A 62370-nucleotide genomic window follows, 5' to 3' on the forward strand; every position below is an offset into this window, starting at 1 on the left:
GGGGGGCGGGGAGCAGGGGGTGGGTGTTGACTATGGGAGCAGAAAGTGGTTTGCCTAAGGCTCAGTTACCACTTCAGTTTACCTGTTTCTCAGGACTGCCTAATCCTGAAGCTGTCACCTTACTTAGCCTGAACATACCCTGGGCACACTACTTCAGTCACACCATTTGTGCAGAATTGCCTGCTTTACAGGGAAAGGCACCTATCCCTTGCCTAAAGTAATCCAAACAGTCATTTGAGCTCCACTAATGAACTTGAAAAGAGCTACAAGGGTGATGGTCATGCCTTGGATTTACAGTTCAGATTCTGTTTGCGGGACAAGTTTTGTTTGTCCAGTTTGTGCTGACAATGCAAATTGCATGTGCTGCAAGGAGCTGAGGCCAGGGCTCCAGGTCTGCTTTAGCCCAGCCACTGGCCATGGGCATGCAGTTAGACCAGCCTCCCTCTTGCCTCTTCTCTTTCTGACTCACCTACTCCTTGTCGCAGGGACACAAAAGGAGAGGTGGAGAGTGTCTTCACCTAAGGTAAGCCAGGCACCACATTTAGGGAACTTTGAAGGGTTTAGATTTAACTCCTACTGACTGCTGGTATTCCATAAACACCATGACTTATAAACAAGACAGTATTCTGCAGCCACTGCTAGCACCATGTAACCATCTTAAAAAAGACTTCAGCTGACCAAAGCACAAAAAGCTGAACACGTCTAATGCTTCTTGTTGAGTCCTGCCTTCTCAGGGAAGAGGTAAACACCTAGCATAAATGTATCAAGCTATTTTCTGGGGATATATATCCCAAGCAAAATGGAGAGAGAGAGAGAAGCACCTAATATACTACTTAACTCTCTGCTAAAAAGAAAACTAAGAAACAGTGAGAAAAAAGTGCTCAATTTGGTAATTTCAGACAGGAAGACTGGATTACACCCACTGGTGTCAATAGCCTGGGGAATTATCTAATGCAGGAAAAAATTACCAGGTGCTCCTTTGCATTATTAACAAAAAACTGGCAATTTCTTCACTAAAGCATAGACAGATAAAGAGGAAACTTGGGAACTTGCAAAGCCGAATCTTGCCATTCTTATCTCTGCAACAAATGAATGTTAAGAGGATGGAAGAGGAAGTGAAAAATAATTAAGAATATAGGAACAAGTTATACGCAGAAGTATCCATTTGACAGACAGCTGTGAAATGAGCTGGTCATCTCCAACCAGATTTCTGTGGACAAAACCAGAATCTACGTTGAGTAAGAAAATTTTGCACTGCCCAAACCTGCCCTGATTTTCAACACATCTAGACATAGAAAAACACAGATGTTAGTGTTTCTGTTCCCAGTTCTGCCCTTGTGCAACCTATCAGACTCTCTTCCTTTCCATACATCCTCTAATTTTTACATCCATATGATGGCGTTATGAAGTCTAACTGACATCTAGAAAAATGTTTTTGTGTCCTCAGATACAAGACCTTGTGTCATGATACACAGCATTAAAAACTGCTAGGATGTTCTGAACTACCTCTAGAAAGCTGGTAAGCCTTGGTCAAAACTTCAAATTCAAGTCACAGCTAGTTCCCAACTAAAGGACTATCCAAAGCCACATCCTCTGCAGCCAATGTCACACTTTCTTCAGTTAACACTTATCTCTAAACATTCATCTAATTAGGCACAAAGTACACTTTTGTGGATGCTGTTCATATCACTGCATGTACCGAATGCTCTTAACTTAGGTGAATTTCCATATTTATGAAGCCAATGTGCATTTAAAATGAGTTTGGGCTGCTGCCCACATTTTTAGCAATCTCACTCTTTTTCTTGGCATCATCACAGTCTATCAAACTTAAGTCTGTTCTGGAAAGCTTCAGTACAAAATACATTTTCTTTGTTTTACATGAGGCAGTGTCACTACATTCATGAGCTTCATTCTTCATACCAAAACATATGCATGCACTGTTTAAAGTACGCTCTTCATTTCAGCAACATTTTGTCAGATGCTTCAGTAGGAGGCATGTAAACAATGGAAGATGAGCAAATATTTGCAAGATCATTTCCTGCACCATGAACATTGATTAGTTCTGCCCAAGTTCTACGCAACTTGGCATAAAACAACAGTACGGATTAAAGATCAAAACCGAATGTGACGTTTGGCCTTTAGGACAGCCCCACACATTATTTTCATTAACTATATATACCTTTTTTTTAAAAAAAAAAAAAAAAAGAAGATGAATTTGATTAGTCTTAACACTTAGAGAGTGGCTGGAGTACTTGGAGATATTTACAATTCTCAGTAAACACTGATGAAAGCTAGACAAGGTTTGAGCATATCAGCAAACAACAAACACTATGAGAAGAGAAACCAGGCAGACTAACTTGAATTCCTGGAAAGGTAGTAGAAAAAAATAGTACTATTTGTTAATCACGAGAGGATAACTAGATAGTAAGGAATCATAGTCAATCCCTAAGGAAAGAGCAGTAATCAGTAGTTTGTCTTGAACTGGAAAGTGTACTGGCAAGGGTTTTATGGAAAGATTGGATGCTATTCTGTTATGTTAACAGCTCAGATGATAATGGCAAAAGGTGTACTTAATAAATTCTTAAAATTTGGCAAATGAACTTAAATTAAGCAGTGTTTAGGAAAAGGCATTATTGCAGAGTTGTATATCCTGTAAATGGATGTAGGCATGTGTCCTTCACCCATGCCAGTGAGCACTCCCGCAAAGGGATTTCTGGGTCCAGTTTGGCACATCCAGCGTTCAAGGGACCATTTCCATGAAGTAGTTTGAGCACAGCCTGTTCTGGAGCAACTAAGAGCTAAGAGCTTATTACTAACATAGATGTGGATCACTCTACCCCAGCTGTCCTGAGGAGCTGGCACAATTAGTATAGCAGTTTTGAGTAGATGGCAGAGGAGAAGGGTGAAACCATCATCACTGTCGGAAAATTTATGAGAGTTTGTATCTGTCAGTAGCTGCTTAGTTTTAGCTGACGCTGCCTTTGGGCAGGACCTTTTCGGTTCTCTGTTTCTATTGTATATATGATAAAATGTTCCTATTCACAGGATAGATAAAATTCTAAGATCTTTAACCTTTAAATTATGTCATGCCTTCTATTGCTTACTTTAGCATCAGAAGAAGAAACTCCATTTGCACTTTTCTTTCAGTGGCATCCAGAACAAAAAAGAAGATGTTTATTCAAGCAAAATTGAAATCTCTCCTAAGTTCAAAATTAGATATTTTTGAAGCTTACAAATCTGAAGTGACACGTTGTTTCACAGTACAGCTAGTGTGACATGGAAGTGACACATCCCAGAATGAGAACACAATGTATCTGTGTACTGAAACTTTATATACAGATTGTTTTTATAAGACTCTGAACTAAAATGCAATTCTATCAGCTAAGAACTTGACATTTCCAGCATCACGATAGATTTGCACAGATGATGTATGTTAGGAATTATAATTGTTATTTTTGCAATTACCTTGCCAAGCTTCACATTTTGAGTATCTCTGAGAGATACTGCTCCTGTGTACAGACTAGAAGGGCTGGATAACTGCTTCATTCCATGTGCAGCATCATCACCAACTTTTCCTCACATACCAGGTGAAGCACCTCTGTGCTTTTCTCTCCTCTGTTGCCTCTGTCTCCGCACAGACAGGAATGATGTGAATGAAGAGACTAGATCCACGTGTGGTCCTCCACAGCAATTTGCTTTTGCAGAGACCAGCAACTAATGGGCGCTCACTGAGGGCCCCTGCACGCCAGTCTCATCATGAAGAGATTGAGGAAAACAGGGAATTGGCAAGAAATGTGCAGGGGTTAAGATACTAACGAGAAGCAAAGGACTGAGAGAGAGGTAGATAGCAGTCTTGGGAGGAAATCTGATACTGGGAGACAGGAGATAAGTGACTGCAGGATAACAAACAACATGTACCCACAGCCACTCAGTAATGTGAAGAGGAGGAAAAGATTGCCTCCTTACTTTCTTTTCTCAATTGATTTCTTTGGTTTGTTTGGTTGTTGGTTTTTTTTTCACACTGACACTATAATTAATTTCTGAGGACATGAGAGCCCAATTGCTTGGAGCCTCAAATCTGGTTTGAACTCTAACTGATTTGGGATACCAGCTTCAACTTTTACAACCTACAGGAAGCACTCATCTAATTGACCATAGAAGTTTAATATATGGGAGCATCAACTCAGCTTTCCAACTGGTAACTTAGTAATCATGGCCACAGGAAGAGATCCAAGGAGAGCATCTGATACCGGACATTGTCTAAAGCAAGTGCCAGTGAACTATAATGAATAGAGATACATGTATTTTGAAATCAATATTCTTTTATAAGTAGGCCTCTCAGTTGCTGAATAAAAAAATGCTGGATTAAACCATTGAAGAAACTATGGATTTGGCAGCGGTGCCCAAAAAATAACCTTGTATTTGTGGTACCCTGTTGATCAGCCCTGCACTTACCTATGCCCTGGACCGTCTGGCTGTGATGCCAGGCACAGTTTCACTGCCAAGCCACTTTGAGCAAAATGTTATGCAGCAGACTGGGGAATCAAGCCTTGCACATCTGCAGTCTTGATAAGAACTCCACTCAGTGGTAAATAAAAGATGCTGCAGCTCTTAAAGGCAGCAGAACATCAGGGAAGCCACTTGTGGTCCATGTGCCAGAGCTGGCGATTCGAGCTAGCCTGGCATCACCTCGCTCCTCTCTGGAAGCCAAAGCCTTGTTCCCAGGCTGGTCTGCTTTGAACAGTGAGAAAGGTGCCAGAGCTCCATGCCAGCCATGCTTCGCACCCACTCTGCCTCGCGAGGGGCTGTGAACGTCCGCGCTTGGTCTTGTCAGCAGACTCAGAGTCTCAGCAAAGTCACTCACTCACTAATCAAGAGCAGACCATGACTTCAATGGACAGAAAACTTTCCCTGAAACACAGTAGAAATCATAAAAATATTTCAGAGCATAGGGTAAGGAATTAACTTTCTTTCGCTACTATCTCTGACCTTTTTTCAGCAATCACAGGACTTTTCCTAAAGCATTACCAGTGGTATGAGATCTTTAGCTCGTGTTATCTACAGACAAATTCACAAAATAGGCTGGCTCTTCTAGATATGATTCCAGATTTCTGCCATTCTTATGCTTTATCAGAAACTGTATTTATTACTCACACTGACATGAATGTGGCTGTTTCATTTCAGGTATTTTTACATATAAAAATTTATGAAGACTATTTTCACCAATGTTTAGAAGAGGTCCAGTCCTGCACTTTCTGGGCACATGAATTTCCTGATGAAGCCCAAACATTGGGGCACAGAGGGATGGCAGAAAACGTCCGTAAAGTAAAATGCAGAATGAACTTTGTAAAAAATATGCGGTAACTGGCTTGTGAAATGAAATGCAAAATTGAAGACTCTTAAGCAAGGAAAGACTGACCAGAGAAAGTTTCCTTTAACGAAAGCAATAGTAAAGGACAATACACACACAGCTGCCACTGCTCTTCATGGAAAGATGTGAATCAAAGTTTTAGTTCTCTGAACTAAACCAGAATAGTCTACCATCAGGATACTTACAAAAAGATAAGTATTTTTTTCTTCAAAGATACTTTCTTTTAGAAGTCATCAATTGAAAAACCATGAGTCAAGCTGTGTTGGCATAAGAACAGGAATTAAGCAGGATTATAGAATGTCTTTGAGGATAAAAAACAGTATGTCTCTTCAAGGACACCAGATCTCTGCCCTCTGATGTACAGACCACTAGAAAATCTTTTCATATTTTGACACTCTGTAAGTTATGCTACACTGCTCTAAGCTGTTCGGTCTGTGGGGCATTTAATAGGATGAATTTGTCAGAAAATAAATTAAAATTTTGAAATGGTAAGAAAAGCACAGTGAAGATGACTACTGTCAGAAATTTTCTTGATACATGTGAAGTATCAGAACAGCCAAAGGGATTCAATAGGAAGAAAGAAAGAAGCATACTGAAGAAATACTAAATACCTTACTCTTTCCAAGAAGTATTGTAATACTACACTTTTTCCCTGCTGGCTTTTGGGGGTTTATTTACATAGGAAAATCTTGTAAGAGTATACACTGAGTGTATTAGTTAGCCTGTTGACAAGTCTCTATATGGATTTTTTTTCATAATCCATGCAAATCAGAATAAATCACCTCACAGTTATTGCACATTAAAATTTGTCTCTTTGAGAACTTGCTGTTGAACTGCGAGAGTACTGTGAAATTCAAACCCATCGTTAATTTCATACTAATTTCTATATATAGACACCTACAGCTAAGAGGGAGAACCCATCCCTTTGTCTTTTCTAATTTGGCGTGGCATGAGGGGTTGCTACAGGGACATGATAGCTGTGACTGAGAAGTTCTGGAGCATGTCTCCTTCCCACTCCCCTGGTACAGTCCCAGCCTCTGCACTAGGCAAGGCTGGCAGGGGCAGTGTGTGACATTGGTCTTCTTGTGGATAGGGATGATGATGGTGGAGGGGATAAAACACAGTTCTTGAGCTCGTAGGTGGTTGATGGAGGGTGCTTATGGAATCTGTGCTCTGATCTCATGTTAGTGGAGAACTTAAGCCTGACATGGGTGCTAGTGCTGCCCATACGGCCACCAGTCATGCAACCAGGAGAGCAGTGCTTCTTCCTGCAGTGTTGGCCATGCCTCTCCCCTGCCTCTGCCATGTTTTCTGCTCACTTTCTTTACTTTTTCCAACAGCACAGGCTTTAGCTCATCAAAAGTGCATAATCCTATGTATCATTTAAATGTATAATCCTGCATACCACTACTGACCGCAGAATTATAGAATAGTTTGCACTATTTACACTGACCTCTGCAGGTCATTTGGTTGAACCCCTTGCTCAAAGCAGGGTCTCAAAGATGTATACTGTTTCAAAGGTTGCTCAGGACCTTTTCCAGCTGAGTTTTGAGTATTTTCACAACCAGGAATGACATTTCCATAGAAAAAAATATCTATGTTGACACACTAAGTGTAAGAACAGGCAGAAACTGTTTACAAAATTCACTCTGAATGACACTTTAGTTGTTTGAGCTATCAAACACCATATGAATAATTGAGCAAAACAACACCTTATGAATATTTGGAGTGAGTTATGATAAAATATTAAATTTCTGGAAGTGAAATGATTCTAGTATTCACTGCAATTTCAGTCAAATTACAAAAGTGCAATGGAAAATAGTTAAAGGAAGAGAGTTCATAGAATATGCTTACCTCTTGTGATTCTTTAGCTGAATGCAAACAGCTTTCATGCAAAATTTAGGATTTCCTTCCTTTTTATCTTATTTCTATCTTCCTCATTTCTTTAAAATCCCTTCTCTATTTTGTGTCACTATGCTCAGTTTTTATATCATTAAATTTCCCATCTTCAGTAAAGTAATTATAATGTAGCCAGTTTTTAGTGGCATAATCAATTCCATTTTCTTTTTAATCCAACTAAGAATGAACAGCTTCACTGTTACGTGCACTAAATGTAGCTGCTTTGACAAAAAATCAGTCAAGAAGCAAAATGATCTCCTCTTTCCCAGATATTTGTCATTGCAATGTGTGGAGATTGAACATTTCTACTTTCTCACTTCCTGTTAAAAATCTGTTGTAAACAGATTTAACTCTGAATAGATCCTAAATTTTTCTTGTTTTTAAATGCATCATTAAGTCAGAGTATGTCTGACTTCAGTCAGATCATCATAAGTCAGTACCTTTAATAGAAGCTTACTTCAAATAGCAGACTAACAACCACCACCATCCCTTCTAGTAGCTCTGAAATTAAAAGTACTATCACCAGGAGAAAAGGCTGTTGTTCCCACTGTGCAGTAATAAAAAACTATTTTCTTGCAACATGGGGTGCAGGAGAAATCTTTAGGTGGATGGGAGATGTGTAATCAAGGCTCATTACTATTCCACTTGCTTCCTGGCAGCTGATTTATCCCCCTGACTTCCCCCTGCTGATCACAGGCATGGTGCACCCAGTATATCTTTTCTTCCTCCTGTTTTTCTTGCTTACCACCACGTCCTTGAGAGTAGACCCCAAGCTGACCAGATCCAGCATGTGAAATTATTGGCCTCTTTTCTTCAAACTGAACATGTCCCAGGACACCAGAGGGGGTTTTGTTCTCTAACAGGTTGTTTAAAACCAGATATCTCCGCTTTCCACAATATCTTTGCAGAGAAAGTTCTTGCCTGTAAGCTTTGTCTGAGTGGCTTCTTGGGTTGCAAAACAGCCCATGCGGTTCCTCTGTAGCTCTCTAGGAGAAACCTCTTCCTTTCCATCACCCCAGAGGCTTCCCCACAAGTCCACTTTCTGTTCCTCTTAGGAAAACCCTGGTTTCCTTCCCATTCTCTGCACCCCAGCATAATGCTCCAAAGCATCCCCCCACCCCACCCCACGCACACTCACCACTCCCAAGGAAGGAACCATCTCCTCAACTTTCTAGACGGTTCTGCCTTGTGAAAGACATCAGGAGCCAGGGCAAGACAGAGAGGCAGCCTGCCTTCTTCCCTGATCCCCCGGCTGTGGCCTTTCCAAAGAGCACAAAGTACCCAGGTAGATAGGAACAAACATAGAAATAGCTTACACCCTCCACCGCCTCCCCATCCACACACACACCCTCTTCCCCAGTCTAAATGGCACACCTGGGCCCCTGGGGCAACAGCTGAAGTGCTGGCTTATTCTCTTGGCTCTCTCCTATGCAAAGCGCTCTCATTCCCCCATTGCTTCCCCATAACAAGGAGTCCTATCCTCCTGCAGGAACCAACCATCCCTTGAAGCCCCTGCACTTCTCCCAGCGGCATCCGTGTTTCCCAGACCTCTGCTTTGCCGAGCCATTGCTGACTGGCCCAGCCTTGCCTAACTCTTACAGGGATGGTCAGCACTTCTGGCCCAATTCAAACTCCTTCATTTCTACTTTGGCCTTTCCCTTCCATCTCCTTTTGTTTGGACACCTCACACTGTATTTTTGTGCCACTGTCTTACCAGCCTCAGTCTATGTTTTTCACTGCACGAGCCTCTATTCCTCTCATTACTGAATATTATTTTCTCCTATTGCCAGAACATCTGTCCCATCATTGGCCTCTTCTGGTGGACCATGGAACAACTGCAAGTCCTACATGCATGTTCCTAACTATTGACTATGAAGGAGAATGATGTCAACTAGTTCTAAAAGTAGGAGAGATTAATTTCATCTAGCTGCGTAGATCAAGAGTCTGGATAAAAAGGCAGTATAAGGGTTTCACTGCGTGCATTCTCCTTAATTAAGAACAAATATTTCCTCAGAGAAACCAGAACCACTAACCATATCCTTAAAATGCTTTTTATATCATTTAACAGACAGTGAATTAAAAATTGTGCCCTGCAGAATGTCATAGAAGGGAGAAAGCTGGATATGTCAGATAAGAACACCGCTGAGAAAAGACAAAATGAACCCTAACTGTTCCTGTGTACGGATACGGTGACATCAGGACAACTTTATGCTTATAGAGCAGTTCAAACCTTTCCTATTGACCTCGGAAAATCTGGCTCTTGCCCATTGGAATCTGGCCTGAAGGCACTAGTTCATTTCACAACTATCTATCTATTCTGATTGTATTTATAGATCTTTCTTACATTTTGTTCCAAATTACTCTTCACTTCCTTTTTTCAGTCTTCTAGTTTCAGAAATGTAAATGACAAAATTAAACACTTCCAGTTCATAAACTTCTTTTTAGTTTCCTGCTGTAGCCAAGGAACTGCAGCTAATATTTTCTTTTCTGTTCTAAGTCACTGGTACTGATACTAGCAAATAGTTTCTCTGTAAATTGGTGTTCTTTTGGAGGAGATGGATGTTTCGTTCTCCTTTGTACGTCTGCCATGGCTGTGTCACTGTCTGATGTTACAGACAGTTAAAATGGTGAATTCTTCTGCAGCTTTTCCTTCCCTAAAGTCAGTTAGTACTTCTTACATTGTAATAAGTTCAAGTTGAGAATCAATTACTTCTGCAGCCATGTTGTAGTTTGGGGATATAATGAAAATAGTGAGAAAAGGCAGGACATTCTCTCTGAAATACCACCCTAATATAGAGAAAGAAAGGGCAAACAACTGAGAAAGTAGGTTTCCACATCTTGTCTATGTGGAGAGGCATTTTATAAATGCTATTATGTTGCCTGTAAGACCAAATCCAGAATCTATGTGGAAGCTGGACAAATTGACAAATTGTGATTCCTCAAACCTCTGTTTACAGCAGCTTAACCCTGAAGATTCCTAGGCCTGGTAAAAAAATCTTGCTTTTGGCACTAAATTTCCCCCATATCTGTTTCTGGACATGTGTCCAAGCACATCAATGAGCACCCATATCATACCTCCATACAAGCAGTATCTTTGAACTAGGTACTAGATTTCTCTCATCTGAGGAGCACTCTTGGAGCAGGTCTATTAGCTAGGATTAGGTATGAAATACAGTGGCAGCCACAGCTTTCCTTCAGAAATCTAGCTGCAGGAGAAGAATTTGGAATCAAAAACTCGAAAGGAAACATAAACTTTGAGAAGAAAAAGCATCATACCAGGATGTACAAACTAAAGTTTCTTGTAAATTCCCATTTCGCTGGTCAGGAATCAAGATGGGGAGAAATGGAGATCATAACCACTATTTCTTAGAACACTTTTTTTTTTTTTCAGTAAGCTGTTATTACTAATAGAATCAAGCTATTATAATAAACAGCAAATAACTATTCACACAACACATTCACTTCTTCACTCGCAGAGTTCACTCACAGACAGTCACTTACAGCTACCTGGTTGGAGCAGTATTTGGAAACCTATCCCAGCCATATACTCAGCTGCAGAGAGCCATACTGGCACTCCAGGGGATTCTCAGGAGATGTCTGGAAAGCCCCTCAGAAGGTCATACTCTTCATTATCAGACAGCAGCCACTGCCATCTTGGATGTGGTCCAAGTTACAGAATCCTCTACTGATGCTTGTTTGCACTGGTAGCCTTGTACAGTCCCAGCAAACTCTTGGTTCCGTTCTCACAAAGGCAACAGGACTACTAGTCTATAATTATCAGTCCTTGGAAACTTTTGCAAACTAACTTCTCATTAGGCACCTTTCCTGTCTTTGGTCTATTGTTTTCTGGTAACCATTTCTCTTTCCAAACCGATAGATCCTGTAGAACCAATTCAGACAGAAAGGTCCTTTGTGGCAAGTGTTGCAATGGTGGTTTAATCTTTTTGATCTGCTTGGTGTTGTTAGCATCTCACCTGAAATACGTTATCCACTGGTGCATTGTACTGTCAGAAGGACCTACATACCGTAGAGCAGAGTCTAAAAGGAAAGAGCAAAAAGCATTTGGGATCTAGAAGACGTAGCCAGTGGAGTAAAAAGGGAAGAACTAGTGTTGCTATCAGAAAATATAGAGAGGAGATGTGACAAGAGCTACTAAATACACAAGAATATGTCTCAAAAACTGCTAGAGTAGTATAGCACACAAGTAGTCTTAAACTACAACACTTTCATAAGATGTTTATGAGGGTAAATTTTCAAATGTCAGAGATAAAGAAGCAATGAGACACACTGTTTCACAGGATGGTAAAGACAAATTGCTACCACTGTTTAAAAACATGCTAGACTATGAAAAGTGGATGGTCCTTTGTGTACAGAAATTTAAGAATCCCATCCCTGCTTCCTGTTAATTTACTTTCACGGCAAATTGTTCTGTTTAAGAAGACACACAAACTTTTACTTAGAACCAGCCTTTTAATGCCCATTTAGCAAAGTAACGTAGAAGAAAAACTTATTTACATATATTTCATACACATGCAAAATATTTTAATTTAAACACAATGAAAATCTATCAAAAGATTAAAATATCAAAAAAATATCAAATTAAATAAGGACCTTCTCTAGACTAAGAGCTTTGAGTCATTTAATTGTTTACATTTGGCATAAAAATCACTGGAAAAGTTAAAAAAAGCCCTATATGTGAGTCTACTGTGTATTTTTAGGGTTTACGAACCTAGAGAATATACCAGTAGACCAGTATGAGATGTAATGCTATCAAGTCCGTCATGGTGGAAGTCTGGAATGATACTCAAAGAATTAAAACAGATTTGAACAGGGGGAATTTGGTTAGAAATTAGAAAAGGCTTTCTAATGGTAAGTTTCATTAGGCTTTCAAAAATGACCTTAAAAGATATGAAATCTTCAGTGATATTCGAGATTTCAAGAATAAATTCTATGTCATTTTTTCAGGTATGAATTCAGGGTCATTTCTCTGCCGCCCCCCCCCCCCCCTCCTTTGCAGAATCCTTTGAGATCCCTATTCTACTATTTAAATGATAAAATATTTCTATTCACAATACATTCCAACCTCTTACTATAGTTGATGTTTCAACACTTATGTTACAGAATTATAGCAGAAGAAAAACAATTTACACTTTCCTTTGTATCAGTCATATACAGAGGAGGAAAATGTGTTAATTCAGATATTACGGGCAACACAAAGGGTTTCTGTGGGTACCTCAGTAGCAAAAGGAAGATGTGGACCCACAGCGCTGGAGCAGGCTGCCTGGCTGAGACAGGGAGCTGGTCCTGCTTCGAGCAGGGACCTGCGCCAGCTGAGCTTGGAGATCCTGTCCAACTTGTGCAATTCTGCCAGTCTGTGCTGGAGATTGGGGTGTCATTTCCAGAATACCTGCAGATCTGGACATACTTTTTGGAGTATAGTCTCACAATTACCTGTGGTGAGCATGGTTCTTCTTGTGCCTAAAGGCCATGCTGGACCCATGCAGAGACTATAACTGCCTGAGTGTTCACTTAGAAAGCGTAGCTCCAGGTCTATCTGTATGCTCAACAGTTCTCCCAGGTACTGCAGTTTGTGAGCAGATCTCTGGATCTGCCTTGCAAGATTGCTTGTTCCTGCTAGTACAGAAAGCAAGAAGCATCATGTGCAAAATGAACTACAATTTCCTTAGGAGAAAATCGCTTTGCCTTAAGAATTCTTGTATTGCAGCACTTTAACTTCTTTCAAAATCAGGCCCAAGATCACCCTGCTTATTAAACTGTTGCCTGCTCATTTTGTTCAATATTGGTCACAAGACAATTTGATTCATGAGTTCCAAGGTCAGCATCACCACGGTATATGGCATTGTCAAAACTGGCTGTAATTGTTTGTCGGTCATGTCTTTTTTTGTAGAAGAAATAGAATGTAAGGCCAATTCCTGTTAGCAGAAGGAAGATCAGTATAACAATCATCCCGCCTAAACTATTGGCAGATGAAGCAGCAGCTTCATTTTTTGATGCTGTGAAAGACAAAACAGAACAATTACTATAAACGGCCAGAGACTGCTATTGCATACAACAGACAGCTCCCTAAGTAAACCGAGTGGACTGTAAAAGTACTGAACAACCATAACAGCAGTTAAAATTGATGTGTGTTCCAGATGGACAACGCAAAACTGGGCTCCATCTCTTCTAAGCTCCTTTTAAAAGAAGCATTATCTTGTACTACAGTATATCATTCTTAAAGCAAAAGAAAAAAATCAACAAGACCTCTAGTTTGAGAAAAGACCTCTCCATTTAAACAGATTTAAAATATAATCATCTGTGACAGTTAAATGGGTATTTAAATGACATTTTCTGGAGGCAATTTTATTTGTAAATAATAAATGTCTATAAACTTATTGAAATATCTGTTTAATAAGTTTACAAGAAACCAACTTACCTTTATTGACATGTGAATTGTGGGTTGGCTCAACTTCAATAACTTTAAAATTAAAAAATATATATGTTATACATAGTTTGCAAGCAACCATTCAAAGTTTCAATAAATACTGCATACATAATTTTTACTTCGCATTCCTATCAAATTTTAAATAATGGTAGAATGGTTGGGTTGGAAGAGACCTTAAAGGTCATCTAGTTCCAACCCCCCTGCCATGGGCAGGGACACCTTCCACCAGACCGGGTTGCTCAAAGCCCCATCCAACCTGGCCTTGAACACTTCCAGGGATGGGGCATCCAAAACTTCTCTGGGCAACCTGTGCCAGTGCCTCACCACCCGCACAGTAAAGAATTTCTTTCTAATATCTAAGCTAAATCCAGCCTCTTTCAGTTTAAAACCATTACCCCTCATCCTATCACCACACTCCCTGATAAAGAGCCCCTCCCCATCTTTCCTGTAGTCCCCCTTTAAGTACTGGAAGGCTGCTATAAGGTCTCCCTGGACCCTTCTTTTTTCTAGGCTTAACAACCTCAACTCTCTCAGCCGGTCTTCACAAGAGAGATGTTCCAGCCTCCTGATCATCTTTGTGGCCCTCCCCTGGACACACTTGAGTAGGTCCCTGTCTTTCTTACGCTGGAGGCCACAGAGCTGAACGCGTTAAAAGGACATGAAAAATATATGAAAATATTTTCCCTGACAATTCAGACTGAATCCATCAAATATTCTTGCTAAAAATAGTTGTTAAAAAAAAAAACAAACAGTTGTCTCACTGTTAATTGCTTTGAACACTTTTTTTGGTAGGGGAGACAGATAGCTGTTCAAAACTTTTATGCTTCCACAGTATAAGGCTTCACAATTCACGCTGAAGAACTTAATTTTTGACACTTGCAAAAGTGAAAAGCATATTTGTACTTAACAGCATTTAAGCTGTGTTTTTAGACAACGTCCTTTTCCTCCCTCCATTGATTGGGGAGTACAATTCAGTTAATTGCTTGCAGGACTGTCTGACTGGGCCCTACAAAGCTCATGGATGACTCCATTGCCAACCTGCCAACATGTGGAGATCCGCAAGCAGGAGACTCAATTGATTCCACATTGCATATATTATATTTGTGCAGCAGATCTCCTTGCCTTGGCAAATCTGGCCTATTTCATACTGTCTCCCAGTTGATGTGTGCAAACAGAGCTGAATCCATGTGTATATGGTGACTCACACTAGCTGCATGTGTGCAGATTTACATCCTTCACACTTTGTGCAACACTGCTATGCATGCAAGGGGGACTCACCTCAGCCTCTGACACATTCAGATTTTGCATGAGTTGACGTCCAAAAAACCTCAGGGCCACAAGTAACGATTAAAAATGAAATGTACTATACTGTTTGGTGGTCTTCGCATGTCTCCCTATGCCTGTGTCATCAGCAGAGAAATGAAATGGGCCGCACTGCCCACCCTCACTTGATGCTTTCTGCATGGTCGTCCAGCAGAGACCAACACATTTCACTGGTACCAACCCCACCAGCAGCACCTGCGTTCTTTTCACAGGAGCTCCGTAATTTTGCACTGCTGCCCCTCAGCTTAGCTATCAGGAGAGTGTCTGCCTTTCCTCTTAGCACTAGTTTAGTCATCTATTCGTAATCTACTGCCCCTTGCACTCTAACCATAATGACTATGAATTTTCTCCGCACTCTTAACAGGTGATGTGTTCTCCCCTACCCCAGGGTACAGCAAATGCCAGGAAATCAGTGCTTTTAAACTGAGAGGAGGAAACAGTGACTCAGGATCTTCTCCAACATTATTTCTCATTGTTTTTAATGGAAGTTCAGAACTTACTTTTGGGAATTTTGCAAATAAAATTCTGGTCAACAGAGCAGTAGTAGTTCCTCCAGGTTCCACTTGAGACATCCATGTCAACACAGTGTTCATCAAAAATTACTGTAGGCTCTCCTTTTTCCCAGTTGACAAATTCTACTGCACTTCTATCTGTCCATATCCATTCCCCTAAAATGAAAAGTATTACCTGGTGAATGAATGAAGTGGAGAATCTTCTCTAGTTTACCAAGCACAGTGACATTAGATATGGCATTTATTAGTTGATTAAATTAGCATGACAGAGGGCTCGTTTCTCACTCTTTTAACAGCCAGAGATATTCGGATGGGAGTGTACCATGTGTAAATGTCTACAAAGTTAACTCCATCAGCCTTCAGGGCCACAGCTGTCAGTGATGTAAGGAAGACATACCCAGGCTACCCAAGGACTTTTAGCTGAAGCCTGTGCCCAGAACTCACCTGGACCTGGAAGCCTTAAGAAAAGTAGAGCACCTCTGTGAGCCACGCTCTGCAGTTTAAGGATCCAGCTTGCTCGGGAGATTTTCTTTATGTGTGTATCCCAGATCAGCGAATAGCTGATTTATTAGAACTGGATTAATCAATTATCTTTGCAGACTGAATCAACTCTCCTTAACAATAATTCCCTGCTCATCTCCTGCAGAGGCTCATCAAGAAGGAATAATTGCCATCTCTGCTCCCTCAGGGTGTGCTTTCATGGTAGCATATCCTGATATAGCTCGCAACTGCCTCGATGCCACCTCCTCCATCTGCGCATATGCAGCTGTACTTTCTTCTTGTCTCTGTTTGCACTGCATGTAGCAGCATAGTGTGCTGGGTCAGGAACAAATCACCACTTTTGTACTGTTAGTTTTCAGCTAGAACAGATGAACCTGACCCACCATGCAACAGGGTGTCTGCTTTGCTGGTGGTGAGAGACACGGACTTGGGCAGTCATGGCCAAGGTCACTCACTGAAGCCCAGCCTAGACCCCCTCTGGAGACGTACCCTCAAAGTCTGCCATGAAAAACAGGCTTCAGAATTACAATGATACAGAAAATAGGATCAAATTCGCAGTTTAAAAAAAAAAAAAAAAAAAAAAAAAAAAGCTGAAATATTTTGGATGAAAATAAAAAGTTCCACAAAAAAATTTAGGAAAAAACCCTGACATTTAGATTAAGAAATGTTGCTAGGGAGCTAATATGAGCTACTATCCCCTGTATTGTTTAGAAATAAATTTCAATTTAAGGCTTCCTCAGTTTTTAATTACAAGACAATGTTTTTCTTAAAAGACTAACACTGGTTGAATGTCAAGAAATTTGGGCAAAAAAAAAAGCAACAGGAAATATTTTAACCAACTACTGCAGTGTTAAGCTAGACTCAAATATAATCTAATTACAGTAAAGATACAGAAAGCATAGACCTCTTAGTGGTTTATGTTTTAAGTGTTATAGCAGAAAAGCTGTTAAACATTTATGAGTTGATTTCTCTCTGATTATTTATTATATAGTATATCAGTATTTAGTATGTTAGTGTTATTTAGTATTCTCTCTGTTTATTTAGTATTTCTTTTCATCTCAGTATGCATTATGAAATAAGTACCATCAATATTTTTGAACAATCCTATCCAAAACTTTCTGAAGTCACTTGCAAGTGGAGACAAATAAAGTAAGAGAAAGTCCATTTCAGCTGAATCTTCTATGGAAACCAGAGAAGCACCTAAAAATATCAATTAAATATTACATATAATTTCAGCAAGATTTTCCATTAGAAATTAATTATCTCAGTAAACAATCATTACATGTTTTGTTATCAGCTTTTTCATATAGTAGAAAAGCTTGATAATAAATTTAAATTAGCTGTAGCTTATAATTGACATACATACACACACATCTATGTATTATCTCTTGGTTCTGGACTGAAAAAAACAAACACACAAACAACCTGTAAAATATCCTAATAAAAAAAGGCACTTACCCATTTGAATACATGCCATGGAAGCATCAGGCCAGCTTTCCTCGGAAGTGGTGTGAACATAGTAGCAATGACCACGGAAGGGAATCCAGGATCTACCACGCTTTGGTTCAGGGCACTTTCCAGGAAGCTGTGGTGGTTCACTAGGGATTAACTCTATTAAGAAGACACACAGGTTTCAGTAGGGTCTTAAAAACCAGGGGAAATATGTACTCCTGCACCACACATCAGCCCTACCAATTTGACAGCAATTCCAGCAAAAGGAATATCCCATAAACTTAACGGATGATAAAAGATTGAACTACACATGGTAAATTAGTAATAAACTATACTGGTTGGAGATGATTCTCCAATCTGATAAGAAGGCTTACACCAGCCTAACTGCTGCTGTCTCCAGCAAGGCAATTTTTACTTAAAACTTGTGAAACAGAATGAGGAACAAATCAGTATACATAACGTATCTCAACACCACCACTACGAGCCAGTGGCTTTTGTCTAGCCAGCTTGTAGCAAGGTCAGCCAGAGAAGCTGTCTGTACCTGCCCATGTACATACATCCTAAACTGTGTAAATTAGAATTAGTAGCCTACTCATCGCCTGATTAAAGCCAAAGTAGAGTTTAAATTAATATAAAATTTGCAGTGAAGTATGGTGCAGAGATCATAAATTTCATATATAGTTTAAAATATGTTTGAAAAGCAGGTGTAATATTTGAACTCTAAAGTATCTCAGCAGAAGCTTCTCAGGATCGTATACTTTTAACAAATATAAATTAATCAATTGGGCTGCTACACGGACAGAAGTTTCTTATCTCTCAATATTACAAAAGATACTTTATATATTCATAGTTAGGCTAAAGTTGATCAATTCTGCAATTCTTGACAAACAAGGATGCAGAAAAGACCTATTGCACGTGGCATGAAATATTGCTGTTGTCTTTATGATGTGCATGTGTTGACTGGCCTGTGAAATGAAACGTCTTGAAATCACTCAAGACAGACTGGATCTGAGAGTACTTCCTTAGCAAAACTGATAGTTCATCACAAGGCATACACCATCTATCACAATCTTTGCATATGTGGAAAAGCTAAATTTAAATAAAGCCATTAACTTGAATTCCAGCCTCCCAAATCACATTTCTTCTATTCACAACTTACCATCAGATTGTTTACAGAGAGATAAAAATGTTTCGTTACAAGATGCTGTCTTCCAAAACCCATCCAAATCTAAATAGACACAGGCTGTGTTCTTATTTGGTTCTCCACTGGCCCAGTTATGATACCTGCTCCTCCTTCTATCTGACCATATGTAATGGCCACGAGTCTAAAAGCGAATGGCAATAAAGATTATGTCACATAAAAGAATTAGATTGAAAAAACATTATGATTACACTTGAAGGTATGTAAAAATTAGGAAAAATCAGAACCACATTTTCTCGCACAAAATTAATTCATCCTCTGTCATGAATACATAACAGTCTGGTCCAGACTTCCACTCTCCACAGCAGTTAGGGACGTGGTCCTACAGACGTTTATTTAGTACACAGCACATTATTCAGTTCATACCATCCATCTCATGCACTAAATGGGCAAAGGGCCTTGCAGTAACAAAGGTGAATATACAGTTGAAGATTTTATCAAAGGAGTCCACGTATACACACAGATCAAATAAAGATTGCAGAGAAACTATTGTTAGCATTCCTTTAACAGGCTTTACTATATATTTAGAAAGGAAACAGAAAAAGCAGAAGTTCCACTGGAGAGAGGAATACTGATGATGTTTTTCATTAGGGCACGCACCACAGACCTCTGCCACCCATGCTGACAGGGCTTGTGATAGGTTTCTACTTCTTGCAAGGACCAGCTACTAGAGATGAGCTAAGCATGTAGTTTTTCAGTGGATTTCACTACTATTTGCAGAGGATGACCAACATTAGTCACATCCATGGCCTCTGTCACCCCATCCTGCACAGCTTAACCCCTTCCTGCAATCTTTGGAGGCAGGCTCCCATCCAGTTCTTTGTGCCAGTTCCTTTTTCCTGTTCTTTTTCCTTTGAAGTCCTTGTCCACTTTTCATCCCAGATTCCTGTCTAATCCTGGTTTCCCAGTGCCTGCTCTCACTGCAGTGCAGCTCCGGTTCCTCTCACCTCAGCACCTGTGCTCTCTCTCAGTCCTGTGTCCCACCAAGCTCCAGCCCTACCTCTCTCCTCTTGGTTTCCTCACAACTCCAGTTCCACAAATATCCAGCTACATCATCTTTTTTCATGTTCGTTTTACATGCCTCTAATAGAAGCTTCCCCTTTCAGACCTTTCCACTCTTTACTGGCTGAGTTTGTTGGCAGCTTTTTACAAGGCACTGGCTTCAGCTCCAGCAACCAACCTAAGGTGTCCCCATCGCCAGGGGCCTGCTCCCACCTCTATGCTGCACCTTGCCATTTCCCCTATTGCCCAGCACAAGCTCTTGTAGTGCTAACCTGTGAATTAAAATGAAACCTAAAATAACCTGACAAAGAAAGTATTTTTAACTCAAGTTTTTTCTGTGGTGTGCTCCACAATGTGTCAGAAACAGCAATGATCCCTGACATGAGCATGTGGTAGACTGTGGCGTAGAAAGTGGAAACTCCATAGCCACTTTTACTGGTGAAGCCACTGTCTATAGCAGCTACATCCTTGTTGGCCTTTGAAATGTGGGCTGTGTCAGTTCTCACTCACATTATGGTCAAACATTTAGATGTGCAAAACCCCTGCAGTGGAGGGAAGCCAGGTACCTCAGCAAGGTTTTGATGCCTGCCACACATTCACGGATCTGACTGATGGCACTCACATGGGAACAAAAAGTGCCCACAGCAGTGGATCCTGTCAGCCTCTGAGTAAGAAATATGGCTGATCTGTGCTGATCTAGGGTAGTGGCATGATTGTCACAGGCATTTGATGGACTCACCGTGTTGCTGTTAAGACCAATCCATACAGGCTCCCCATGCTTTAACATTTGTAACCACAGGTAAGATTCAGCATAAGGATCCAAAATGCTGGCAAGTTCTGCAAACTGGTCTCTGCAGTTCTTCTGTGCTTCTTCCCAGCTCATTTTGTAGTTGATGACTGCATAGCGGTCATCACCATAATTGTTAAAGCCAAACATTGGAACTATGGGTTGGGAGTTTTGCAGTTTGGGGTCTGTAACGAGCAAAAAAACCCCAAAAAGTCAAGTCAAACACTTTGTATTGGCTCGACATATAACACTGAGAGATCTAGTGTACTCAAGTAGTCAAGTAATCAAGAGAGGCTGGAATAACAAATTAAGATGTGTCCCAACTATCACTGTTTTCATGTTCTGTGACAAAATTTTCTAATTCTTGTCAGAATGACCTTTTAACATAAATATCTGTATCACCTGCAGGAATATGCCTTGTAAGCCCTAGACCTTCCCAAAGCAAACTGTAATGATGTAGGGCATTAAAGGGAACAACCCCTTCACTTTTTCCATTATATTAGCTTTTGTTGTATTTCTGATAAGGAATAGGGTAGGGTAAGAACACCATGAACAAGCAGAGGGATATAACTGCTGCTGATGAAATTGACTGAGTAAAACTGTAAAGGAAATCAAGCAGGACAGTTTTTCAAAATAAAGAACTTGCAGTACTTTTAAGTATAGCAGTAGAATTTCAGTTTTGAAGAATTTACCAATATAAAGACAAAGTACTGTTCTCCCTCTCCCTCTCCTTCTCCCACTTGATTGCCAAAAATAGTAAATTGCATGATGATCCATAGGGTTTTTTAAATCTTTTTTTTATTTACTGGTCTAGTCCTTAAAATAGGAAAGGTTAAGAGTTTTTCTCCAAAAAATAAAATGTGTACTCATTTTGTTAAAATGCTCCATAATGCACGTGATACTGTCAGATTAATTTCAGTTAGAACGGGGTTGAATATGGGAAAGTCACTTTTAACAGCAATTTGACATAACCACAATGAATCAGCTGCACTAGAAAGTGGTGAAATAAAACTCACCTGAATTTTTCTGGCATATGTAGCTTTTGCTTGTTTTACAGTCTTCATCCTTCCATTTCCCTGCCTGTTCAATAGGGTTCTTCATCATAAAGACACAGTCATCCTACAGGGTAAAGGAGATTAACAAGAAAAAGGTATGGGTAGATAGGAAACATTCCGACTCTTTCTGGATATACAGACTCACCTATCACATTCAGCCACTCACAGATGAATAATATGAAGGTCACATGTATAAACTCATACAAGCAACGGTCAGGAGCAGTAATTTGACAATAAGAATTTACAACTCAGCCCTAGGAAAGTTTGCACTTGAATGATGGAGGGAGTTGCAAAACACAGCACAGAGGTAGGAGGAAGTGTCTGGGACTATCTGTATGTATATAATCTCTGTGCTTGCACACGTGTGTGTGTGTGTGTGTGTGCAGATAGGCATGTGTGTGCTATGTCTGGCCCACAGGGCATTTCAGCTCTGTCGCTGTTTTCCTAGAGGTTATGGGGAAACTCTCCTCAGCACTGAAGCTTGCCTAGAGAACTGAAATCTCTTCCTGCCCCAATTCGGCACTAGGAACCAAAGTAGTCCCTGTAGTGCTGTAATGTCGAGTTAGCGATCAGAAACAACCTTTTGTGAAGGACACATTCCAAACTCTTTCCACTACAATTTGGGCTCTTTACCTTCCTCCCTTTCCACTCACAGCACAATAAGCTGCTGCTTGGCTTTCTGCAACAGTAGGCAGCAGCTCTCCCCACCTCATATCAGCATAGCGCCATGCTACCTCCCAACCCCCTCAGAGGCATAAGCCCCAGGTCTTGGCTGCAAGTGAAGGAGGTTGTATCTGGAGCAACTCATGTAGGTAAATGGGCATAGGCTTCTACAGAAAGTGTCTGCATGTATGGGATGGGGAAGTCCTGGTGATCCCAAAAACCAGCTCTAGTCTGGACGGTAGCAGAGGTTGGACCTCACAGGACTTTTTACTATTTTAGCTGAACTCAAAGGCATTCTGTTATGAAAAAGAGAGAAACTTGGTAAAGCTAGCACAGGAGTACAGAAATAGTACTATTGAGCAGTATTCTACATTAGCCATTTTACAATTATTGAATAATATTCAGTTTTGTCTTGCAATTAAACTCAAAATGGCATAGCAGTGCTGAAGGTTTCAAAGCATGCAGAAAAGATCTTTCAGAAGGAAGATTAGAGGGAGAAGATAAAAATGAGAAAGGAAGACCCAGTCTCCTTCTTTTGAGGATTTCATTCAATGCATTTGTCTTAATAATCTCAGTGCTAGGAAATGTAAATATACGCAGTTATCTGTGTATTTTCATCAAGTCTAAATAATATTCACTATATCCTGAAATTATACAGTTACTGCTATGCTATGGCTTATTTGAATCTCCTGATCAGTCATGGTAAAGTGAGGGAAATTGCTAACTTGTCTGAGTTTTGCATAATGCTTCCAAACTTCTGTTTGGATTTATATAGAATCATGACAAAACACAGAAGTTGAAAAAAATGTATGAAGATAGATCTCCCACATGATTACACTGCTTCTAAAAGGAATAAGATTACTAAAATCTTCATAAAGGAAGCTTTACAGAAAATACAGTTGTAGCTACATACATTTTATTTGTCTACCAAAGTTATAATCTTTAAGTGATAAACAGAAATCAATGTTTACCTTACTGTAATAACTTCGGGAACCTTTTGCCCAATTTGTATAGTAAACTGGGCTTCCATCTGTCCATAAGTATGTGTGCTCCTGATTTATATCATTCAGTCCAATCCAAGCATCGGTTGCAGCATTTTTTAAGAGGGACATGAGGAAAGCTGAAGGAAAAAAAGAAAAATTGTACAAGAAGGGAAACTGAATGCACGTTTCCCCAACAGTGCAGAGCTTAGAGTGCCTGGAACCAGGATGATAAGTTTTGATTTTCTCTTTTAATAAGGTGGTAATCTTATGATGAAAATAAAAAGAATAGTCATCTGATGTTAAAGTCAGAAAAAGTATTTACAAACACAAAGATGGGCAAATTTTTAATAAAATGGGAATTGATGTGTAGCCTCTTCCATGTTGCTCATCATCTGAGGGAGCAGGGAAAATGTTTTAATGGTATGACAGAAATTAACATGACTACACTTGGCACATAGAAAATAAGTCTACAGACTGTGCACTCCCTTTTCTTCTTTGGTAGCTTCTTTGCTAATCATACTTAATAACTTAATTTCTAAACAGGCACAACACAAATAAAACTACTTAATAACCAAATATGTGTGTACTGAGATCTCAGCTTTTTGGAAAGCTAGATGCAGTCACCTGTAGCTCCTGCCTAGAATGACTTTAAACTAAAAGGATGTCCTTCCTCTGTTATAGGAAAAAGGAAAAACCACAAGCACTGATGGAGTGAGATAGGAGATGGTCCATGTGCAGCCCTCAAGACCTGAGGCATTATGTTTCCTAAGCAAACATGAGGCCTCACTAAAACACCTGTAACATACTGAGCAGCAAGATCAGCAGGCTGAGGGAAGTTGGGACTCCAGCTTTGGAGCCTTCAACTGCCTGCGAATGTGTCCTCTACTGACACCCACAGCATTCCGCTAAGCAGCTAGATGCATGATGATGTCTTTTGGATATTACTCCTTTTATGTGCTACTTTTGCATGTACAGTTAAAAAAAAATAAAATATGGACGTTTTATTATATGACAAGGACCTAATACAAAATCTTAATATGTGAACAATATTAATTCCTTTCTGCATCCTACATTAACCCCAAAGTTATGATTTTAAAAGTTAATCAAGATGCTAAAATCTATGCAAACATTTTTCCAAAGGTGCAATTTCTCATTCAACATAACTTTATATTAATATGGCATAAATAATAGCATATATTGCAGAAGCTATAACACCTGCTTTAAACTGTTTATCAGGAATTATTTGATGTCTCATCCAGTATCAAAACATAGGTATTTTATACCTTGCATTTCCTTTTTTGATATAGTAGCCAGGTTTCCTCCAAAATTAATACAATTGTTCCGTGCGGCGTGCCATGTCAATGTATCATTTTCACTAAGGCCAAATACTTTGAAACACTGAAAAAGAGAAGTATGCCAAATCTGTAACTGAATGGCATTTTCATTTCTGGAGAAAGCACCTCTGTTTGTAATAAACAAGATAAGCTGGATATTTTAAGCAAAAAGGGAGATTAGCTGATATAACAATCATTTCTAGCTTGTCTTTAGGTCTTTATGGAAAAGAAGGTCTATACTAGAAAACTAGTATAAACCCCAATATTTTAGCATACACTTAGAAGAAGGAATATGTCAGTCCAATGATTTTGGTAGAAATTATGTTAAAGCTTCTGAGCACACTTTGTGGGAGACAAAAAGGACCTCAGAAAACAAAAAAGGATAAAATATATTATTGAAGCTAAACCTCTCAGCTTCTGTTGCTCTGTTTGTCAAACCAGGTTTGATTCTCACAGGATAATCATAGAAAGAGAATGATTCTTACATTACAAAGAAAACCATGAATTTACCAGTTCTTGTAATATGATCTACGAGATTTAACCAAGATGTCATTAAACAGCTTTGTCAGAGTCAAGCAACCTAAGTGTGCTAATTAAAGCATGTAAATGAAAAGCTAATCAGGCAATTTGGGGAAAAAGTTGGGCAAAAGGGAGGTAGCTCCATGACAGTCAGAAGTGGTGTGCAAACACTTAGAGAGGAGTCAAGGAAGGAGCCTTTGGAAGCTACTCTTCCAGGAGGTGAGGAAGAGAGAGATGTTTTAACTTGAGAGAGCATCATGAAAGGGAACAAACGCTGAGTTTGTTAATCTTTTCCCCAGGACTGAGAGATGAAAGGAAAGAGGAGGCAGCAGCCAGTGGATCTCAAACAAAGGAGCACTATCAAACTGAAATCATATTTTGGCTTAGCCAAAAGGAAGACACACGGAGCTAGACGAAATAATGTAATCAAGGATTATCTTCATTGCTAGGTGTATTCTCAACAGTGTATGCTGTTGTTTTGTAGCTTTTATAACTTCATCGATGACAATCTATGGATTTTAAATACATACAGTCTTTTATCCTGAGCTTTTGTCTTTTGAGAATGCTAAGAGTGATCTTACATAATAAAGTGTGGTGAGTCTTATAAATGGATTATTTAAAAATCTTAACAGGTGTTTGGTTATAGAAAGAACCTGATAAATTTGCTCAGGGGAAGGTGCCTTAGTGGCTTAAGATCCAGTGCATCGTAGACAAAGGACAAATAAGTGTCCAGGCAACCTGTGACAGCCAGATAAGCTCAGCACAGTATACAACTCCACACAAGGAAAATTGCTCAGCCATCCTTGGCAACACAAAACATTAGAAAAAATACAAAATGAAGCTTTCTTCTTGTATGTCTCATGACCTGCCTTATAACTGCTGTGATCCCAATAGAGGCTATAATTTCTATTTCAGGAATCGTATTTTTAGAGTCTTTAAATATACACAATCAGAACGTATTTTGTGATAACTGAAAATGCAGCTACAATTGAAAAACTGAATCAAACATGGTTTTTATTCTGCTCTTTTTAAAGTAAAATATACTGACATTTCATACTGCACCTTGTTATCAAAAAGGAGCCAGTCTTTTGGACACCCACCCTTTGGTGGTGGTAAAGTGGGAGCAACAGTTGGGCGAACAGTATTGTTAAGCCTTTCACAGATGAATAACTCAACACTGCCACAGTTGAGATCATTCCATGTTCCTGAAAGCAAATTAGAATTAAAAAAAACAAAATGCAACTGAGACTGGAATAAAAAGTGTCCTTTCCTAAAGCGGATCTATCATAGAAAGTAGAACTCCTTACAGTATTTGTATTTCTCTCATTCAGAAATAATGACTAAGTTTTATTATGTTCTTTAGAAATACTCGGGTTTCCAGTAAAATTCAGAATATGAATATTTTGTCTGAGAACAGAAATATTTCAATATTGCAAAACCACAGCATTGCCAAAGGGGAGCTTTTGTTCAAATGCTTAATTCACCTCTCTAAGATCTGTAAGATCTCTAGGATCACTCTGTCTATATAAGGTGCTCAGTCCTTGTGACCTTACTACCTGAGTTTCACACAGTCTTATAATCTTCTGGGTACCTTTTCTCCCTATGAGAGTGTGATGTAAGAATATGACATTAACATTATCATTACCATTTTACAGATCAGAGATGAACAAGAGATGATCATTAATTTCATTAGCTGCAGACAGTTACAAGGTAATTATCTACAGCAGAACTAATCACACCTTGTGTTTAATGGAGATATTGTCATTATAATCCAGTGAAGTTAAAGATATAATTATTCTTCTCTTAAAGATCTCCAAAACAGGATATAGTATTTACTACCCGAAAGTGTTCACTCACTTCTATTGACCTTTAACAGAGCCTAGGAAGATTACCTCAGCTATAGATTTTGAGACTAGAAATGCTTAAAAGTAGAAGAGATTAACTGCTCCAAAAAAGACTAAGTGCTTGGCTAATGTAAGCACAATTACTTCCAACTCTCTGTATTAAAGGATATTTGTATTTATTTTAATTAAAATAGTGTATAGCATTTTTTAGTAATAATCAAAGCCATGCCAAAGCCCTAGATTTTTAGGAACTGCACAAATGATAACAGGCAGCTGATGTCCTTGAGAGGTTGTCATAAAATGGACAGAGGTTAGAGGAAAAATAATACTAACTGTATCTGCAGGTGGTCTGATGCTTAACTGATTTTTTCACATTGAAAGAAGACAAATTATTCATTTTCCTATGCTTTTTAAACACTCTATCAAACATCAGCCTGCTCAGTATTATAACTTGCCCAGCCTTGCACATGCAGCCTTCCCAAGCCTACGCCACACCATGCAGACTGAATGTTGTTACAGCACCTACCTGTATGGGTATACATGACCACACAGTTTTCATCATTATTTGCAAAATTGGGTTCATTTGGAGCCCAGGCAACATAGTTCACTGGAGTTCCATCCATCCACCTGAAAGAAGTAATTTGGGGGAATAATAATTCTTAGCTAAATTAGTTAACATTTCTTTGTAAAGGATGTATTAGAGCTTTGTATTTTAAGTTTCCTATATCCTAGCTTACAAACATATGTTGTTCTCTAGTAAAACAAAACCAAGACCTTCCACTTGGAATTAGCAAAAAAAAACCTTTATATCAACTGCCTACTCTGTTGTCATGGACCAGGTCTGAACTAATCATCTCAACTGGTGGTCCCAACCTTTCTTGGTCTCTGAGCATTGACAGCCTGCTGGAAACACACCAGTGCAGCACTGGACCTTGCTTTCTCTGGAGCACAGAAACAGAAACCTGAGGCTATTTTAGTGATTTCCCAGGTCCAAAAGCGATAGTATAAGATCTTGCAGGGTAAGAGAGAGCCTTGAACCACATACTGGGGACCACTTGGAAGCATTTTGTTAAACAAAGGAAATCTTTATATTATACATTTATTGCTTTCAGTTGTGAAACAATCATTTCCCAGTTTGGTGATTCAGAAATTTATTATCAAAAAATAGAGAAGGAAATAATGAAAAAGCCTCAGTGTGCTGGAAGGAAGAAAGTCAAGTGGGGAATCTGCCAAGACTGAGAGCCTTCAAACAACATCAGCTCCAGGGTAATGTCGTGTTTTTCCAGTTTTGGAGACTAAGCAACTGTATGCATGTTTTTGCAAGTAAATTACAAATAAGGAGTTCAACAGGCTGTCTAGCTGCTTCCACTTTCAAATCTCCTGAGCCAAATAGGATAAAATAGTACGTAATAAACTGGGAGAAATAACATGAAGACAAATAGTGGCACCATCATCCAGCAGGTAGGAGTGTGAAACTAGTGAAGGAACAAGGGAGAACTGGTCAAACAACAGTGTTTTCTGAGTAGTGGATGTGATGAAGAAAGCAAGAGCTCCAGGAGATGAGACTATTCCATCTCTGGGGCTTGTGGCTGAGAAAGACATCCTGAGTCAACAGAAGACTGAAATGAAGAGGCTGAGACTCAACTGACCAAGATTCAAATCTAAGGAGAAGACATTAGAAAAAGGGGGGGGCGGGGGGCATCGAGTGGAGAAGGGGGAGGGGAGAGGAGTGCCACAGGAGAAATGTGTCTGTAGCTCATCTAAAGCTTCAGGAGAGGTTTAAGATGTTCGCAGGGCACTTTGTTTCCAAAGACATTTGTAGAAGAGTAATGACTCCATGTAGCCTGAAGCTGTCCTGCCCTGGGCTGTGGCAGTACAACCATCTAGAAATTACCTTCCAGACAATTGATATTTCACCTCTAAAAACCACCATGATGTCTCTCACTGCAGGTTTGGAGGGCTCTTTTTCTTTGGTCATTTGAATATTCACTAATGTCTGCAAGTACCATCTGGAACATCCTAGAGATGTCCAACCAATTTTATCTTTCATCTAACAAGGAAAAGGGGATGACCACACTGACTGTGAGAGAACATCTCAGCCTCACAGTACAAAAGCAGAATATAGAACCAAAAGAAAGGGAAATAGATAGTGAAAATTTTGTGGGAGAAGTGCTCCCCTGAGGGGCAGAATAATATTTTAAAACTTTATGTCAAGACATGGCTGTAGAGAGGTTGTGTCAGTCATTGAACTTCAACAGTTTCTTACAGACAGCCATGCCAAATATTAACGTTATGAGTCTGACAAACTTAATTTGTTTTTACTTACCGGAATGTCTTGTCAAGGCTCACACTTAAGCCAATATAAAAGTTATTTCCCCAGTCTTTATAGAAAGTCTAAAACACAAAAAATAAGAATTTGAATGAGCTGTAAGAAAACAGTTCAAATAAAATAAGCAGGTTCTCAGAAAATTATTTAGTTTCCTTTGTACAATTGAATAGTATGCAATGTGCAGGGAGTTGCTGGGATTATGTGCCTGAACTGCAAAATGCAAAATTTTGCTCCAATTTCCAGTATTTAATTTTTTTTTTTAAAAAAAAAAAAAAAAAGCAGACTGAGATGAAAAAGAAATGGAGCAAAAAGCTATGTTAGGAAGATAAGAATGGCCTCTTAAGCAGGCTATAAAATAAAGTAATATTTTTAAGAGTTTTAGGAAAGCATAGTGAGAATTTGCCGAAAGGCTGCAGGTAAATGGTGGGTTTTAGTACTTAGTCATGTGGAGGAAAGGATGGGATCATATTTGTTTTAAGAGTATGAAACTATTTCCAAAAGTGCGTATCATCATCAGGTTATTCTCTTCCTATTAGAAAATAATCTGACTTAAACCTTTTACTGCAAATCTGAAATCTGCTTCGATAAAAAAAAGGGAAAAACTTTTCTTGAATTCTGTAAAGAGAATGAGTTGGAAAAAAAACATAGTAACTGTAGCTTTTAGCTAAGCGGAGGAAGGTTTATGAAAGTTGCACCCTGGGAGTGTTCCTGAAAAGAGGTTGAGGACTCGTCTACATGGAGCAGTTTATCAAAATAATGATTGTGGTAAAGCTCCTAAGTAGATAAGCCCATGAAAGGTGGCACTGATTTTTTGTATCATGGGGACCACTTTCTAATATTTCACAACCCAGCTGAAAAGGGTGCCTCAATGCAGGATAGAATGGTGTGGTTTTGAAGTAAAACATGTTTCTTACATATTTCCAAAGAAAATTTTTTTCACTTTCACTCTCAACAACAGCAAGATCACCACCATTCTTCTTGCAAAAGTCCCTGGCTTTTTCCATAGGCATTGGTTCCTTGCTGAAGTAGTATTCCTTGTGATTATATATTATCCAGTCATCTTCACTAACAATATAATCATAAACTGCAAGATAAAATATTAAGCAGTCTGTAATAGAAATTAACATCATTATATGTTAATTTATTTCTGTTATTGGAAGTACAAGACTTACTGAATGTGGAAGTAGGCTCTGGTTTCAGTGATGCTCCTGCAATGTAAATTAATATCTGAGTATGTTATGTTTCTCAGGCATCTCTCAATTAAATATATTTATACAGCTGTTAGCATTTTAATTCCAAGTAATAAAATTAATCTTAAGGGTTACTCAGTGTGCTTATTTTTGTCACAGATTTTCTCAGAATATCTGAAAAGAAAAGGTGTTACACTCAGCAAAATACCTTATAAGAGCTGATCACAAGTTAAGCTCACAGAAGCTGTGCCCAACTTTAGGCTGTTTTATTTCACTTCCTCAACATGCTGCATATACATCCCAAATTTACACATGTATCTCACAGATAAATTTGTAGTTTTCAACTGCTTTTATTTAAATTTAAATGTATTAAGTGTTTCATTGTGCCTGATGACACAGCTGGCACATATGTGCAAATAGTGTGATCTGACCTGGAAAGGATGTTCTTATCTGCCTCTAAAAGTTGCTTAAGGAAGAAAGTTATCTTACCTTTTTTTATTTGGCAAACATAATCCTGCATATGTTCACAAAATAAATCATTCCACTTCATATTATTGTAGCCATTAAACACGCCACATTTTTCATTTCCATCATAGTTGTTTGGTTCTCCATTTGCCCATTTTTCAAAATTTACCTATAGTAGAAACACAGCTTTGTCACTATTTTCCTTTCAAAGTAAAACAATTGTCTTATATCATTCTGTTAAAGGAGAATGTACTTCATTTGATTTCATGATCCATCTTGTGCTTTGATGCCAGACCTTGTAAGGAGAAGGATATGACCCTTGCATGGCATAATGATTCAGCTATGTGTTTATAAGCCATGTTAGTAAGCCAAGAAGTCGTTGCCCTCTTTGTTGTCAGGAGAGATGAAGTATCTAAGTACCGTCCCCAGACCCCTGAGTCAGTTATCCTGGTCTGATGTTTCAACCTGAGACTGTCCATCAGTGCTGCCAAATGGACTTAGGCCTTGCAGACCTTGATATGCTTAAGACGGTGAGGACAACAAAGCCTAGCTTGTGTAGATGTACAAAATTATTTCTAACAGTAAATGACAAATGGGAATATAAAGATTAGCACAGCCACATTTACTTAGATCAAGAGAGATATTCCATCACCTTTGGTGTTATTTCACTACTCTAAACGTCATACTGTTATCTATAACTATCAACTATCAAAAGATAAAAACTAATTCCTAGAGTGGAATCAGGTGGTAAAGACTCAAGGTCACTTGCGGCTTGTATAGGAGGAGTGATGAGAACTGTCTGTCAAGATATACCTGGAAAAATAAAAAAAAAAAAGGTGGAACATTAAATTATTTACTTACTGGTGAGCCATCACTCCATATAAATCCTCTGTCGGAGTCCAAGGCACTTAAACCCATCCAGTAAGATAAAAGAATATAATCTCTGTTTCTGAATTATTACAAACACAGACAATGAGACATAGTGTGAAATATAAGAGGAGAATGGATAGCATGACATTATTCTTAGTGTTTTGATGCTTGAAGTATTATTTGAGACAGTCATAGAAAGTAATCATTTGATTGTCACATGGGGAAAAACACTTGCATGTGGCAGGAAGCATTGAAACACAGAGCTTCATGGGAAGGATCACAAGTGTCGTGAGTCCACAAATACTGAGTTAAATGAAAATATATTTTAAGGTCTTGGTTCCACCAAGTAGCTTAGGCATCCAAATTCAGACTTGTCTGTACTCATAGGCTTGATTTCAACATTTGTATAAGCACATCAATAGGTCAGGTTCTCCTTAGTCTCCCAAATTTTCCCCTTGACTAAGGAAGGAAAGCAGCACAAACTATTCCTTTAATCAAGAGTATTTTATCTACTGATCTACCACAAATAAGCTAAAAAGATCAGTTTTATCTCTTTGAACTAAACTCAGTTGAAACCAATTTTGATGATCCTTCTTTAATTTTTGTGTATGTTCAGGCTACTTCAATGCATAGCACCATCTTCCCAGAGGTCTGCCAAGAAAACCTTTTGCTCATCTCTCTCTACCCATTTCCTTCTGCCACTTTGCAAGGACATATACCATCTTTGCAAAGTAGAAATTGATCACCAGAAATCCTTTACATCTTTCAGAAAGGCAATTTTTAAAATGTTTTTTCTTTTCCTATATTTAAATGATGGACTCTGCAGATACTTACAAGCCAGCTATTAGGTTCTGTTCTTCTTCACTGTGGATACATGCCAGATCTCCTCCAATAGCTCTGCAAAAATCTCTTGCGCCAAACCATGTTTGCATTTTCTCCCTTCCTCCCTGAAAAATCTATAAAAAGTGGATAACTAAATACTGTGCTGGGTATTACAGAAATTTAGAAATAGAATTCTGGGCTTCTGTCTTTCTTCTGGTCTCCTGGTCTCTAGTTTAATCACTTACTATTTAATTGTGCAACCATAAGTCTGTGGTCATCTATCAAATTTGATTATTGCAACTTTGCTTTTCCTGTCATCTCAGAGTCCCTGTGACTCCAAACGTCAGTTCAACCTGCATACAGCCCTTTCCAGCACTTTCCAACCACACCACCAGGGATGGCTGGAGACACGGTACCACAGACTGCCTATCAGGTAGGCAGGGTAAAAACCACCTTCCATGCATACGCGAAGCACATTCTCATTTGAAATGACAAGCATTTGCATTCAGAAATTCAACACCTACTTTGAAGCAGGAGCTGCTCTGAGGAATGGAATGCCATCCCTCTGGGCACGATGGGAGAGGGGTCGTTGTCGGAGGAGGAGGGGGCGTCACTCCCTCCACCAGCTGCTTGCAGAGAAACATGTTTGTTTCTTCACAGTTCAAAATATCCCATAGTCCAGCTGAAGTTCCTGTTGTCATGGCCACGCAGCCTGACTCCCTTCCTTCATGAAACATAAAATTTTTAAACCTGATTGGCTGATAAATGGCTGCATCTTCTCAAAGCATATGATCCTTACTTAAGAGTAACCTGTCCCCATTGAGTTTGGATGCCAGCCACCCACAGTAGCTCTCATGCATTTCAATGAAATCATGAAAAGAAATTTTGTAAAATTCCTTTTACATTATGCTATGGACCACTTATTAAAACCATCAAACAACAAAGAGTGAATGATAACAACAGACACATGCAGTCCCAGGTGGTCTACTGGAAGGAGTTACCATCATCCCTGATTTAATCCCTTTAGCACAAATGAAAAGTTGCAATGTCATTTCTGCCACTTTATGCCAGAAGAGTTTCTAAACCATTTTTTAGCTTTCAAACCCTCATTTCTTGGGTGCCCAGAGCAGAAACTGGGTGGCCCCCATGAAGACTTACCAGTCATTCCTGCGTTCCAGTGAGTGAAGGTGACTGCATCCCCACTGGCCCACCTGAATGTCCCCTGCTCCTCCACATCTGAGAGACCAATCCAGAAATATTTTGCTGGGTTGAATCCAATTACAAAAGTCAAAAAAGATTGTTCATATCTGTGAAGAATAAGTACCAAACTGATGTATCACATTTTATCAGAATTTGTTCATTTCTTTAAAAAGTTCATTATAGCAAATCTGGTAAAGTTAAGGTGGTTTGTTAATATGTGGGAAAAGATATGTATGGATTGAAGCAAGGGTAATGATCTTTTATAGCTCTAATTGCCATATAAATTAATTTTTATTTTATATTTTGGCAATGTAAATCATGTTTAGAATTTAGAGTGATTCTATTCTCCTTTTGTATTGCACAATGAACAACACAAGCCAAACAATACTTGTGTTAATGCATATATGTTATTCATTCTGTATAATAAGTGCTACAGTGTTTTACTCAGCTTTATGATAAGGTCTACATCTTTAAATCTTGTTACTCTGGGGAAAGAAATCTACTTTTATTCTAAAAAGGGTAAGTTTCCAGATCTGCCTGTTGCAAAAAAGCTGAAAATCTCAAATCCAGAAAAAAATAAATAGTTCCATGTGTATCTGTTTATTTTTAGTTCAGTAAGTTTTAAAACAATCTGGCAGGGGGGTTGGGGGGTTGACTCAATTTTTTAATTCCTGGAGTCAACAACTGGTAGGTGTGTAGTAGCAATAGCTTGAATGTTTGTATTGTTGACATACAAGCCACTGATATATTTTGCAATACTTCTTCAGTTCTACCATAGGGGTTTTCAGCAAAGGAGTAGTGTCACACTAGACACTATGAATAACTTGAGGAAGTAAGAAGAGATTTCTGTTTGGCCCTTCCATCCTGGTTGGATGTCTGAAGGGACAAGAATTATGTTTCCATACCTGTCTGTCACAGTAGCCAGGTAACTTTTGTTCTCTTCACAGATTTTTTTTGCTTCTGAAAATGTTGCTGGTAACTGCCCCACGGAGTAACAGTAAAAGCCGTGCTTCATCCAACCCTGTCAGTGTCAACAGCAGAGATGCACGGAGGGGCTGTCAGATTGCACAGCACAGAAGATTTCCAAAAGACACGTTAATACCACACCCCAAGTCAAAATTAGTCTCAGAATCCATGAGAAGAAGCAAAGAGGACAATCAAGCATAGATTTTGTAACCACAACTCTGTGTCTTGCCCCTTGATAAAGGACACATAAGGGGTCTTTCCAAGCAGTGAGCTCTGGTTATGACTTGGAGCTGGCAAGCACCCTCACAGTCACTTTGCAGCTCCTTGCCTAAAGCCTGCTCTGCCTTTTCGTTGTGTAAGTGTAGCTGTTGCAAGAGGCTAGAAATAATCTGCAAAACAGTCAGCTCAAATATTCCCGCCTCCTGTGGTGGATTGACTGAACCAAGAAGGCTGCATGTGACCCAAGACCAGTGAGTTACAGTGTGAAAAAATACTGACATGCTCTGCAGAGAGCGGCTTTTATGGGTGGAGCAACCAGTTCTACACTAGGAGAGAGCTGAGTGAAGTGCGCGTGTAAGGGAATGAAAAAAAGAGGTTGATCTGTATTTTGGTTAAATAAAGAAAAAATTTCCCCATTAGTCTAAGTAACAGTATGTACAAAATTAACAGTTTTCTAGGGCTCCACCAAGAACAGTTAAAATAATTGACTTCTGTGATACCATCATGGGAGTGAAAGTAAGATGCAACAACCTTTTGCTGCTTTAGTTTTACACTTACTTTCTGGCAGCCTGGGTAAGTAACCTCGTCTTCCCCTGATTCTTCTGCCAACGATTTCCTTTTACAGATGTAACCGAGCTTCATTTCACAAGCACTGTCAGCCCAGGATCCATCCTAAGCAAGGTAAGAAGAAACCCCAAAGAGAAGTGAAATCTAGAGAAAATCCAGATCCAACAGGAACATTCAGCATCCTCAGAGAGAACCCTTCTCTCTTCGTATGGCTGAGGTTGTTTCGACTGTCTTCCTTGCCTTGCTGCTTGCTCCAAAACTCCCAAATAGGGAGCACAATAAAGACAAGAAGGGCCACATTTTTTCAGAGGTGTGAGAATGAGGGTTGTATATATTAAAGATGCAGTGACTGATGAGAGCAGGAAGGAAAGATGCTGTTCCACTCTATTCTCACCAGCATAATATTTATTGTGTTCATATAACCAGATGACAGTAGCAAGGAAATGCTGGATAAACTAAACATAAATTATGAAGAATGTATTGTTTAAGTCTTTTTCCGTAGTATTATGATGTCATTTTATGCTGAGTATAAAACAAGATAGAATTTTTGTACCTAATTTTTTGTGCCTCCAGTAAAGAGCCTCCAAAGTAGCTCTAATAAACCCATATTTTAGGTATTTTAGGGGAAACATTAGAAAGTCCCCCCTCCAAGAATCATACTATGCAGCTATGATCAGCCGTGTTGAATGTGGATGATGAGTTGCTGCAACCAACTTCAGATGAGAGATTTATCGTAACTGTTGCAGAGCAGATCAAGTCTCAGAGCAGTGCACTGCTTCTGGTACTCCACCGTACACCGTCCTAGATTTGGTCCTCAGTCTCACTCTACACTAAAGTATTCTGAATTAAACCAAGATCATAAAAACCTTTAAAACCCTTGTCCCTTTTTACTTTTTTCCGCCTTTTTTTTTTTTTTTTTTTTTTTTTTGTCACAGATGTTTTCCTTTTTGGGGCACAAAGGACAGAAGAAAGCATTAAGGAAGGAGAGGGATTTTTACCTCTCCCTTCATAACAATGCAGTCTGCCTTATTCTGTGTGTGAGCTGGCTCTCCATGATGCCATTTGGTATAAGTCACAGGTGTCCCGTCACTCCATTCAAAATACATTTGAACCCTGAAGTCATTTAGGCCAATCCACAGCTCATCATCTGGCTCTGGGAACACAAAGGTAATTGTAGGTGTGGCTGTACCTTAAAATGGAACAATCACATCTCATACCCACATTTGACTGAAGAAGGAATTTTTAAAAAAACGTTTAAGATCATGGTTACAATGATGAAATGAATAATAGGAACAGTATCATTCCAGATAAAAAAGTGACCTGCAGGAATACTCACTGTACCCAAGCTGAGACACTATAAAACTGTGCTCCTCAATATTATGAATACTCGCCAGCTCTCCATCTTCTTTTCTACAGGAAGACTGGGCTTCTTTCCATATTTTGAGTGTTCTGTAAATTCTATAGCAATGACCTGCATAGGCCACCCATTCCCTGGGGCACTTAAATGGCTTTAAGTCACCTAAAAAAATTATTGCAATCAATTAATGAGCAGTCCTGTTCAGTATTTTCTTTTAATCAAAAACAAAATAACCTGTACTGACATGAATTTGAAATATTGGAGCACATACTGGCAAAGGAGAAGCAAAAGTCTGAGGATCACAAAGGATACTAAACATTTTTCCATCCCAATTGTGCTGGGAGTTATCAAAAAACTCTTTTACAGGATTAAATAAATACTAAGTAATTTGGCAGACAAACTTGCAGGACACAACTCCTTGTTAAATCCCTCTCAGTGAGGCTCTGGATACAGCCATGTGTTACAGAAAAGTGTCTCTTTTCCTATACAGGGACTTTTATCTTGGTGAATTTTGGAGATTTTGTGTATTTTTGCTCTGGAACCACCAGGTGCTCAGGAGTTAGTTGGAGCTCCTGCACAGCCTAACCCACATATCAGAGAGCCCAGACACATTTATGTTATACCAGACATGTCAGAAATCCCAGCTGCACAGAAATGTGGCAGACTTTGTTTCGCCGCTATTTCTTGGTGTGAATTTAGCATGGCCAACCATCTTCCACTGCTTTGAAGGTTCTCATGGTTTGCACCTACACAGTAAACTGAAGAGGGCAGAATGCGTGCCCAACATTGGCATGTGGTCAACCACGTTGTTCAGTGCTCCCTGGGCATACTTTTGAGCTCTGCAAACTTGCATTCCCCTAAACAATATCCAGGCATGGTTTGGAGATTAGCACGGGTTAGAAACCACTCATAGTGAGCTGTCTGGATGCAGTCAGAATGTACAGTATACCAGCTAAGATGTGCCATTGATGTCCCTGAGTCAGAGAATAATCTTATCTATTAGTATATATGTAGCTGAGGGAGGTACAGTACAGTTAATTGCATGCTGAGAATTCCCAGGTGAAGCAACTGCACACCTTTTTCTTCACATAGATAAGACCTAGTCTGCCGGAGGTGGAAAGGGAACTCAATTGGGAAAAGGTGCCAGACCCATATTCTGACTTTTCCTTTCAGAATAGAGCAAAAAAGGTCAGAGAGAGCAGGGAGAGCATGAACTCTGGCTCACATATTTTAGCAGGAGACATCTTTAGTGTATTTTTCAGAACACAGGATATTCATCAGTATTTCATGGTCTGGATAACATGACTACACACATAATCCCACCTTCTTTAGTACCCTGGGATCTTTTCAAAATGATCAACAACATCTAGATATCATCTTTAAAATGAGCCAGAAAATTGAAGTCTTCTCAGTGTTTGATCCAGATCAACAAGTGTAATCCTTTTGTTTTGACAATATATTTTCATTTCATATATAGCATCCTCCCAGTATTTCTCACTCGCTGCAAATATAGCCTTACTTTTTGACCGACTTACCTGAGGCAATAGTGGAGGAATCTAAGGAGGAGTTTCTCTTTTGGCAGATATATCCCAGTTTCCTATCACACACCTGGTTTTCCCATTTGCCATTCCTACCTTGGAAGGTCCCACATATTTTTCCAGATTCCACAGAAGGATTTCCTTTAGGAAAGAGGCACAGAATCCCTCTGTTAACACTGAAAATTTTCACCTCATCACAAGAGAAAAGGCACAAGTCTTTTGCAGTTGCGAAGCCACTGGCGTATTATTCTTTAGAGTGATAAATCCCAAGAGAGGTGACAAGGGAGCACCACTGGAATGGCGAAGAGAGCTGACATTTCGAACATGAAACTTGCCCCTCTTCTCTTGCGCACTGCTTAAGAAGAAATTCAGTGTATTTGAAGTACAGCAGCATACAGAAAAAAACTTTATAAATGTTCATCTAAGACACAATGCCTTATGGGGCAGTAGTATGGCAAACAATTCAGCATCTTTTACTGTTGAACACTGGGCATGAAATGTGCATTTAATTCCACAGGAGTGCTCACTCTTCGGATTTCCCTGTAGTCACAACAACTATTATGAAAATATGCAACATGGTAATGTGCAGGATGGTGACTTAGATCCTAAGAAAAGAGCGGAAATTTACGAAGATAAAGTACATCAGATAAATATCATAAGCAGTAACTGAGAACAATTGAAAATATTTTTTATGCAATGTTTCTCTTTAATTTTTTTTCTCTTCTGTTTAAGTTCTCTTTATATCATTTTTCATGATTTTTTTTTTGTTTGGATTGAATAATATGTCTGATCAGAAAATTGTGGATTAAAAAAAAAAGAATGAGGTGTAGATATTTGCTTTGAACTCTTTTCCTGGAAGAGCTATCTGCTTTTTCTGGGAAATTTAGGATTAATGATGATCCATCTCTGGTGTGATCCCTATTACTGTAATATCCTACCTTTCCCATAATCCCCTGTAACCTGTGAATATTCTGTGAAAACAAAGGAATTGGGTAACAGAAATATGAGGAAGAGAATTTTGGCCCAGACACTGATCATCGTTTCAGAAAAGTGCACTTACCTGGAGCCCAGTTTAGGTATCTGAAAGGACTGCCCCCAATCCATTGCCAGCCACTGTCAAGTGCACTGAAAAGACCAGTCCAGAGCTTCACATTAACACCCAGGTCACTAGTGAGCCCTAAATGGCCAAAAGAAACAATCGAGTTATTAAATGCCTCTGATTTTGTAAGTTAGCCAATAAAACTTTAAATAAAATTTTAAAGCATAGAAAAAGAAAAAGTGTCATAGCAGGTATCTTTTTTTTAATATAAGGTTGATTTTTTCCACTATTTTAATACATTTTTTTGAGAAAGGGACAAGCTTTTTAAAGAATCTCGCTAAGACCTATTTTCACAAGGTAAATATAAATATCCATGTTAAAGCTTTTGGAGCTGACCTGCATTTTAAACGTATGCATTAATTTGGTTTTTTTTTACTTTACCTAATAAATACATTTGTTCATGAAGGTCTGTGACACTTAATAATTCTGCATTCTGCTGCTGGCAGCTTTTTCTTGCTTGGTGCCATGTCAAAAGCGACTCTGAGTTTATCTGATAGTGGATTTCTGTCAGAGGATTTGTTTTCCAGAGATCATTGTGGATTGTGTCTATAAAACATGATAACAGAAACTTGACAAGATAATCATACTTGCTAACACAGAAAATAAAATCTTCATTGCAGACTAAAACTATGTAACTGCGTGATTTGATAATTTTTTGCATATGATTTGCCCCACTGAAATATACTTTGTTTAATATTAGTAATACACATAAGGAATTATTTCTCCTTACAAACCTAATTTTTCTACACTGACACTCTTGCTTTTTTATTTATATAGCTCATTTACTTCTCTCACAGTTCAGTCCACATTAACCCACTTAACTGATACATTTTACCTGTACACATGCATTCCTCTATTCCCCATACAGAAAATCTTGGTCTCCACACCCATTTCTTACCTTGGGACCCCTCTTACGCTCTCCCAGACCTCCCAACATAACAGAAATAATCATTTCCAGTCAATCAGACGGTAAGTGGGGGTGAAGGGGTAGGGAATTTGTGCTGGGGTTATTGGAAAGCTGTGTTGGATGATTTGTAAATGTAAGGAGCACTGAAGCACCGAAGACAGATGAAGGTCACTGCCTGTGTCCAGCACCCTTCCATTGACTCCAGCCCTCCTGTTCTCTGCTCCATCCTATGATACACTACTGTCTCCTGCTTCCCTATATCTCTCCTTCTTCCCCCATTGCACTTCTTTTTGCCTCTCATTTGCCCTGACTTTCTTATCACCTAGTCCTAGGGGTTTTCTCTTCCTTTTTCCTTCAGTCCCACTGACCACCCTCAGAATATTCCCCATATGTACTAGTCTCGGGAACACTGTAGGACCACTCCTCATCTCGGCTAGGGAAATAGGGAAAGTGAAGAGCAGATACCTCATTTTATAATTGCATAGCTCACCAGTGAACTAGGCTAACCAGAATCCAGCTTTCTGTCCCATGCTGCTTCCACATCCCAAGGAGATTTTGACCATGAGGGTGGATGAAACTTTTACTTAATGCCTTTCCTGAATCTTTATAAATAAATTACCTTTTAGTGGGCAATTTCCAAAAAATTGGTCTTTATCAAAATCTGAAGAAGTTGCACACCAGAGGGAGCCTGTATCATCACTCCGAGGGATGCACTCAGCATACCATTTACCATTGAACTTAAAAGGGAACACGCAAGGTGCACCAAAGGCATTTCCTCCCAGTGTATAGATATCTACGGAGAGAAACATAGATCAATAGTAGTCAGTTGGTATCAGATGTTCACCACAGTGTCTGCTCATAGGCAGCTCTCCATGGATACAGCTCAGTTGTGCAAGAGCTCAACACATCAGTACTTCATTACCACAAAGCCTTCCAAGGTTGTTGTGCCAATCAGGTACGACTATGGCAAGATATTCAGAATTCAGAGTCTCAAACAACCTTAATTGGCCTTCAGACTAATTTCTGTCTAACTTTCTCCTTTCATTGCTGTCTGGAGTGCTCTGTCAGAGGTGCTTGTGACTCCGCTTCTCCCATTGCATACATACTTCTGTCCTTGGATGATATTTAGGTTTGGGGTTTTTTGCCCTGTATGGTTGAAGAGGTTTGGAAAGGAGATGTCAGAATATTTTTATTAGTCTTCATGAGAGGAAGTTGTATCTTAAATTTGCAAGTGACTCTGCTGGGAAGTGACCCTGCCATGTCTATGCAGTCTAATTTGCTGCTATCTGAACAAAATTATGACAAACTTCATTACAGCTGGAACTGTTGTAAGGCACAGCAGAACTTTCATCCCTTGTTATTTAACTTCCTGTCCTACTAGTGTCACAGCAGAAAGGAGGTTGAACACTTGAGCCTGGATGCCCACTCTACATAGCTCAAGAGAGATAATAGTGCAGGAAATGGAGATCTGACTCTCCAGTGTTCCTTTGTCAGAGTGTTAGGATTTGGTGCATCCTAAACCATTAAGCATTGTTTTTCCTTTTGCCTTTTCCTACTTTTTCTTCTTGTTGGGTCTGGGAAACACCACGTAAACACTATTAAAAGTGGATTACATCTATGTCAACTAGAAATTAACTTCTTAGAGATAGTACATGGTCAAACCAAGTAATAGCAACAATACATATTTAAATATAACACAATCACCACTTCTACAAATAGATCAGACATGTTTTGAAGCAGTCATAGATTTCTTCCCACCGTTGCTGTTCAAATATAATTCCTATTCTACCTTATGATTACATCATAGCCCTTTGTCATTTTGTTCTATCATTTGAAAGAATTGCACTTTCTGAGTTAAATAGAAATATATACAGTCATATTTGCCTTGCACTTCTACACCCTATTTGTAGTTAGCTCCACTAGTGATGTCACTGTAAGAAAAAAGTTGATGCATGACAAGCAGGCACTGGAATGCTTTGTAAATAGGGGCAGTCAAGTTACCTAGAAATAGAGATTAATTTCCAGTACTCACCCTCATAGCGCTGAGAGCACACGTTGTCTGCAGTTCCGTGGACTTTCCACCTGCTCCCTTTGCCTGATCCTTTGGACAATCTGATTTTCTTCCCCTTCCCTTTGCCATAGTTGAAAAATAAATCCTTGCCATGGGTTGCAAGCATCTCATTTCTACATTCCCACCACTGGAGCTCATTTGTCCTGTTACAGGGTTCCAATGTGATGGCAGCCTCGTCGTCCTTGGTGAGCACTCCCAGGCACAGCTTGAGCGCCATGCTCAGCAGCTGCGTGGCAGAGACCCATCTGAACTTCTGAAACTCATTGTCCTCATCACAAGTGGTAGTTATGACGGAGCTAGAGTTTTGCGCTTGGGCACAGAGATTGCTGTCTTCATTATAGACTGAAAATATTCCACTATCTATAAAATAAATGAGAATGCAAACATCTGAGGAGAGATTTCGTAAGAGATATGTCGGTTTCTTGCTATTTGACAATCTGCTACAACAAAAAAATCAAATATATAGAGTCCATAGAGAAAGAAACCGAGGGAGGTTAATCGTCAGTATGAAGGATATTCATCAAAATGTTCTTAAGATGCAAGCAACACAGAAGCTGAAAATATAGCTTTTTCAAGAGAAATTGCTCTTCTTCACATCCCTCCTTAAAATATACTGTTCTCAAAATGCTATTCAAAAATGACCTTTATTAAATTTCATGAGTTTTTCAAAGTTCCACCACCACACAGCATATTAAACAAGCTTTGATTTTGCAAGTAAAAGGACTTTTTGCTTTAGAACTTTTAAAAATGGTTTATATACATACTCAAAATTCAACCTTTTTTGTATTTGGCCCAGAATGACATTGTGGTTTTCAGCTTATCAAGTGGGGTACATTTCATTTTTGGGTAATTATTTTGGAAATTTTTGGCAACTGTGCAAAAAGTAATTTCTTTACAGAGTTCAGCCTGTGAGTTTCTCAGGAGAGAAGCCACAACTTGCAACATCATCACTTCAGTTCTGACCACAGTTAAGCTAAGTAAGTATCCTAAGTGCCATTAATAGCTACACTTGTAAATAGAAATGTGAGACACTGCACAACAGGGTTTTATTTCTTAAGACCAGCTTCAAAAAAGGGGCACAACTTCAGCCTGCTCCAAACCTTGACCATTTTTGCAGCTCGCTTTACATCCCTTTTAGCTTCCCTCTGAGTGGCAGCAACATCATCCAACTCGCTCTGCTGTGCCATTGAACTTTGCTGTCACCCAAGGTTTCTTTCCAGGGGCAGAATAGTTCACTGGGGCTTCATAACCCCCACATCCCAGAGCTGCCAGGGAGAGGTCAAACAGCCTTGGTGATGTTTCTCTGAAAGGCTGCAGACCTGAACAAGCCAGATGGCATTTCCCCTGGCACAACTCCTCTGCTGCAGTGGTTCTTGACAAGGTTAGCAGAGGATAGGTTAGAGCCAGCTTGGTCTCGCCCAAAAACATGCACAGAAGAAATTCTCCTGTAGTGGATTAGACCAGCATTGGCTAGTCCCTGCTGCTGTTCAAGTGATAGCACTGGACTCCTGCAGTTCTCTAGCTGGGAACGTCCTGTGGGAAAGAGCTTCAGACACAGCATTATTTGTTTTCCTCTCAGCAGTAGGAATGTCTGAAATCTAACAGACAGAAACTTTTAAGATTCTTCCTAAAGCTGTCAGCTTGGAAACAGGATTCCAATATGCAATGATCAGTATGCCATAGTCTGTATGAGCTAGGAAACTCAAAGCACACATCAGTCAGTGGTTCTGTGCATGCTGAGAGGACGCTGCCCTGTACTTCTGAGCTGTTCTAACCTCCAATGGAGTCATATCAGATCAGCTTTTGTTGGCATTCAGCTGGCTGATTTTCAAGAATTAGCACTCTTATGCCCATGTCTGTTAGTATATTTCTTTCACTCATACACCACCTTGAAAACTGGGTTAAGGAAACAGAATGCCTATACAAATAACAGCAAATTTAAGAGCTGAATAAAACTGTTGCAAATTACATGCTGTGACTAGATCTAAACTTGCTATCCAACAAGAAGGACATCAGGAAAACATGAGAAAGGACTTATAAACCTCCATACTCAGCAGAGGACAAAGACTTACCAAACATTTGAAGACATGTACTAAAGGAAAAGAGAAAAATAAGTAGCAAGTAGACAGTCATGGCCAAATGTTTCACTCCCTTCTCTCCTTCACCTCAAATTGATGCTGAAGACCAAATCTGTGCCTTGCAAGAAAACCCTTCTGCACTGAACCAGATTAACAAATCCTTTTCGGTTTTTAAGACCCAACAGATACAAGGAAGTTCTGCAAATAAGGAACTATATCACGTCACATGAGCAATTTTGAAATAATACATTAATGAATAAACTTTGCTTTCTAAGCTAGTTTTTCTACTGTATAAAATTTTTCTCTTCCATGGAAATAGGAGATCTAAGAGGTAACATTTTATTGAGGATTTTTGGAGACATACCTTACAATTCAGGTTCATTATTTTTATGAAAAGGTGACATCATTTGGTATCATTTAATTCTTTCATTTAATTTCATTTCTTTAATTTCATTCTTTCTTTTAATTTCATTTCATTAATGCTTGGACTTGATCTTAAAGATCTTTTCCAACTTAAACAATTCTATGATTCTATGAATGTCTCTTTGCTAGAAATAAAGGAAAAAGGTAAAAAAGAAGAGGAGATCTGTCTGTATCAATAAATGATGAAAAAAGCCAGAGTGAAATGCAGTACTGTGAAAAATTGGCTGGGAAACCATGCAAATCAAGTAACTCTGACCTTGGAATCAAATAGAACCAGAATTTCCCATGTCTGCAGCTCCACAGAAAAGAGAAAAGTTGTAGAAAATAGGACCTGTGTCCCTCAGCAGGCACCTGTCCCTTCTTTTGCTCCATTCCTTGCTATATGCAGGAGCAAGGTACCCAAAACGAGAGCAGCAATGGAAGAAATTCTGAAAAGAAACCACACAGTTCTAGGAAGAATAGAACCTGTAACTGGAAAATAGTAGATTTTCAATTATTGCTAGAGACGAAAACTAAATTGATAAGGAATACTCCCACATTTTTCATCCCACTAGTCTGTGAAAGTTTGCACCCCCTAAAGGGCACATCCTTCAGGCATTCCGACAAAATTCTGATGTATACTTTGAAAAAACTCTCTCCTTCATGATACGTAAAAGAACGTAAACCTTTCACAGGAGTGCCTTTTCTCTTCCCTACCCTTTACATTTTTCTAACTTATCTTCCGTTATTGTCTTTGGAAATTTTCAGTTCCTATATCTTCAGGAGAGGCTGGTTTGGGATTAATTCCTCAATACTGTATTTGCAGCAAATACTCTTTAGGGTCTTTCCCTGAAAAATGCTGCTGTTGCAGGCAGTGAAAACCCTGGACACCTACATGAAGATGTGGGATACTGCTTCTATTGTTCTGACTCAGATGCAGATGGACAACTCACCGGGTCTAAAAAGGTACACAAATAATTAAAGCAGAACAAGAATTACAACAGTGAGAGAAAATAGTGGGACCTGAAGGCCAACAGGTACAGCTAGATCAAAAACTTGGAAAGAAAGGGAGCCCGAGAGGGACACTGAGAGTTGAGGAAAGTGGGAGAAAAGAGAGGGCTGCCTCAACAACGCAGCAGATGGTCAATTACTCAGTAAATTACGATGCATATGCAAAGCTGGAGGCACCAAGTCTGAAGTAAGGCATTCTAGTCCTCCCCAAGATGGGAATACTTGATTCTGCAACCTCAACTTTCCAACTTTCCTTGCATCCTTGTTCAGGAGCTCCAGATATGTAGATGGAAAAAGTATTCTTATTTGTTATTTAGGCAGAAGAAATGTAATGCCTTGTGGTTCCACTGTACACAACATCTCAGCATCTCCAAAGCTTCCAGGATACAACAGGTACAATTATGACAGGGAAAAAGAAACTAGTTCTGTTCTGTAAAAAGATTGGTGTTCAGTGAAGGACTGTTATCAATGATCTGCTGCGAAAGGCTGAAAAAGACTAAAACATACCAAGGTCAGCTTCACCTCAGTGTTTGTATATTTGCCTGACCCTACCACAGTCCGCAAAGCGGGAAAGAAAATCAGAAGATTGCAAAGATTCACTCCAGGATCTTCCACTTGGCAAGGCACAGCCTAACACTTCAGAAATGACAAGGAAGAAAGGCTGCTGGGTTTTGTGTTGAGTCAGCATTGTTCCTTCAGCAATCTCTGTTCCCAGGCAGGAAGTTAGACTCACAGTGTACAGATTCACCACCTTTCCTCTGAAGTCTGAACTCTTCTGGAGAAAAGGGGAAATGAAAATTAAGCACAAGGGTGTCAAGAAACATAGTAATGTGCAAAGAAATGAACCTTTACACGCTGTCAAATGTTGCCATCAAGTCATTCCTCAGCTGCCTACAGAAACGCATGGATGAGTCCATCTAGGTTCAACCAGATGCTTCCCTACAAAAGTTAAATAATTAATTCTCAAAAAACACTGGTATTAAAATCTGAAAGGAATTTTGTGATCATTTAACCTGCTGTAACTTGATATAAGATTTCAACTTAGAATCCCCACTTATAGCAGTCGCAGTTTCCAACTGAAAACAAGGGGTTTTTTTTAAAAAAGCATGCTCTAAACCTCAGTAGAAACATTTTAGCCTGAAACAAAACCCAGAGAATGAACAGCCTTTCCATTTCTCTAGACAGGGTCAAAACATGTTGAAAGAGCAACATAAAGGGCCTTGTACTTTCACGCTATATTTTCATGCTGCATAATTAAGGGGTTTTTTTCTTCCATTTACCTAAACCTCCAAGATCAAACAAAATAAATCTTGGAAGAATCAGAGGACTATGGATATAAGTTATTAGTGATAAGTTAAAAATTTCCTTTGATTTTCTATCCATCACATTTCAGTTTGTTTATCAAGGAACAATTTTCCGTGTTTTCACAGCAAGAATATTTCAGAAAAGCAAGATCCCAGTTCCTCTGAGATTGTATATTTATGCAACATACAGCCTGAAACCTCCTCTAAGTAGTGGCATCTACTCAGGAGACAAAGTAAGAGATCACAAGAGCTACAGGGCAGTTCTAAGGCAACTGACTGATCCAATAGGAATAGCAGTTGGTAGTAGAAAATGGCTAAAAGAGTTGATGAAGGATCAGAATACATTAAGTAACATAGTACATTGCATCCATATGAATATGAATCACTTCCAAGAAGACACACTGCTTTTTTTCAGTCACGTAGAGCAACATGGATAATTTCGCCAGCCCAATCTTCAAAACTTTTTTCATGTAGTCAGTCATTTGGCAGAAACATTGCAGCTTAGCAGCAGGAAAGAGAACGGAATGCCAGGTCACCAAATGGTGTTTGGTAAAACCATTACACAACTCACCCCAGGGAAGATGGAAATAACATGAGGGTGTGAAAAGAGAATACCAGTTTGGAAGATACTCAGTTTTTCTTGAAATTGTATGATCAGTTTTGTCACAACTATGACCAAAGGAATGATGATGTTAAAAATCTGGGACCGGACTCTGTATTCAGACAGTCTAACAAATGAATCGCCATCACTGAAAGGTACTAGCTCGGAAAAGAAAAAGAAAAAACAACAACAGCAACAACAATAAAACCCAAACAAACAAACCCAAACAAACAAATAAAACCCCACCAAAACAAAACCCCAAGAAATCCTATTTTTTGTCATTACAGGTCCTTAGATAAAAGACTTACATTTAATCTTATACTAATTAAAGATTGTTTAAAATGTTCAAGCTTGTTCGTTTCTCTACCTTCCATTCAAATAGATTGCTATTAGATTTTGTGTATAAAGTTTCAGTGCTCATCTTCAGCTTACTACATGCAACTGCAATGAGTTTTGTGCAGTAAATGCCACTGCTTCTACATTTGCTCTTTTTAATGGGAAATTCGCTTCAATTCCATTGTATTGCAATGGGATGGACAGTAAACCATGCAGCTTAAATTTCCTCCTCTTCTGAAAATCTTTCTTTTTCACTCCCACTCTTTCTAAAATGAGCAGGTCAAGTAGATCCATCTTCAGAGTAGACCTTCTCATTTGGAACCTCCTCTATTTTTTCTGTACCCATTTGGACAGGAGAGCAGAACAAATCCAGCATTTCACAAAGGCAGCTACCCCTGCTGCCAGCTTAACTAGCATGCCATTTTTAATTCTCTTCAACTCAAAGATGATGCTGGATTTCAGACAGTACACTGGGTGAATGAGTTCAGGACTATCCAGGCTCCAGTAGCTGGATTCTCTCCCCAACACTTTTTAGCTGTAGAGATGTACCTGATAAGTATGGCAAAGCACTGGAAAAGAGACATCCCCTCAATCTTTTTTTTCCTTCCAGTCATCTATTTGCATATATACATGTGATGAAATGTTATCTGGAAGAATCACTCGGTGTGCAGATACTGCCTTAAGAACTGCAGGGCCCCAGGACAGGACTGAACTTCTTTTGGGTAGAGACTGCTTTCCCTGTCCTTTTCACATGCCTTTCTTGCTGGCGCCACTTCTCCACATAATAGAAACAATGTCATCCTTAACATCATTAATCAGTCAGTCAGGAGGCTTCTGGCACATAAGCCACATCAGGTGGCGTGAAGAACCGTTAGAGGTACTACTCCTTGAAAAGACATGCTCAAACAACTGTGCCTTAAAAATGGGAACAGCAGTAGCAGCAGAGGCAAGGAAATAACTAGGAGAAAGGGAGCAGGACAGAGAAAAACAGTTCCAGGAAAAATTTCCCCATCTTACACACATGTGTAATTCAAGATTTTTAATAAGCCACTCAGCTGAAATCTTTGTCTTGGTTTTAAGTAGACAATCCCAGGATAGGTTCAGGAAAATATGATCAATATATTACTTGATCACAACTGTCGTTGAAATTTATCATCATCATCATCTCCATGGCTGTATCATCTCTCATTTAATTTTATCCTGTTACAGAGCCTTATATAGACTATAAAATGAAAAACTATTTAAAAAATCAAAGCTAGTTACTGTTTATTTCACAGAACAAAATCTGAAACCACAAAATCAAACCTTGCAAAGCTTTGTATGCAAGTGAGGAATCGTGCATGATTTACATTTTACAAGATTTACAAAAATGAGGAATATAAACTCTACTTTGGGGAATGTAAGATTTCCATAAATGGTAATGGATCTAGCCATTTTTAAAAGGAAATAAAATCAGTAGTAACTAATGCATTGGTAAAGCTCAATTGCTCTTGACTTCCAGCACACACCCCACAAACCTATGCTATTTATTGAGAGGCTGTAGGAGAACAGTACCAACGTGATCAACTTAACAGCTGTCCAGTGCTCCTATAAACCTTCGGAACAGGTATAGGTAAAGTTTCTCCCTCTCCTCTGTAGCTGTTGTCCTGATAAGGAGGTTTTGCGATGACCTTCATCACCTCTCCCAGACAAACCCACTTGTGGCCAGCCAGAACACTGGCAGTTAATGCCAACCGCACTTTTCTATTCCAGAAGCCTGCCCCCTGATTTTACCTGATTAAATCCTAGAATATATAAACTACAAGAACCACATACTTGGTCCTCTGTGTTGTACAAAATGATGGGAACTGAAATTATATCATAAAAGTTTTTTTTTCCTGTGAGGTTCAAAAAGGTTGTGCCTAAATACAGACTTGTCATCTAGCAACTACTCCTGTAGTTAAGACCCTAGGGATACTTGAAAGATGATAGAATTAGAGGTGTTTGCTGAATAGCTTGGAGAACCTGTGCATTAACATGGTTTGAAATAAATCTGGTGTAGAAACTTCAAATCTTGGGAGCCTTCTCAAGAGGATCTACATTTTACTTCCTTTATTGCATCCATTTCTATTGTTCCATTTAATAATTTGTCAATATTATCTCAAGTTTTTTTAAGACCCACACTCACCAGTGTGGATCATCAAATCATGAGATCTGAAATCTTACAGATTATACAATGGTTACAAAATAAAGTGACTGCTGTATACAATATTACGCACACACTGAAACTGGCTACTACAGTATTCGTGCATGAGAAAATAGCTTTGGCTTAATTCTAATTGCATAATTTTATTAAAACAAGGCACATTATATTTTATTACATTACATTTTACATTACATATTACATTACATTTCATTTTATTACATTACAGTGTCGCATGTTCATTTTGTTCTATGTTGGTCACAAGATCCTTTGTGTCACTAGTTCCAGGAACTGCATCACTATTAAAATACAAATTGTTCTCGAAGCTGTCATTTGTTGACAAGCGATTCTTTCTTCTTTTGTAGAAGAGATAGCCTGCAAGGCTGCTTCCAACTAGGATGAGGATGACAACAATAACTACAACTCCTGTTTTACCATGGGTCAGAGTAGGAGCCTTCTCATCCTTTGTCATTGCTGAAAACAAATACAAAGGAATCAAGGGGACGCTACATACTCTTTATTTGATTACTGGAAACAATTTCTTTAGAAAGCATGATGTTTTAAGCAAAAGTGCTTCATTTGTTTCAAAATAATGAGACACAAAGGTAGCAACATAAAATTAATTGATTTTAAAATGCTAACATTGTATGCTATATCACAAATTGTTATTTTTTTAAATCTGCATTTGGACACTGAATGGTGTATATTGTATTCTAGTAGGAAATAATATGCTCCTAGGAAACAGACATGGTACTCAGGTACATAAGAACATGTAAGAGACATAATAAAGAATATGATTTGTTCTTCTCTTACATGGGACTAGTTTTTGTCTATCTGAAAGACAACATTCTTACCCTTTGTAGGCATTTCAGCTGGTGGCATTTCACTTGCTGGTGGCATGTCAGTTGCTGGCATTTCAAAACATTGAAAAAGAATTGTGTTATTATAATATTCTGTTATTTATTTCTACATTATTCATTATTTTTTCTATATTTGGAATATATTGAAAATCATATTCAGAGAAATATATGGTAGTATATACCACTAAATACCGAAAATACTTGGGTTTCATCTGTACAGAGCTATGTACACCTATCAACAGGCATAGCACCATGGGATGTTGTATTCTGGTCTCTTATGTAGTTACTTACATAAACTAGCAGAAAAGAAGAAACATCAAAGAGCTCCACAGAGACAGACCCTGACATCAGTGTAAAACCCCAAGAAAATCTACATAGCATCTTCAGGACACAGATGATCTAACATAATCCTCAATATAATTACAAATTCTTGCAGTACTTGTTATCTGATGCAAACACAGCAAGTGCAATAAACTTGGTTTGCCAAGAAACTTTAATGGCCTACCTACAGACAATTAAAATCACTCATGAACTCCAAAATGTCTTACCATGTATCACATTCAAACTAAAATGTTTGTAGCTCATTTAAAATTTAATATCTGGACCACGAAATCTGGCTTGCTGGGAAAACTGGGCCATCATTTAAGATGAAGATCCATATTTTGCCATGTGGACATACAATGAGTCTATAAATCTTGAATCAATGCATCATGTTCCATTCTGAAAAAGGTGATTTTACCAATCCTTACTTACATTGCCTGATTTCATTAATAATCCAACAATCTCGACTTCCAAAGATTTTCCAGAACTCTGCTGGAGTGTCTGTTAGCCTAGCTAGTTTTATGTTTAGAGACAAATATTACTCTATATTTAGCTCTTCAGAGTAAAACTAGGCATAAGTACTTGGATGTTTCCAAGAGTTTCTATCATGAAAAGCATCTATTACTGCTGTTTCAATAAAAAGCAGTTTGTTACCTGTCTGCACTACACCAGCACACAAATCTATGGAAAACAGGGAAACTGGGACCTTTCTGTATTTGTACATTTTTGAAGTGCTTTCTAGAGGCATTGCATGTTTTCTACGTTGCATGTCGTGTCCAGTTCTGGACTCCAAAGTACAAGAGAGAGAGAGAGAGCTACTGGAAGGAGTCCATCAAAGGGCCACGAAGATGATGAAGGGGCTGGAGCATCTCTTAGGTGAGGAAAGACTGAGAGACCTGGAACTGTTTAGCCTAGAAGAGAAGGTTCACAGGGGATCTCATCACTGTATACAAATACCTGAAGGGAGGGTGCAAAGATGACAGAGCCAGGCTTTTCTCAGTAGTGCCCAGTGACAGGACCAGAGGCAATGGGCACAAACTGAAACACAGGAGGTTCCCTCTGAACATCAGGAAACACTTTTTCACTGTGAGGGTGACTGAGCACTGGCACAGATTGCCCAGGGAGGTTGTGGAGTCTCCATCCTTGGAGATATTCAAAAGCCACCTGCATGTGGTCCTACACAACTGGCTCTAGGTGGCCCTGCCTGAGCAGGGGATTGGACCAGGTGACCCCCAGACATCCCTTCCAACCTCAACTGTTCTGTGATTCTGTGAAGATAGTCATAGAATCATAGAATCATTGTGGTTGGAAGAGACCTCAAAGATCATCAAATCCAACCGTATACCCAATGCCACCATGCCTGCTAAACCCACTAGACAATGTCTCGAAGCGCCACATCTAAACGTTTTTTGAACACCTCCAGGGATGGTGACTCCACCACCTCCCTGGGGAGCCTGTTCCAATGCCTAACGACTCTTACAGTGAAGAAGTTCTTCCTAATATCAAACCTGAACCTCCCCTGGCACAACTTGAGACCATTTCCTCTTGTCCTAATGCTACCTTATGTCCAAAAGCACAGTGTAAAAAACAGTCTCAGAAATGTAACAAGGAATAGAAGGAAATTATTTAGATTATGCAAATTTGGAAAATAATCCTCTGGCTGCTTTGCTTCATTTGACTGGAAAATTTTTGGAATATAATAACCTAGACACTTTTTCCTTGTTCACCAAAAATTGTTGACTGGCCAAGTTTGGTATAGCACTAATCATGCATATTATGCACATCACTGTTGGGTTTTGGTATGAGATGACTGCATGTTAAACCTACCTACAGGTTAAACAAGCAGTATAATTAGGGATGTGAATCTGCTATTCCTGAAAAGCAAGAGTGAGATGCCATGAACATAGAATCATAGAATCGTTTAGGTTAGAAAGGACCTTTAAGATCATCAAAACATAATACACCTAGTCACTTTTTGTAGCACAATCAACTAGCACCTGTTGAACTACTGAACAGTTCTTTAGAGTATCTCCTTACTTACAAAATAAAGTTAGATTATTTATGGAACAGACTCGCTACAGAATTTCAAATTACTCTGGTAAAAATTACCTCAATAAATGGAACAGAAAATAGCATCTACTCTACGGGAAGGCTTCAGTCACAGTTGTGTGTCTGCAGCCTCTTCAGTAAACAGTAAATGTAACAAGCCGTAGCAAATGCAAGTAAAATCATGCTTCTAAGACCCCACTTATTAGCTTATAGCTATTTAATATTTTTTTTTCAATTCTGAAAATGGAGAATTATCACAGCTTTGCAAAACTGTGCCAAGCCAAGCTGCATTTCTACAACAGTGTAGGACTTGGTTGTGTCCTGTCCTTGAGTAAGCAACTATATAGTCTTTGCATTGACACTGACGTTTCCCTGACTCCATGGTATTCCTGCTCAGGAGGCTAGACTGGCTGAAGCTAAACCTAGAAAAAGTAACTAGCTTTCATCTGCTTCAGGTCCTTGATATGGCTCAGTACCAGCACAAACAGATGAGTTGAATGGTTGAAAAGGAAGGGTGGACATTGATTTTAAAACTTGTTACCTACATCTATGACTATTCTGGATGGAGAATGAAAATAAAGTGCTTTTTTGTTTGTCAATCACAATGTAAAAAGACAGGTAAGTAGACTCTGAATGGATGGTTATATCTGACAGTTCTGCAGTATTTCCTATAGAAGATACCATTGTCATTGCAAGCATCTGAGGAAGTAAGAATAATTTTGCATGAGGGCAAATTTAGAGAAAGGATAGCAGAATTTCTCTCATTTCCGGTCTTGGGGAGGAAGTGGGCATATTTCAGCTACTACATGTATTTCACTCTTCTCAGTAAACATTAGTAAGAGATTTTGACATTGCTATACATGCTGGAAGAAATTATTAGGATGACTTTTTGGAACACATATGCACTAGATGCCTTTACTGTCAAATTTGCACATTCAGTTATTTCAAGACGCTTTCAGTTTAGCTTATTCAGACTATGCTGCTCGCTTTGCGCATTCAGACTATGCTATTTCCTTTGCTTTTCATTCATTCATCTTCTCAAAACAGGAGAACACAGATACAAAAGGTCTCAAACTGTTCATTAATTCACAATTCATAAGCATTCAATTCACAGAAACACTGCTTCATAGTCAGAAAATGCATGCACATGAGACTGCCAGAAGGAAGTAAGCAGAGAGTACTCCCTGGGCTGAGCAGAGGGGATACCCTAAGGAATGTATTTTCAAATAGATGGGACATATTTGTGTGTGCAAGGCACAGTACTAACATTGTGATTACTCAACGATTATAGATACAGAACAGGCAAACTTGTTAAGTGTCTACACTAGGTGCAGTTAAGATATAGGAACACAATCTCTTTAAGACAATTCTGAAGGAACTTGAGCACTGGCCAGAACTTCTGCTTTCTGACAAGAGTTATTCTATCTTTTTGTTGGCATACAAACGTGCATCCCTTGGCATTTATAAAACCACAAAACACCCAGCTAAAATGCACTGCGTGTAACAACCGTCTACTAATATTAGCATACAAGGAGCACACTCCACTCATAAGACAAATTCATAAATTTAGCACTTACTTTTTGGCTTTTTACAGACATAGCCTTTGTAGGAAGAGCAATAGATATTATTCCAGTACCCAGAGTTTGCGTACATTTCAACACAGTGCTCACTTTGTTGAGGGGAAGGTTCTCCTACATTCCAGTTGACAAAATTCACTGCAGTGTTGTCTAGCCACAGCCATTCTCCTAATTGGAAAAACATTTAATATGGAAAACCAAGACAGGATTCATTTCCATCTTGACACCTGCTCCACATTTATTGCCTTCCTGAGAAAGCTACTTGTGGCCAGTCTTGGAGACAAGTCACTGGACTATTTAGATTTTTGGTCTAACACACTATGTTGCCCTTAAATTTTTATGCAAATAATACAACATCAATTTTTTGAAAAATGATAGGTCAATCTGGCTTATGATGTTACTAAGGCAAGAAATTTTAAAGTATCTCCCACGATTTATTGCAATGATGCAGTGTCTATTTATTCGATTTATGGAAATTACTGATGTCAAAACATAATTTATCTTCATCAGAATGCTCTTTATTTCAGTAATTTTTGGGGAAGTTTTGTGTTACTTTTTTCAAAGCCCCCACTGAAGTGTTTCTGAGTCCAATTTTATTCCATTTGTTTTTCTGCTCCTTTCCACTGACTTTACACACACAATTTTCCTTCTTAAAGATCTGTTTCAAAATCTTGTGATCACTGTTGTTCAACTATGCTGGGACTTTCTGTCACTTCCTTCCTGTTCCTTTTTTTCTTTCTTTCTCTTAATAGTGTTATTTATTTAGAGTAAATGTGCCTCTTGTGACTCTTAAGTTGTACTTAAACAAGCAAGTTCTTAGACTCAACATGAAAGCTATGTTTTGTTTTCTTACAAGATTCTTCATATTTTGCTTTTTTAAAAAAAAATTGCCTGCCACCCTTTCTGTCAGGGCATAGCATCTGGATACAGTCATGTTTCCAAAGATATGAAATCTAGTTATGCTGAACTCACTATAATCACTATCTAGTAATACAATGACATGTAATTGCTGAAGTAGCTCTTGTGTTTATGATCACTGTAAGAACTTTACTGTTCTGCACCTGCTCTAGACCACTTCAAAAAACATTTTATGCATCAATTAACCACATAAGTAAACCTCAGCTTTTCTTTATGTCTTACGGTTATAAATCATTACTCTCTTCAAATTCTTTCCTCTTCTACTGAAAACTTTCACTTTTCCTGGTTCAGATTCAAGTACCATAATTGAATATTTGTCTTCTCCCCAACTAGTTTGTCACTGAAGTGGTTGAGCAGGCAGTTATATAAAAAAAACTCCAAAACTCAAGAAAATCCCACCCCAAGTCACCTGAACAATTCTGCAGTCCTGCCTCTGACATTGTTATACTGGAGCTTTTACTCTGAACAGCAGAAGACTTCAGTAACTCTTAGGTCTATCATAAAGACAGAAATAGTTATTTAATTGAATACTAATTATACTAATGAAAAAGCAATAATCAACAAATTTAAGATTTAATTAAAGCAGCCTATTGCCTGTTCTCTCTTACCTTACCTTTCTTACAGTGAGGCAGAAAATAGAAAGACTTCTGATACACAATTCCAAAGACACAAACAATTCCAGCTTCAAAGTGAAGCTGTTCTGAGGGCCAGCTGTAACTAAAGATGGGTGACTGCTCATTCCAGGATGGTGATTCCAAAGACTAGAGGTCATGTTAGCCACACTGTTCTCTAGCTCAAAAATTGGAGTATCTCAGTGACAAATACATCAACCCAAGGCCTCTCCACATTTGAGAACCATTTGACTTTGGCTCAACTCCCAACACAGTCCTGTCTGTACTCTGCTATATGCACCTTTGTGCCTTATTTTGTTGTGAATTACTTTTCTTGCTTTAAGAGGAACTTTCTGGTTATTCTGTTATGTATTACTGGTTATTGCTTGATTACAATTGACCAGCTTCCTCTATGATGATAATATATTACCTTTTCTAATTTTACTTTTTATATATCACAGAAGTATAATGTGAAATTTTCAAAACCCATGTCAAAGAGCTTATGACAATTATTCACCAAACAAAAAGATGTTAAAAGTAAAGAAATTACCATCCACATTTCTGTACATTCCTGTCCAAAAAGTTGACGTTTTCCCTTCAAGTGGTTCAATGGTGTATGTCAGAAAGTTGGCTTCAGCTGAGTCTTCAACCGATACCAAAGAAGCACCTGGGAGACACACAGGAAAAAAAAAATCTCTTAGAGATGTAAGTTTCACAGTAGAAAGCATTCTCATTGTCCTGTCAAATGTCAGTCTTATTTTTGCCACTGACTATCTGTGCTGAATTCCAAACCGAGTTTGAAGTTCAAAACAGAATCTAACTTTGGATAATATCTTATGAAGGACTCCAGTGTTGTTGCTGAAGTATTTCTTATCATTTCCATGACATTGCACTAGCATTTTGTTTGTTTCCTCACCCACTGGGAAATAGCAACATAATTGAATAACAACTGTAGGCGAATTACAACAGGCCAATATTATAACCACCATAAATTTCTGCTGATGTGTTAATATTTAAAAAAAAAACAAACCTCTAAAAAAAATAAAAATTTTAGTAAACTGTATGTATAACTTCAATCTGTGCACAATATAACTTCACACATTAATGATTAAATGTTTTCTGAGTCTTTGTATAGCTCATGTATAGCACAGACTTTGCTGACTTTCTGAAACACAGTCCTTAGTGTGACTTTTTAACCAGGTCTTATTTTCCTACATTCTCTTTGTAGCCATCAGAGAAAGAAAGATCATCTCGGTCATCTGTTGCTCAGTTAGTGTAGTACCCTGTTAGTCATCCACATACAACACTAGGCATCTGCTATGATTCATTCTATATGACACCCTAGCAAAGTCAGGAAGTCACAGCATGGAGCCAGCAGGCAGAATGAGCTACACAACTTTGTATGGAGTGGTACTGAACACTGGAGAAAGTACATCTTCGGTTCTCTTTAGTGTGGGGCTGGAATGCAGTCAATAGGTATGGAGAAATAGCTGTGTTTGGTCCTTGACTGTTGAATTTTTGAAGGTGTTTTTTTCTCAGGTAAGGAAGGCACAGTTACAGAGAATGAAAATATAAAAGTCATCAGAATTACTGCTGAGTTACTGATAAATTCTACTATGGTTCAGAATTCTACTATGGGTAAGATACAATTGGAAAATGTCCAACTGCAAACAGAATGCAGAGTGCAAGCAGGGACAGCAGGATATAAGAACATGGAATGTTCCTCTTTTTTCACTGTAGTCTTTACGCTTTTCTAATTGTTCCCCTTTTGCTGAATGGTATCAGATGTTTGGTTACTGTTAGGCTGTGTGATGAAAAGCTTCACTGTGTATCCACAAAGGAGCACAGAGAAACAATGGCAGATGGGGAACCCCTTCCCTGGCTACTCAGAGGCCCATCACAGGAGCCATCAGCCCATCGAAGACCAATCTCCATAAGCTCAGAGGAAAAAAGAGGCACAATGGCAGGGGAATAACCCAAATTATGGACTCAGAGGATGGGCCATCTTGCTCAGGCCCCTCCTGGGACTGTCACAGGACATCCTCAGCCCTTATCCAGGCATGAAACCTATTGAGGCAAGCCAATTTCAGAGTACCTTTCAGACTGAGGAGAGTTACTGCCTAGGGGTATGGGATATACAATGGGATACAGAAGATGCAATTTCAAGATTGCACAAGACTTATTATGAGATATTCAGAGGAGGAACCAAAGACAGGGAAAGGGATGGACCCAGATGATTTGGGAGGAACAAGCATGGGAACATAGAGGGTTAAGGGAATAAAAAGACTGATCATGTGTAAACAGTCTTCTGGTCAGCATGGTTGTCTGGCCACACCACGCACCTGATCTGGTCAGACAGTCCTACCTTCTTATTAAACTCTCACTATTTTCATGGATGAAAGACTCTTCATTCTGTGTGCATCTGTGTGCATGTACCAGCAACTGGAGTGGGACTGTGACTGAGACACCCTTGTGTCTGTGGTGCCAGCAACTGGAGCAAGTGCAGGTACATGAGTGAGTGTGTGATCAATGACAAGTCAGCCTAGCCAGAAGTAGGTAAGCCAGGTGTGTGTGCGCATCACCAAGGGTGAGACCACAAGGTGAGCTGGCTATCAGAGGGACCAGGGGAGTCCCAGCCAGCTGTTGGAGTGATCTTAAGGGCTGCGGGTCTCTAAGGATGAGACCTGCTGGTGTGTATGCATCTCTAAGGGTGAGACCAAGTAGGGAAGGCTACTGGGGGACCGGGGGAGTTCCAGTTAGTTCTGTATGTGTGTAAGCCCCTCTGTGCCTCTATGGGCACAACCATGGCTACTGGAAGGACCAGTGTGTATCTGTCGCTGGGACGGCGTCTGCACCAGCAACAAGAGCTAGATTGGTGGCCATGGGTGCTCATATTTCCAGGTTGCAGCAACTGAGGACACTGAGATCCATGGGCCAGCTACTGGGCAAACTGAGTGTCTGAGTCCAGCTGCTGGAGGGATCCACATTGTACTTATGTATATACTCCCACTAACAGACCTTCATCCTGATCAGCCAGAGAGAGGAACACAATAAGGGTGTTGGTGCAGGTTGTGCTCACGTGAGCGCTCTGTGTTTCTGTTTGTGCTGATCTGTGTGGCCAGCCACAAATACACGTATAGATGTGTTTTATATGTGTGTGTGTGCACATACAAGGAACTCATTTTCAGCCTTGTCACTGGTTGGACTTGGGAGCATAGAGTTATGGCAGCCTTGCCTCTGCTGAGCTGCTGGATTTAGCCTGCCCTAACAATTACCATGAAAGATTAAGGTTAGCATTGAAGGCAAGGGGCTGTCAGTGACATGAAGTCTTAAGTATACTAGCATTCAAATTTTAAATTCCACATACTGTCATTCTTTTACCACACACGCTGAAATACATGGTCAGTGCCTTTTTTCAGGAATCTTAGTTCAACAGAAAAAGGCAATTCTGATGTAACTGCAGATTCCAACAACAAAGATGTGGGGCAGCTGTGGACAACATGAGTCAGTGGGTGGAGGCACCTGCTATCGCATGCAACATCATCATGCAATTCCTCTAAAATTTCACCTTAAAACTCTTTATTTGTCCCACTTTTCTTATTGAAAGTCTATTGCAGAAACTCAGTCCTCCAAAGAAATGCAATGTTACTTAATTTCTCACACAAGCTTATTCAAAATTATAATCATTCCACTTAAAGGAGAGAATTGCAGATAACATGTAACAGGTGTTATGTGCACAGCTGTCAAGGTCTTTTTGACTATGCCTGACTAAGAATATACATTGCAGCTTTCAAAGACTGAGCATCTGTCCTGTCAACAAAAGAACTCAGAAGACTGTATAGAAATGGGTCACAATGTATCATTTGTCATAGTCTTAAAGACTGAGCTACAGCCAGAGTGTTCTGTTATGGAGACTTTTCTATATTTAAAAGTGTATTATCAAGTACCTTCTTCCAAATGTTACACAAATGTGGATGTGGAGAATATAGTAAGATTTAAAAAACATACACCAAAACTTGAACTTTCCCTTAAAAATACTAGTTTCCGAAACTAGAGCTGGCAACATACTAGCTATGAGAACCCAAGAATGAGCCTAAGTACCAGCAGAAAGAGTGAGATTCTTCTTACTCAGCATTAGGTGTCTGTATTTGACACGAGTTTGACTGGTAGGTTTATTATCAATGGAGACCTCATCAATCCAGTCAGTGGAGTTTAGGGTGCAATTCACCTGACCGAATGTTGATACATACTTCCAGTGAAGATGAATCTGTACTCAGTTCTGCTGACAGCATGAACAAGATCTCTGCGTACTCTAATGGGAGGTTAGACACCTAAGTTGCATTGCCACTAATGCTATAGACATATAAAGTCTAGCATAATGAATCTTATATCACTTTCCCAGAGAAGGAAGTTGCGAGAATGAAACAACACAACAACTCTAGTTTACTAATATATTATACAGCTTAGAAGCTGTAACTTTCATTCCAGTGGCATAAAACTGCAATAATCAAGGGGCAAATTAGATCAGGAATACAAAAGATATAAAATGCCATTAAAATAACATTTAATGACTACTGTGGATGAGGCTGACTACTTCCTAGCAGGGTCAGAGGACAAAGTTTCCACTTCTGTCATCTCTACTCCAGGCCACATGGCTCCTCTAATGCCTGGTCCCACACACATGAAAGACAGTGTGTGCCACTGGTAGACAGCTATTTTCCATCTCCTCTCAAACTGAGGCAATAACTGGACACAACTCGCTTTTCCAACACTTGGACCATCCTTGAAATCACAAAAATACATAGCACATATTCAGCTTTCCACAGAGAGGGAAAGCAAGCCAGAAACATGTGCTCTTTGATTAAGGAGGATACTTACCTAGTCGAAGACATTCTAAAGATGCCTGGGCCCAGTTTCTTGTAGATGAAGATTCAATATAGTAGCAATGACCTCGGAAAGGGATCCAAGACTTGTGTCCTTCTGATTCAGGGCACTTTCCTGGAAGCTGAGGGGGCTCGGTGGGAGCTTGAACTGTTTTTAAAAAAAATTGAAAAATAAAAAGCACAAAATTGTCCTGCTCAGTCAGACCTTTTACCTACGATAAAAGGAGATAAAGTCCCTGTGGTGTATGAAAGGAATATGCTGGGGAAAACTGTCTGGGTTTTTCCTGCTTCTGGTGAAGGCAAACCCATTCACAGAATTGCTTTTGCTCAGGGGCCTGGATTTACTTGATGGATGATGCTGAAGGATGGTGAAGTTCAATGTGTACCACAAGATGATTTGACTCTAGGTGAGAATACTCAGTTTTGAATTCTATGATGTTAATTGCTACATAATACTAACAGTGTTCACTAAGTGTCTTTCAGGCTAACACCACGATGCTGAAAACATAGCTAGCTTCATCAGTGGTGTCCAGTAACTTCTAGAAGATGACACCTTTAATCCGCAACCCATGGGCACAAACCATGCCAAATATCATATCATTTCTCCTGCCCTGAGAGACTGCTATGACTGTTATTTTTCGTTATTATTGTTTTATTAAATTAGTTTTAATTTCCAATCCATAAATCTCTCTCCCCTTTCTCCGTCTCTTCCCCCCCCCCCCCCCCCCCCCCCGCCGGCCGGGGGG

General features: G+C 39.2%; 2 protein-coding genes across 2 annotated transcripts in view; both read right to left on the minus strand.

Moving 5' to 3' along the window:
• Nucleotides 1-13039: 13039 nt before the first annotated feature.
• Nucleotides 13040-44624, minus strand: LOC104159567 (macrophage mannose receptor 1-like). The gene is made up of 30 exons (XM_009697511.1): nucleotides 44564-44624; nucleotides 42453-42851; nucleotides 41040-41213; nucleotides 39895-40059; nucleotides 39475-39591; nucleotides 38412-38555; nucleotides 36856-37038; nucleotides 36518-36672; nucleotides 35511-35624; nucleotides 34673-34788; nucleotides 33726-33874; nucleotides 33092-33291; nucleotides 32580-32701; nucleotides 31737-31824; nucleotides 30900-31044; nucleotides 30393-30428; nucleotides 30135-30304; nucleotides 29218-29285; nucleotides 27418-27518; nucleotides 26110-26252; nucleotides 24478-24592; nucleotides 23183-23331; nucleotides 21510-21612; nucleotides 20446-20678; nucleotides 18663-18828; nucleotides 17510-17662; nucleotides 17135-17251; nucleotides 15539-15706; nucleotides 13707-13748; nucleotides 13040-13284 (listed from the first exon to the last, which is right to left on the minus strand). Exons 1-30 carry the CDS (start codon nucleotides 44622-44624, stop codon nucleotides 13040-13042), a joined length of 4341 nt encoding a protein of 1446 aa, XP_009695813.1.
• Nucleotides 44625-50541: 5917 nt separating this feature from the next.
• LOC104159586 (macrophage mannose receptor 1-like) overlaps nucleotides 50542-62370 on the minus strand; it is a gene marked incomplete at its 5' end in the record, with an annotated part of 17048 nt that continues 5219 nt past the window's right edge. The window contains 5 exons of the mRNA XM_009697533.1: nucleotides 50542-50879; nucleotides 51260-51313; nucleotides 55213-55380; nucleotides 57292-57408; nucleotides 61620-61772. Coding sequence (XP_009695835.1) covers nucleotides 50629-50879; nucleotides 51260-51313; nucleotides 55213-55380; nucleotides 57292-57408; nucleotides 61620-61772 — 743 coding nt within the window. The remainder of the gene's footprint in view (nucleotides 50880-51259; nucleotides 51314-55212; nucleotides 55381-57291; nucleotides 57409-61619; nucleotides 61773-62370) is intronic.

Source organism: Cariama cristata, unplaced genomic scaffold (assembly GCF_000690535.1).
Source record: "Cariama cristata isolate BGI_N322 unplaced genomic scaffold, ASM69053v1 scaffold15600, whole genome shotgun sequence".
NCBI classification, from domain to species: domain Eukaryota; kingdom Metazoa; phylum Chordata; class Aves; order Cariamiformes; family Cariamidae; genus Cariama; species Cariama cristata.

Coding starts and splice junctions, on each gene's coding strand:
- LOC104159567 (XM_009697511.1), bottom strand. CDS start 44,624: ATGACTGTCTACTTGCTACTTATTTTTCTCTTTTCCTTTAGTACATGT. Junction 38,556..39,474: donor ATACCTAAACTGGGCTCCAG/GTAAGTGCACTT, acceptor TCTTTCCTAAAG/GAAATCCTTCTGTGGAATCT. Junction 21,613..23,182: donor CCCGAAGTTATTACAGTAAG/GTAAACATTGAT, acceptor TTTACCCTGTAG/GATGACTGTGTCTTTATGAT.